This window comes from Ictidomys tridecemlineatus, chromosome 8 (assembly GCF_052094955.1).
Source record: "Ictidomys tridecemlineatus isolate mIctTri1 chromosome 8, mIctTri1.hap1, whole genome shotgun sequence".
Taxonomy (NCBI): Eukaryota; Metazoa; Chordata; class Mammalia; order Rodentia; family Sciuridae; genus Ictidomys; species Ictidomys tridecemlineatus.
The window spans coordinates 124,251,058-124,323,146 of NC_135484.1; the positions used below are offsets into that span (position 1 = coordinate 124,251,058).

Here is a 72,089-nt window from a genome sequence, read left to right on the forward strand (position 1 = left end):
ACAAACACTGGTTGTGATATGTAATTTTCTGTTTCTTAATTCAAATAAGGACATCTTTTGAGCCTCCTTCTACTATCACTTGTTTCTACTGATTTTGGATCCTGTTATCATTTTCCACTTGTACTTACACAGTTCTGCACTTAGTTTCTCATTTCATTTTGTAAAGAATTGTGTGAATTATTTGACACATTGGTTAAATATGAGTTCCTATAGAAGTCATTATTACCTCCTTCAAGTCCTGAGTCAATACCAATCCAGGGTATTTATAAAACAAAATCAAGATTAAAAGTTTTGGCCCAAAATGTTAAGGCCAATTAGGACAACAAACCTGTAGGAGTGCAGGGTGGTGATTACAAATTCTCAAAACAGTTGCATTTTCTTTTCTTTTCTTTTTCTGACTTAAGGTAAACTTCCAAAGAATAATCTTGGTTGGGAAAAGAAAAATATTTTCTCTTCTTGCTCAGAGGATATAATTTTGTTTCCTAGATTTAACAGACTTCTAGAATGTCTCCTATTACACTTCCTATTCAAAGTACTTCTGAAGATCATTACTTATGTCCTTGTTATGACTGAAGGCTCAGTGTTCCCAAAGTCCATGTGCTACAGGCTTGGTCTCTGAGTGGTGCTACAGGAAAACAGTGAAATTCTTGAGATGGTGTGGCTAGTGGGAGGTCCTTAGGACATTGGTGTTCTGCCCTTGAAGGACATTGTTAGACATTTGTCCCCTTCTTGTTCTCCTTCACTGGTGAGGAGGTGAGTGGTTTTGGTCTGGCCAGCAGTTCCAACATGATGTGTCACCTCACTACAGAAGTAAAGTGGCAGGGCCAATCATGGACTTCACCTCCCAGAACTGTGAGCCATAGTAAAACTTTTCTTTTTATAAGTGAATTACCTCAGGTATTTGGTCACACTGACAGAAATCTAACACAGTACTATACCTTCAGTCTAAAAAAAAAAAAAATCAAAGATTTTTCCAGTTTGTGCAAATGCCTTGGGATGAGAGCAACTTTGTTTTTTGTGAATTTCTGTCAACATTTATATTTTGAGCTAAATAATTGTTATCGTACTTCTCTACTTTTGGATGCTTCTTCTGTTTTATGTCTTCTTTCTAGCTGATTTTAGGGAAAGGGGCAATATCACGCTACTAAAATTTTAATTACCAGGAACTGCTGATTCCTTCCTGCTGTAGATCTGACACCAGGGCATATGCTGGAACACTATTCTGTCTACAGCAATGCTACTCAAATGTGTACTAAGTGCACTAGCATCAGACTGTGAAATATTTATTACCAATCCAGAAGACATATACAGAAAGTGAGAGTGAGCAACAGCACTTCTACAACACCTGTCCCAGACTGCTATCATTCAAGAAAAAGATGCATATTTACATCAAGCCCTTGGGTCTGCTGAGAGCACTTTGGTTATCAGCTGTTGGCATATAGCAATTTGAACACCTCAGTTCAATAATCTCCACTGAGTGCCCACAAAGTCCTGTTTTCACATATAGTCCCGACAATCTTCCCTTCTTCAATTGATATAACTCTTATCTTTCTAATTACAGTGTTACAAATTTTTGATGTTCTCTTACTTCCTCTTTCTCATACTCCAGTTAAGTTCATTAGGAAGTGTTGCAAATTCCATCTTCAAAATGCGTACAGCATCCAAACACTTCCACTATTTCCCCTGCTCATACACCAGTGGAAGTAACCAACATCTCCAACACAGGAGTGACTAGTTCCCCAGAGTTTCCCTGGTGCCTTGATAGTCCTTCCATCTCAATTCTGTTTTCAGACACCCAGAAGTTAGCATGATGCTTTGAAAAGATGCACCATGTCTGCTTTACTCAAACTGCTTCACTTAATGCAAGATTTTTTTTCCATCAACCTCCAGATCTTGTGACTGACCATGTCTCTGAGCTCCTCTCAGTGACTCTGCTAAGGACATCTCAGATCCTCACTCTCCTCAGACCACACACACCCAGAATCCTTCCCTGGTGCATTTGCACTGCAGCTTCCTGTTGCCTAGAAAGTTCTTGCTCCAAACATCCTGACAAATTCCTTTACATCTTTCAAATCTATTCTCAAAGGTCTGTGCTAATAAGCTCCATGCTAAACACCCTAGTAAAACAGCCATCTTCCCTGTCCACACTCACCCACTCTCTCACCTGCCTTGCAACACTTACAACCTAACATGTACACTGTGATCACTTATTCTGCTTCGAGTGTGTCTTCTGCTTTTCTATAGAACACAGGCTCCATAAAGTTTGCCTATTCTCATTTCCCTGATGTATCCCAGGTGAAAACTGTGTGTCATCTATTCAGTACTCAACAAATGAGAGCAGAATGAAAGATCAGTGTCAACCCCTCCTTCTTCTAGAGACACTGATTTATTAAAGGAGTCTCAGACCAAATGCTGCTGTGGCATCAACAGCACAAGGACTTCTCACACTGAGGTCAGGGCCATTTGGGCTTTGCTCACAAGTGCTACCCTCCCTCCCTCCACATCACCCTTTCACACTCCATAGCTGCTAAGGACATTTTGATCTTTAGAAAAGATGATCCTTCACTAAAAGGTCATATTTTCCAACTAAGTAGAAACCCTTGTTAGACACTTGTTTTATTGATTCAGTAATCTATAATGAATCAAGTTTTAGTAATAATATTGTTAAGGACAGTGAAGCTGCTGAGTAGAGAATCTGGAACCCTAAGAGTAATTAATCTAAGATGAGAAATTGTGAAATCCTTCCCATATGCTATTCCCATTTTAAAACATTGGAGGGATGATGGAAAATACATTCCAGGAAACTGTCTTGAGTCTTGTGGGACAGTGAAAGGAAAAAGAACTTCTGCTGCTGTCAAAGATGAGAGACACCAGAGTGGAACAAGACCAGAACCAACTTACTAACAAGAGCAGGGATAATTTTTTGTGAAAAGTGAGAAACAAAAAATGATGGCAGCAGAAGGTCAGACTCAGGTCTCGTCCTATGTTAACCCAGTGGCCTGATGCCCTCTTACCCATGGTCCTGGAGATAGGACCAGCCCTGGTTGATGCTACCTGTCATCAGAGGTCCTGTTGGGATGAGGTTCAATTGAATGGACAAGGACTAAGGAGCAGTAAAACTATTCCACCTGAGAGTGACCACAAAGGCCCAGGATGGACTGAGCACAGACTAGGTGCCAGCTTGTCCACCTGCTGGAGCTCCTTTCATCCTTCTCCTGCCCCCACCTGCAGCAGACTCAGCCCAGCAAGTGGATTCTGGAAGGTTTCAGGTTTTATTTTCTCTCAGAAATTATAGGAATCCTCTTCTCATTTAATTAACCCATCAACATATTTTGTGGCACAAATTTGAAATATAATCAATATCCACATTCGATTTTCCAAAAGGGAAGAAAGACGCTACAATTCAGAGCAACATAAAGCTAAATCAGGAATGAAGACATCCCAGCCCCACATCAGCTACAGAGGAAAGTTGATTGAGAAAGAGAACATTGTGGGGAGGGGTCCTGGTGATCAGGGATGCACTCCTCTCTCCATTGCCTCACATTATGATTGTAGGAACACAGACACAAAGACACAATCAGATGCCAGCTGCACAAAGAGTAGCCAGGAACTCTTGAAACTGCAGTAGAGAGCAGGAAGAGAACTGAAGAAATCCTGTACTGCTCAGTCCCTCAGATGGCAGCTGTCTCAAACTGTTAAAAAAAAGTATTATGAACAAATTCAGATCACTCATTGTAATGGAGACACTCTGAACAACCCATTAAAGACCCAAAATGTCACAAATCCCTGTAACTCAAAAGTCTCCTCCTTCCCCAACCCCTCTCCATCTTCTGGCCCTCCAGGGCTTCACCTTTTTAAGCATTAAGAGACACATCAGAGCCCTGGGCACTGTCATTACCTGAGGAGAACAAAAAAAGAACCTGGTCAGACCCCACAGGAGATGTGGCTAATGGAGGAATTATGGGATGGATGAGCTCTGCATCGCTTCCCACTACACTAACCCATGAGCCTCAGGGATCATTGTTTTTCATACTTACAGGCAGCTGGAATATAGGGCCCTTTTTTAACTCCTGTGGGAAGAAAACATACTGTGAAAGAGCAGGTTGAAAACAGGTGTTAGAGGTACCCCCTAGTCCTGGACACTGGGGAAGTCTCCAGAACTGTGACTGCAGAAAAGGATCAGGAGACAAGAAGTAAATATATGGGTAAGGATGGAGCTAATTACTCTTCTGAGTTCTGTCCTCAACAGAGAAATTCCTCTCCATCCTCTAAATGCTGGATATCAGGTCCCTGTCACCACAAACATCAAGAGGATATATTTATCCTTCAGTTTCTATGTGCTTTACAAAAAGTAAACAGGGTCCAATTTGGGTAATGACACAGGTAGATATTACTTCTCATGAACAAGGCAGGACATTTCTATCAGATACTTGAAACCACCAGTGGGACAAAAATCAGACCCTGCACTTTCCCTACCTGTGTTTTTCTTCTTCCACATGACAAAAGCAACCACAGCTCCAGTGACAGCAGTTCCAAGGAGGACCAGGCCAGCAACAATTCCCACGATGGGGATGGTAGGCTGAGGGGGTGGCTCTGGGAGAGGTAGGGATGTCAGTTGAGGAGCCCTGATCCCCAGCTCTCAGCTCTGATCCTGCTGAGGGTCTCCAGAAAGCCTCCTGCTTTCCTGACAACAGGCTCTGTGCCCTCATCCCCTCCTTACCCCATCTCAGGGTGAGGACCTCAGGCAGCCCCTCATGGTGCACATGGCAAGTATATCTCTGCTCCTCTCCAGCAGGCACCACCACAGCTGCCCATTTCTGGAAGTTTCCATCCCCTGCAGGTCTGGTCTCCACCAGTTCCATGTCCTGGGTCTGGTCGTCTCCCTCCCGTTGCCAAATCAGGGTGATCTCCTTAGGGTAGAAGTCCAGGGCCCAACACCTTAGAGTGACGTATCCTTCAGGGCTAGGGTGGTGAGTCACATGCGACTTTGGAGGGTCTGAGGGAAAGAACATGGAAATTCAGACATTTTGGCATTTCCTCATGGGCCACTGAAGCAGTGCTCACATGACCATCCTGATAGTGGACAACACGATTGGGGTGGGGAGAGAGCACAAAACCTAGACACAAGCCAAGACACAGGCTTCTCACATAATCTATTCCTTGGAAAGTTCTAGAACCAGGCTGAGAAAACCCAGTGAAAGAGGGTTTAGGTGTCTGAGAGGGAGTACAGATTTTGGTCTGGATAGAGGCTGAGACATGTGGAAAACCTGGAGTCAGATCTCCAAAGACACTAGGTTGGAATGGACCTGACAATGTGTCCTTGATGCCAAGGCTGCTGCCAGGAAACTGTGGTCAGGTATTTACTGTCTTTCCCATCAGTCAGGGAGAGAGAGAGAGAGACGGGATCCCTCACTTGTCCTGAGACACAGTGGCCTCAGATTCTCTCTAGTGCAGCATCTGGGGGTCCAGACCCACTCACTCCCCTCTGGGCAAGGAGTAAGAGGTGTCCTAGTGTGGGCACCATTCTCCTCCCCTCCTTGTGGGAAGCTGGAGGAGGGACCTACAGGAGATCAGGCAGGTGTCCTGAAGCCCCTCATACCTGTGCGCAGCAGCATCTCCTTCCCTTTCTCCAGGTATCTGGCGAGCCACTCCACACAGGTGCCCTCCAGGTAGGCCCTGCGGTGCTCCGCAGCACCGGACTCCTCCCACTTACGCTGGGTGATCTGAGCCGCCAGGTCCGCCGCGGTCCAGGAGCGCAGGTCTTTGTTCAGGGTGAGGTAATCCGCGCCATCGTAGGCGTACTCACTGAACCCTTGGACTAGGCGCCCGTCTGTTCCCACCTCGCAGCCATAGGTGCTCTGGTAGGTGTGAGAGCCTGTCCCCGCCCCGAGGTCAGCCGCGGCCCGCCCCGCCCATCCCGCGGGTTTTTCCCTAAACCGAAAATGAAACCCGGACACAGTCCCCGCGGGCGCCCTCTGGATCGAGGGTCTCGAGTCCCTAGGCCTTGGGGTGAAGCTCGGCCTGGGATCCCTGACGACCATCGTGAGGGACGTGAGGGGTCGCGACCTCCGACTGAAGCCTGAGTCACTCACCGCCCGCGCTCTGGTTGTAGTAGCCGCGCAGGTTGTTCAAACCCACTCGGTAATACTGTGCGTTGCCCTTGGCAATCCGTGTCTCCCGTTCCCAATACTCCGGCCCCTCCTGCTCTATCCATCGCACCTGCGGCTCCATCCTCGGTGTGGCGGCCTCGCTGTCGAAGCGCACGAACTGCGTGTCGTCCACGTAGCCCACGGAGATGAAGCGGGGCTCCCCGCCGCCGGTCGGGGACATGGCGGTGCGGAAATACATCAGGGAGTGGGAGCCTGGGGGCGGGAGCCGCTGAGACCCCGCGACCCCTCCTCCTGGCGCCTCAGCCCCGGGTTGACGAGGCCAGGAGGAGAAGAGAGGCCTCAAGAGACCCTAAGGGTAACGGGGGGGGGGGGACGCGGGAGGAAAGGACATAGGGGCGGGAGTGGAGCGTCAGGAGGAGCCACACCACTCCAGGGAGGGTCTGGGCCACGGGCGGGGAGGCGGGGACGCAGCTTTCTAGGGTCCTGTGTGCTCTGGGGACGTCCCCTCATTCCTTTGACACAGAGGCTCTTTCTTTCCTGATCCCGCACTCACCCGCTGAGGTCTCTGGCAGGGCCAGGGCCCCTGAGAGCAGCAGGAGCAGCGTTCTGGGTGCCACCACCAGCATCCTGCAGCTCTGTGGAGATTCTGGAACTTGGCAGGTGAGGGGGGACTTTAAAACCGCGGTGACCTTGATTGGCTTCTTTAGGAGCAAGACACTCTATGGGAGTGAGTCCTGGGGTGGCACGGGGAGTGTCCAAGAAGAATGGCTGTAAGGAAAATAAAAAGTGACCAAAGCAAAGTGCAAAGGCCAAAGCAATTGCTGCTGGCCTGAGCTGCTAGCTTTATTTATATCCATAGGTTACTTAGGCCATTGATAGTACATACTGTGTTACTAGGCAGGTTACTGACTTAGCAACATTATTCAGCTTATTCATCAGTTACATAATTAGTTGCAGTGTGCAATGATAGGAACTTTGTAGCTCTCAAGAAAGTCCATTGTATAAAGTTACTGTTACATGAGCAGGGTTAGACTCTGTGAAACATCTTGGTTCTCTAACAAGGGAGTTCCTTAATTTCCAGGAGCTGTGCGCCTGAGATCAAGGTCTCCAGGCCTCCTAATGGAGGACATTGCTATAGCAGTCACACATTCTGTGTCTTTGCGCAGAAGTTTTCCCAGCAGCCAGGCATTCTGGGTCTTTGCATAGAAACTTCCTAGCCACCAAGCATGTCACAGTCATAAAGCTACCTCAGTCCCAAACACAGAACCCTTACAAACGACCTGACCCAGGTTGGGAGAAGAAGTGAAACTCCAGGGAGACCAGAAATTCCCAGTTGCTCTGTGTCCACACCCCAGGCACAGCTGTAGACTCTGAGATCCATGACCAGGGCTGGGACTTTGGCCTGAACACTCCTCTGTAGTAATCATTCTTTGTCTCACTGTCCCTTGACTCCTTGTAAATAAGCAGTTCTCAGACATTTTAGTTTCAGGATCTTTATATGCTCTTAGAAAGTAGCATGCACTCCAGAGTAATCATGTCTATGTAGATTATGTCTATCAGTATTTGCCCTATTAGAAATTAATTCCATCTTTAAGATATTCATAACTAATTGCATGTTAATAGAAACAGTAGTTTTCAAGAGAAATAACTGTTTTCCAAAATCAAAATATGTAACTGAAAGACTGGTTCATTTTACTTTTTACAATTTTAAAAGTCCCTTTCATTTGTCATTAGAGAATGCTAGATATTCTTATGTTCTGCATTTAATCTGTGACTTAGACTGAAATGAAAAAGAAAATTTGCAACCTCAGAGTGATATTTAGGAAGAATGATTTTAATAATGTTTTCAGTAACTGTGGTTATTTTTCTTTGATACTACACTAAATTGACACAAGTGTTAGTTTCTTAAAGGTTCTTTGCCATATAGATCCCAAAACATAGGCATTGAGTAGTTCATATTCTGTTGTATTAAAGTCTGTGAGTGTGTCTTGCGTGTTGAATGGATTTTGTGGTAATGCATCATATTTTTTAAAGTCATGCACTGTTTGCCCATGTTATGTAGACCTTCTAGTGTTAACATATTTAAGTGTCAAAAATCAAGAGGTCAATATGTTGATATTTCCACAGATTTCATCAGAAAGTGTTATAGGTACTTGAAATTCTGTCGGGTTGATAATGGTGGATGCAAGTTTTCCCAGAATCTGATATACTCTTTAGAGCATACATTTTATCATTGAAAATATTACTGTCTGTGGATCCTTGTGAAGGGGCAGATTCAGTTCATTTTTTAGGATGCTGGCCACATACTGAATTCTAAAGAATAGTTTCTGTGTCCTTCATTCTTTTAAGCAGGAATAGTATTTCAGAAAATGGAATGGTGTAACTCATCACATGGCTTTTGTTGATACAAACACCATACTTTCAAATGTAACAGATGTGCTTTATGTCTACTTTCAATTCTATGACATAAGTGTTTTTATAATGTGAATTCTGGGATGGCAATTTAATAAAGTTAATAATTTTAACACTTCAACTAGGACATATTTAAGTGAATTTGCATGTTTTCCCTTCTGCTGTTATAAGGTGCTCAAGAATACAATAACTACTATTGCTGTTTGGTGTCATAGCTTTCACTTTGCCAAGTTTTACTTTGGTATAAGTAATGTTTTAATGATATTATAAATATATATATATATATATACATCTTTAAATATTTAACATATACAAATGATATTAAATATGCAATGATATTATATATAATATATATTAAAATATATAATATATATATTATACACACACACACAGACACACACACTGGGGATTAACTCAGGGGCACCTGACCACTGAGCCACATTCCCAGCCATATTGTGTATTTTATTTTGAGACAGGGTCTCACTGAGTTGCTTAGTGCCTAGCTTTTACTAAGGCTGGCTTTGAACTCACAATCCTCCTGCCTCAGCCTCTGTGTTAGAATCTTATAGGTATGTGCCACTGCACCTGGCTATAAAAACATTTTTGATCATATGGATCCTGTGAAATATTTTGAACATCTCTAAGGGTTCCACAGATCACATTGTGAGAACTGCTGCTCTGAGTAAACTGTGGAGAGATCCCAACTGGTCCCAACTTCTTTGCTTGATTCAATGTCACTGCTCTCAGTAATTGTTTAAAACATATTTTAAAAATGGTATTTTTGAACAAGTAATGGAATTTTGCACAATTATGTGCAAAAGAAAACAAAAAGAAGTTCTTAGAAATTAAAAACTAGTCACATAAATGAATAATTCTGTAGATGATTTGGACAATTAAAATAGTATCAGAAAAGAAGTAGTATAATTGCAAAAGTAATGGTAATGAAGACAGAAAAACTATAAGAGCACAAGGATATCAATAAAAGATTTTCAATAACTGAAAAATATGAATTCCAGAATAATTGAAAGTAAAAAATGATTTTAAAATCTCAATGAATATTCTCAGTCTTTTCAGTTCCCCCCCAAATTACATTTGAATTGCCACAAAAATGAATGAAAACAGACTCATATCAAGATACACTGCAATGAAATTTCAGAAAATACATATAAGAGACCCTGAATATTTCAAGAGTCAGGTAAAGCAACTTTTTGAGCTAGAAAATGTTGAAACAATCTTATGTGCATTCTAAGTGAAAATATTTTCAACACAGAATTCTGTACTAAGTTGGACTAAGCGCTAGAGTGTCCTAAAGATATTTTAGATGTTTAAGGTTTCTATATCTTCTGTGCCATGTTCCCATAAGATATGAAAGTGAGAAACAGAAATGATGGCGAAAACCAAGCAAAGGTGATATGTGAAATGTAGTTAATAGGGAGCCATCACAAGAGAGGGAAGCCAAGTGTGTTCCCCCATGAGGTGAAGGAGCACAAGGATATCAATAAAAGATCCAGGGAGTCAGCCTTGCTCCAGTTGTGAAGGCATCCAGGTTTGGCAGGACTGAGGGCTCTAGGACAGGAGTCTTCACAAAGACCAAGTTGGTGGATTCCTGGATATACTTGAATGTACTCGGGGAGACTGTGTTAGTCTATTTGGCTGCTCTAACAGGATACCACATATTGAGTAAATTAGGAAGAATAGAATTTATTTTCTCACCGTAATTAAAGTTGGAAGACCAAGTTCAAGGCACTGGCATCTGATTAGGGTCCTCTGCTGTTTCCTCATGTGGTAGAAGGTGTAAGGGCAAGACAGGCAGAAGGGGCTGATCTGTTTATGATGACTCACCCACCTCCCATTAGGCCCCATCTCCCCTCACCACCTCATTGAAGATCAAGTATCCAACATGTAAACTTTGGAACACACATTCAAACCATAGCTGAGACCCTAGAAAAGAGTTTGAGAAAGTTTCAGTAATGAGTACAACAGGAACTAAGAAAAAGAAAGAAGAACACTTTTATTAACTGCAGGGAAGTTAAAAATCAGTTCAAGGAAACAAAATAATGAAAGCTACAAGCCTAGATGTAAATGACACTTGCATAATCAGTATAATGTAAACAACATTGATCTAATCAAAATTATAAAATGACTTAAAAGGACAGGAGTATATGAAGCTCTCCACTAAAAGTGCCACTTGAAAAAGTAAGAAGGAGCCCTATTAGCATTCTATTTAGGGCCACAGACGTAGCAATAAAAGCATCAGGCAAAAGAAATAAAGGTGGCTGCCTCTGGGGTTCAGGAAATGGGGCTGCATGGAAGATTGGGGTTATCTGTCTTTATATCCAACTTTGTAGAAATATTTGTCTTTTAAATGCTGTCATGATTCTGCTAGAAAAACAAAAATTCAACTTTTAAAAAGGCAACATGAGAGAAAGGACCCAAATGTCACTCTATAAGGTGTATCAGAGTAATGGGGCAGTAATGGGAGAAACACATAGGATCAGATGGTGGATATTTATGGAGGAATTTGTTTTATTTACTGAATTTATTCATGTTTTTTTTAACAGGAGATAGCTGTAATATGGTTGATGCAGGAATGAGTGATCTATAGTGAGTGAAAGGTGATGATGCAGGGGAGGGAGGGATCATCTGTGGGAGACCATCTTCACAAGTGACTGAGTTTCTTCCTGCACTGGGTGCTGTGGCGTCCAGTCACAGAAATGTGGCAGGACTTTCCCCACCCTTCTTGGGTTCGAGAACGTGTCCGTGTAGAGGCATGTCTCACCACTATTCAAAGAACCCAATCACCTCATCTGACCTTGCAACAATGTGCCCCATGTCTTTCATTGGATGGGCTTTTCCCCCGAATTTTTAGTTCCCCAATAAAAGCCCACTCCCTATAGTGCTCCTGCTCTCTCACTAGCCTCTTCAGTGAAACCTCACTTCCCCCCTGGGGAGCTTGAGGCTGAGAGCTCCAGGAGCCAGCCTGGAGCTGGTTTAAAGGTAAAATTGTGTGTCTGTGTCTTTATTTCAAACTCCCTGAGTATTTTCACGCATGATTGAACTGTTCACCATCTGTGCTGGCCACAGACTAAAGTCACCCTTGTTTTCAAGTGCAGAGTTGGCTTGAGACTGCAACAGACCATCCATCATCACTGGTAGGACAGTTTCAAAGGTGGAGGCTATAATGGTTTTATGATGCAGTTTTTACCTGACTTCTACTTTTTTTTTTTTTTCTAGGTGAAAAGAGAAAGAATTTTGTCTCTAGGAGTGAGGAATAGGGAAGAGTACTGGGATGTGAGAAGGGAGGAGAAAGTGAGAAATTGCTCTCTGGGGTGGTGGTGGGGGGAACAGAGAGTCAGCTGAACTGGAAAGTGGCTTTAGGAGAGTGCAGTGCTGGGGGCCACTGAAGCCTGTGTTCATCATCTGAGGTAGAAAGAGGGAGAGAAAGAGAAATATGCAGCACTGAGGCTGTAGAAGGAGGAGGATAACAGACTAGAAGGAAATGCAACAAATTTTTCTTGTCTAGGTGAATGGATTATTTTTAACTTGTTATTTATCCTTGTGAGCACTTTAAAATGTTTCTATATCAAATATACATTAGAGTGGTACATCACCTAATGACAAGAAATGTGTTCTGATTCTATGAAGCCAGTATCACTGTGATACCAAAGTAGATAGGACACATGAAGAAATAAAACTATATATCAATATGCCAGATGAACATAGATGTAAAAAATCCTTAATAAAATATTAGCAATCTACATTCAAAAGCACATTAAGTGGACTGGGGTTGTGGCTCAGCGGTAGAGTGATTGCCTAGCATGTTCAAGGCCCTGGGTTTGATTCTCAATACCACATAAAAATAAATAAATAAACAAAAGCACATTAAGAAGATTATACTCCAAGTGTGTTCCACCCAGAAATTCAAGGTTGGCTCAGTATATGAAAATCAGTAAATGCAATATGTTATATAAATAAAATTAAAGACAAACATAACCATCTCAGTAAACCTTCAACAAAATTTTGTGCCCATTCATGTTAAAAACACTGAAGAAAGTAGGAATAGAGGGAGCTTGTGTCAACCTTATAAATGCTATAATGTCGGATGCAAAGCCATTGTCCTACTAAGTAGGGGAAAACCGAAAGTATTTTCTTTAAAAACAGAAAAAAAGGCAGAGATGTTCACTCTCACCTCTCTTATTCAATATGGTACTTGAAACTCTAGCCAGAGCAATTAAGTAAGAGATGGAAATTAAAAAGATAAAAATAGAAAAGGAGTCAATTATCCTTATATGATCCCAAGGGGGGGAAAAAACTTTTAGAGCTGTTAAATTCAGCAAAGTAGTAAGATACAAGATCAACAAACAAAAGTCAAGCTTTTCAAGACACCAATAATGATTCTGCTGAGAAAGAAATCAGAAAAACAATTCCATTGAATTGCCTAAATATAAATAAATAGATAGATGATAGATAGATGCCTTTGAATGCATCTAAACAAAGTGGTGAGAGACACGTTCAGTGAAAATTATAAAACAAGAAAAAAAATTGAAGAAGATTCTAGAAGATGGAAAGATCTCCCGTGATCTTGGATTGGAAGAATTAATATTGTCAAAAAGGCCATATTACCAAAAATGATGTACAGATTCTCTGCCAATCCCTGTCAAAATACCAATGACATTCTCAAAGGATAAACAGTCCTAAATTTCACATGGAAGAAGAAAAGACCCAGAATAGGTAAAGTAATTCTGAGATATTAACCAGATATTTGATATAGAATATCAAATCATACTGCAGAACTATCATAATAAAAACAGCATGTTATTAGCATAAAAACACACATGAAGACCAATGGAATAGAATGGAAGATTTAGAGACCAACCTGCAGAGATACAGTCATCTGATCCTTGACAAAGGTGCCAAAAACACAAGTTTGAGAAAACATAGATTTTAAACAAATGGCACTGTGAAAACTGGATATTCATATGTAGAGGAAAGAAATTGGACCCTATCTCTCACCTTGCACAAAAATCAACTGGAAGTAGATCAAAGACCTAGGAATTAGACCAGAAGCATTGCTACTGCTAGAAGCAAACAGGGTCAATGCTCCAACATGTTGGCAAAGGTACACCCCCCAAAGTTCAAGAAATAAAACCAGGCATCAATAAGTGGACATCAAATCAAAAAAGCTTCTGCACAGCAAAGGAAACTATTAAGAGCATGAAGAGAGCCTGCAGAATTGGAGAAAACCTTCAACAGATACTCTCTGACAAGGGATTAATATCCAGAATGTATAAAGAGCTTAAAACACTTGGCAGATGAAAGGCAAGTAACCGAATCAATAAATGAACAAAAGAAATAAGCAGACATTTCTCATAAGAAGAAATGCAAATGACATTTTATATATGTATACATACACACACACATATATATGTGTATATTACATATATATCAGAGAAATACAAAGCTTCACTGAGATTTCATCTCTCACTACTCTTAGAAGAGCAATCATCTAGAACACAAAAAATAAATGCTGGAGAGATGGGGGTGTATATGTACATTTAAAACATTGTTGGTGGGACTGCAAATTAATACAACCACTTTGGAAATCAGTATGGAGATTCCTCAAAAAACTAGGAATGGCACCAGTATGTGACCCAGTTATCCCACTCCTTGATATTTGTCCAGAAGAACTAAAATCAGCATACTTGATTGAAACATGCATACCAATATTTACAGCAGTACAACAGCCATGTTATAGAACTGGCCTAGGTATGTGTCAACAGATGAATGGGTATAAAATGTGTTACACATACAAAATGGAGTTTTACTCAATCATAAAGAAGAATACAATAATGTCATTTGTTAATAAATGGATAGAACTGGAGAAGATCATGCCAAATAAAATAAACCAGACTCAGAAATTCAAGGAATAAAAGTTGTCTTTCACATATAGAAGCTGGAGAGGGGGATAAAAACAGAATAAAGAGGAATCTTATGAAAACAGAAGGGAAAGCAATAGAGTAGAAAGGGGGGTTGAGAGGAAAGGAGGAGGGGAGGACACAGGGAAGTTTTGGGGAATTAAATCTACCAAATTATGCTCTGGCCATGTGCAGGTACCCCACAATGAATTGCTTTCATATATAAGTATACTGCACTAATTTAAATACTAAATAACAATAGAAGAGAGACCAATAAAGTAGAGCAAGAGCAGAGGATATAAATAGAGTTAGAAAGAGGGAGGAGGAGAGAGAAAGGGGAAATAGTGAGGAATGTCACTAATTAAGTTACATGCATCTAAGATTATGGCATAATGAATCTTACTACTATGTATAACTTTATTGGATCAATAAAAAAAGAGAAGTGTGGTGTTAGGTGATTTCATCATTGTGCAAGCATCCTAGAGTGTATTTTCACAAACCTAGATAGCATGGCCTAAGACACACCCAGTCTTAGTGCGTAATTTGGACATAATCTGCCAATGGTGTTGTTAAGGTCTGTAAACAAGTCAAAATAACACCTGGTATTTTGCCAGGGGAATGTTAGAGTTCGTAAACAAGTCTGGATGGTGCCTGGCAAAATGCCAGAGGGAGTGGTTTGAAAAGTAACAAAAGCAAGCTATTAAGTGTGGAGATTCCTTATTGGTTGACTGATGTATCTAGTTTATGCTAATTAAGATAAGCTGTGCAAAATGTATAAATACCTCTGTTGTCCTACAATAAACGGCTTCCACTCCTGCTGTATCAACGTACACAAGTTATTCGTCACCCCCCCCCCGTTAGTTTGTTGCAGCTGGACTGCGGCATGGTGTCACAAGTGTAAGGGATGTTAAATGTATTTATTTTTGAAAATAGGATTAATGCCCAAACAAAAAAAAATTCAAAGGTAAGAGTATGATGCAAAGATTTATAGATGACAGATAAGTGCATGAAAAGACAAACAATGTGAGTACTCATCAGGGAAATGCTCACTGAAACAATATACCATTACACACTTATGAATGTGGGTAACATTTTAAAAACCTGGCAATATCACAAACTGATGAAGACACAGAGCAACGGGAAATGTCATTCTTGCTGGTAGAAATGCAAAATGCTACAATCACAATGGGAGATATTTTCTAGTAGCTCTAAACAGATGTAACTCAACATGGACCAAGGACCTAGGAATTAAACCAGAGACTCTGCATGTAATAAAAAAAAGTAGGCCCTAATCTCCATCATATGTAGGCCCCAACTTCCTTAATTAGACTCCTATAACACAAGAATTAAAACCAAGAATCAATAAATGGGATGGATTCAAACTAAAAAGTTTCTTCTCAGCAAAAGAAACAACCTGTGAGGTGAACAGAGAGCCTACATCCTGGGAGCAAATTTTTACTCCTCACACATCAGATAGGGCACTAATCTCTAGGGTATATACCCCATTTGATTCAAATGTATGATATGTCAAGATCATTGCATTCTCATGTGCAACTAGTAAAAAAAAGAAAAAAAATTTAAAAAAAGAACTCAAAAAGCTAAGCACCCCCAAACAACAACAACAACAACAAATGATCAATAAGTGGCCCAGGGACCTGAACAGACACTTCTCAGAAGATGATATACAATCAATCAACAAATATATGAAAAAATGTTCATCATATCTAGCAATTAGAGAAATGCAAATCAAAACTACTCTAAGATACCATCTCACTCCAGTCAGAATGGCAGCTATCATGAAGACAAAAAACAATAATTGTTGGTGAGGATGTAGGGGAAAAGGTACACTCATACATTGCTGGTGGAACTGCAAATTGGTGCAGACGATATGGAAAGCAGTATGGAAATTCCTTGGAAATCTGGGAAAGGAACCACCATTTGACCCAGCTATCCCTCTCCTCCATCTATACCCAAAGGACTTAAAAACAGCATACTACAGGGACACAGCCACATCAATGTTTATAGCAGCACAATTCACAATAGCTAAACTGTGGAGCCAACTTAGATACCCTTCAGTAGATGAATGAATTTTTTAAAATGAGGCATATATACACAATGGGATATTACTCAGCAATAAAAGAGTAGCATTTGCAGGTAAATGGATGGTGTTGGAGAAGATAATGCTAAGTGAAGTTAGCCAATCCCCCCCCCCAAAAAAAACAAATGCTGAATGTTTTCTCTGATATAAGGAGGCTGATTCATAGTGAGGTAGGGAGGGGGAGCATGGGAGGAATAGACGAACTCTAGTTAGGGCAGAGGGGTGGGAGGGAAAGGAAGTGGGCAGGGGATTAGCAAGGATGGTGGAATGTGATAGACATCATTATCCAAAGTTCATGTATGAATTGGTGTCAGCATACTTAATTTACAACCAGAGATATGAAAAATTGTGCTATATATGTGTAATAAGAATTGTAATGCATTTTGCTGTCATTTATTTTTTAAAAAATCATTAAAAATAAATAAAATAAAATGCAGTTGAAGGTTTAAAAATAAATAAACAGACTTGCTGTACAACCTAGTGATCATACCCCTAGTTCTTTGCTCTACTATTTTGAATAATTCTGTTCAAATAAAAACTGGCATGCAAATGTTTATAGAACTTTTAAGAACATGTTTAAGAACATCTCATAAGTGTGGGCTGCACATAGTGACTTCCAAAGAAGCATGGAAAAAGGTGAACTAAAGAAGGAGCATCATGGGCTGCAGTTATAGCTTAGTTTGTATAGTGCCTGCCTTGCATGCACAAGGTCCCGAGTTCAATCCCCAGCACAAGGGAGGGAGGGAGGGAGGGAGGGAGGGAGGGAGGGAGGGAGGAAGGAAGGAAGGAAGGAAGGAAGGAAGGAAGGAAGGAAGGAAGGAAGGGGAAAGAAAGAAAGAAAGAACAGAGGGGCCATCACAGGGAGAATCCTGGATATCTGTACCTTGGCCAGATGAATGTTCACACCATCAGGAATGAGTCAAGTGGGCACAGTATGCCCTTGACATGCTGTGTTGAGTGGTATTTCAGCTCTGTTCTCTGTGTTGAGTGGCATTTCAGCTCTGTGGTCTCCTCAAATACACATCTCTGCCAACCAAACTCAAATCAAGGATCATTCTGCAATATTCCTGAGGAGCACTCCTCAAAAATATGAAGGTCAACAAAAGAAAAGGAAATCTAAGAAAGTGTCACGCCAGAAGAGCCTTAAGGAGACACGATTGCAACTAAATGCAATGTGGTATCCTAGATGACATTATGGAACAGAAGAGGATCATCAATAAAAGCTAATGAAATCCAAATAAAACATGGAATTTTTATGCAGCTGAGTAATAATTTATCAATATTGCTTTAATAGTGTGATATGCATGATCATAATTAAGATGTTAAAAATAGGGGAAACTGTGCAGTCTACAGGCACTCTGTTATTTTTACCTTTTTCTAAATCTAAAGGCATTTTGAAGAATATAGTTTTATTCATTTTGAATTATTTTGGCGGTATGGGGTATTGCACCCAGAGGCACTCTACCACTGATTTACATTTCCAATCCTTTTCCTTTTATTTTGATACAGGTTCTTGTTAACTTCCCAGGCTGGGCTCCAACTTAGAATCCTCCCACTTCAGACTCCGGAGTAGCTATAATTACAGGCATGCACCTCCATGCCTTGCTGAAGTCTATATTTAAAAAGGAATAGTTGAGAAAGGAAGAGTTTGCAGGAAGATATATATGAATGAAATACATAAATATACATATGTATAAATGGAATATATAAATATATATTATATATGAATTAATTATTTATATAATTACCTGGGAAACTGAAAGAAGAACCATTACATTTATATGTTCCCAGTTTTGTTTTGTTTTAAGAGAGAGAATCTTTTTTTTTTTTTAATAGATGGACACAACACAATGCCTTTATTTTATGTGGTGCTGAGAATCGAACCCGGGTCGCGCCCGTGCTAGGTGAGCACTCTACCGCTCAGACACAATCCCAGCGCCGATTTTTATTCAGACACTGGAGAAAGGGCTTTGAAAGAGAAGATCTGAGAAGTCTGCAAGATTCCATGTAGGAGTGGTCTCCACAGCAGTGTACCCTCTGTAGATCAGCCATCTCTGCCAAAGTCCTTCCACAGCCTGGTCCTCTCCAGAGCTGCTCTGGCAGCCTCGGAGAGCCGTGCAGTTGCGCCCCCGTGAGGCTGAGCACGAAGACTTGAAATCGCATTTCCAGGGCTCACTTGGGAGTGAGTTTCCCTAGGCTTGCAGCAACTATACTATGCCCACAAGTTTTTGGCTTTCACCCCACAAGTGACCAAACATTTGACCACTCAAATTCCAGCTCCCATAACACTGCTCAATATGTATACTAGTATAATTCAAAGTGGATTAAATGTTCCTCTCACCATTTGGCTATTTATGCTTGGAAAGGAAGTTGGCAGTATCATTGGAAAAACAGGAGAATCAGTTAAAAAGATGTGTAAGGAGAGAGTGCATGTATCAACAGCTCAGAAAGGAATTTTCCTGACAGAATTACCACTTTGACTGGACCCACTAATGCCATCTTCAAAGCCTTTGTTATGGATCCTTGACAAACTGGAAGAGGACATCAGCAGTTCTATGACCAATACAGTAGCCCACTGGTCACTCTGAGGCTGGTGATTCCTGCTACCAGTGTGGCTCTCTCATTGGAAGAGGTGGTTGCAAGATCAAGGAAATATGAGAGAGTAATAGGGGCTCAATTCCAGGTGGCAGGGGATATGCTCCCCAATTCAACTGAGTGGGCCATTACTATTGCTGGCATTCTGCAGTCCATCACTAAGTGTGTCAAACAGATATGAGCAGTCATGCTGGAGTCCCCCATGAAGGGCATGACCATCCTATAACAGGGCCACGTTTTTAAATTCTCCAGTCATTTTTGCAGGTAGTCAGGACAGGACAGGTACAGCACAGGCAGCGACAGTGCAATCTTTCCCCACACCACCTGGTTGTTGTGTCTCAACCCTGACCTGGACGGACCATCTCTAGAGACCTACACCATTGAAGGACTGTATGCCACCCCACAGCCATGTCTGACCAAACTGCACCAGTTGGCAGTGCAACAGTCTCATTTTCCTATGAGGCATGGCAACACTGGATTCAGTGGTCTGGATACATCTGCTCAGACTACTTCTCATGAACTCACCATTCCAAACAACTTGATTGAGTGCATAATCAGCATCAGGGTGAGATCCATCAAATGTTTGGGACATAGATCAAAATTGTGAACCCAGTGGATGGATCAAATAATAGGTTACTATCATTGAATCTGCTGCCAGCATTATCCTGGCTCAGTATCTTATCAACATCAGGCTTTCCTCCAAGAGGGGTGGCATGGGAAACAGATAGAACAGTGCAGACTTATCCTTAATCACTTTCTGCTATTTACCACCATCACTCATGATTCACCTGTGTACTTTCTGAACAGTCAGCAATTCCAGGTTTTAAATAGTTTGTAAATTTTCAGCTTTGAAACACTTTATCATCCACTCATGATTTTTTAAATTAAAACATTTTAATTCCTTTGTTCAGCTGTTAATACTGAGATCCATATTTAGTTTTAAAAATTTCTCCTTTCTTTGTTTTTGGAAGTTTTTTGGCTCATGAATTTTTCTGTTTGTCATGGAAATGTAAGAGTGAACTATTAACATATTTCAGTTTATTTCTTAATTTCAGGAAATTTTTTAAAAAATTAAAAGATGGAATGGAGATTGTTCTTTGTGAATAGAAACCAGAATCCACAGTGATTCATGTGGGTTTTATTCCTGTTGTCTTTCTGTTGTTTTGTGACTTTTTTCCCTTATAGAACCCTTATTGGGTTTTGAATAGAAGCCTTTATTGCAATTAAGATATTTTCTTCTGTTCACCATTTCCATGTTTTTTTATTCACCCTTGATCGTTCTTCCAACAACACTGACATAGTTGTCCCTTGTAAAACCTGTACCCAGATTGAGGATTAGACTTTCCTAGAATTGTAAAATAGGTGTACAGTTCCATGATCAGAGGGTGCACATATGTATATACATAGAAGCAGTTGATCTGTATCTGATTGGGATTCACCTTCAAGAGAATATCTGTCTCCTTGTTCAAGCTTGCATATTTTAAAACTTAAGCCTCTTGTTTTTTTTTAAATGCTTATCAATGTGTGTCCACTGACATAACCTGTTGTTAGTGTGCCTTCTTTGTCTGGCCTGCATATTTTAAAAAGGCCTATGCAGAACATTCAGGAACCAGCAAGGGGGCAAATGGAACTGGTGGGGCTGAAGCTGGACCTGGAAGCTAGCTAGAGACTGTTGCCACCTCTGAGTAAGCATGTCTACCATCCCAACTGAATTTTGCATCTTCTTCCATCTGCCAGGATCTCAAATCTGTTCCTAAGTCTAAGCCCCTGAATAACACCCTTTTATTTCCCTTTCTTGCCTCAAGGCTCTGAGTTGCAATGTGTAACAGAAGAGCTAAGAGTCAACATATTGCCCATCTGTTATGGTTTGGATCCTGAATGTCCCCCAAAAGCCCAATAGACAAAGGTTTGGTCACAATCTAATGGGAGGTGGTGGAACCTTTAGTAGGTGGAACCCAGTGTAAGGAAGTTAGTTATTAGGGGTGTACCTTGGAGAAGCTACTGAGACCTCAGACAACTCATCTTTCTCTTTGTTTCCCTGCATCATGAGGTCAACAGACTTCCTCTGCCACATGTGCTGCTGGTGTACTGTGTCCAAAGCAATAGGACACAGTACTATAGACTGACACCTTTGAAACAGTGATCCAAAATAAAATGCTTTCCAGATTTATTGCACTGTTTGCAGTCCCACCAGCAATGTATGTTTGTGTGCCTTTTCACCCACATCCTCACCAATACTTATTGTTGTTCATATTCTTAATAGCTGCCATTCTGACTGGAGTGAGACGAAATCTTAGAGTAGTTTTGATTTGCATTTTCTCTAATTGCTAGAGATGTTAATTTTTTTCATATATTTGTTGATTGATTGTACATCATCTTCTGAGGAGTATCTATACAAGTCCTTTGCCCATTTATTGATTGGATTTTTTTGTGTTAAGATATTTGAGTTCTTTATATATCCTAGAGATTAGTGCTCTATATGATGTGCATGTGGTAAAAATTTGCTTCTGTTCTAAGGCTTTCTCTTCACCTCAGTAACTGTTTCTTTTGCTGAGAAGAAGCTTTTTAGTTTGAATCCATTCCATTTATTGGTTCTTGATATTAATTCTTATGCTCTAGGAGTCTTATTAAGAAAGTCAGGGCCTAATCCTACATATTGGAGACTTGGGCCTCCTTTTTCTCCTGTTAGGTCTGTGGTCAAATTCCTAGGTCCTTGATCCATTTCAAGTTGACTTTTGTGCATAGTGAGAGATAGGGTTTTAATTTCATTCTGTTTCATAAGGATTTCCAGTTCTCCCAGCACAATTTGTTGAAGAGGCTATTTTTTCTCCAATATGAGATAACTGTAATTATGTGGGTTGGTCTCTATGTCCTCTATTGTGTACCATTGGTCTAAAAGTCTATTTTGGTGCCAAACTATGCTGTTTTGTTGTTGTTTTTTGTTGTTGTTGTTGTTACTATTGCTGTGTAGTATAGTTTAAGGTCTTGTATTGTGATGCCATCTGCTTTACTCTTCTTGTTAAGGAATGCTTTATCTATTCTAGGTCTCATTTTTCCAGATGAATTTAATGACTGATTTTTCTATTTCTGTGAGGACTGTCAATGGAATTGCATTAAATCTCTATAGTGCTTTTGGTAGATGGCCATTCTGACAATATTAACTCTGCATACACAAGAACAAGGGAAATTTTTCCATCTTCTAAGGTCTCTTTAATTTCTTTCTTTAGCATTCTGTAATTTTCACTGTAGAGGTCTTTCATGTCTTTCATTAAAGGTTTTTTTTTGGGGGGTGGCTATTGTAAATTGGGTAGTTTTCCTCATTTTCCTTTCAGAGGATTTGTCACTTTTATGTAGAAATGTCTTTGATTTATGGGTGTTGATTTTATATCCTGCTACTTTGGTGAATTCATGTATTAGGTCTAGAAGCTTTCTGGTGGAAGTTTTTGGGTCTTCTTGATATAGAATCATATTGTCAGCAAATAGTGGTAGTTTGAGTTCTTCTTTTCCTATCTGTATCTCTTTAATTTCTTTTGTTCTGTCTATGCTCTGGCTAGACTCTCCAGAACTATGACAAATAGAAATGGTGAAAGAGGGCATCCCTTCTTGTTTAAGTTTTTAGAGGGAATGCTTTCAATTTTTCTCCATTTAGAATGATGTTGGCCTGGGGCTTAGCATAGATAGCTTTTACAATTTTGAGATAAGTTTCTGTAATCCTTAATTTTTCTAGTGTTTTGAACATGAAGGGGTGCTGTACTTTGTCAAATAATTTTTCTGCATCTATTAAGGTGATCATATGATTCTTATCTTTAAGTCTATTGATGTGATTAATTGCATTTATTGATTTCTGTACATTGAACCAACCTTGAATCCCTGGGATGAACCCCACTTTAACATGGTGCCCTATCTTTTTTACATGTTTTTGTATTCAATTTGCCAGAATTTTATTGAGAATTTTTGCATATATGTTCATTAGATATATTGATCTCAACTTTTCTTTCTTTGATGTGCCTTTGCCTTGTTTGGGGGTGCCGCAGCCCAGCTGGGTGGGCAAAATAACCCGGGGGTGACAAAAAACTTGTGTAGATTGATACAGCAGGAGTGGGAGCCGTTTATTGTAGGACAACAGAGGTATTTATACATTCCACACAGCTTATCTTAATTAACATAAACTAGATATAGCAGTCAACCAATAAGAAATCTCCACACTTAATGGCTCACTGGTGCCACCTCACAAACCACTCCCCCTGGCAAAATACCAGGAGCCATCCTGACTTGTTTACAGACTCTAACAGGGGGATCAGGGTGATATTGGCCTCATAGAATAGTGTGAAAGTGTTCCCTCTTTTTCTATTTCATAAAATAATTTGAAGAGTATTGGTATTAGTTGTTCTTTGTGGGTCTTGTAGCTCAGCTGTGTATCCATCTGGTCCTGGGTTTTTTCTTAGTTGGTAGGCTTCTGATGGCGTCTTTATTCATTGCTTGAAATTGATCTGTTTAACTTGTGTATATTGTTCTAATTTAGTCTGGACAAATCATATGACTCTAGAATCTAATTTGTTGATGCCTTTGATATTTTCTATTTTACTGGAGTATAAAGTTTCAAAATAATTTCTAATTATCTTCTGATTTCTGTAGTGTTCATCCTATTTTCTTTTTTATCACAAATGTTAGTAATTAGTGATATATTCTCTCTCCTTTTCTTAATTAGTATGGCTAAGGATTTTTCAAATTTTTTCAAAGAACCAACTTTTTGTTTTGTCGATTTTTTCAATAGTTTCTTTTATTTCAGGTTCATTGATTTCAGTTTTGATTTTAATTATTTCTTGTCTTCTACTACTTGGGTGTGGTGAGTCATTCCTGCGGACTGTGGTCGCCATTACATGATGGCGCTGGCTCCGCTGTGGTCTGTGAAGGACAACTCCATATCAGAGAGAGTTGGCGTATTGTCAACTCCTTATCAGAGAAAGTTGGCGTGTCGTTCTCTAGCACCCTGTGAGAAGGGTCCACGTGGCAGCTTCGCATTGGGGTTCGCGGTGCTTTATTAAGGCTGGGAGGGGCATCCAATTATTATTCCGGGGATTAGAAGAATTATTAGAAGAATATCAAGGGCCTGAATAAACTGCTGAAAGAAGATTCCTGAGTCGCGTCTTCCTTGCGGGCAAGGGGGCCGTGACACTTGGGGTTTGTTCTTCTTTTTCTAGGGCAATGAGATGCACTATTAGGTCATTTATTCATTGACTTTTTCTTCTTTTAAGGAATAAACTCCGTGCAATGAACATTCCTCTTAGTACTGCCTTCATAGTGTCTCAGATATTTTAATATGTTTTATCAGTGTTCTCATTTACCACTAAGAATTTTTTAATCTCCTTTTTGAGATATTTTTCAACCCATTGTTCATTCAGTAGCATATCATTTTGTCTCCAGATTTTAGAGTAGCTCTTATTTTTTATTTTATCATTGATTTCTAATTTCATTCCATTATGGTCTGATAGAATACAAGGTAGTATCTCTACTTTTTTGTATTTGCTAGGAGTTGCTTTGTGGCATAATATGTCATCTATTTTAGAGAAGCATCCAAGTGCTGCTGAGAAGAAAGTATATTCACTCATTGATGGATAAAATATTCTATATATGTCAGTTAGGTCTAATTTATTGATTGTATTATTGAGTTCTATATTTTCTTTGTTTAGCTTTTGTTTGGAAAATCTAGCCAGTGGTGAAAGAGGAGTGTTGAAGTTGCCCAATTTTATTGTGTTCTGGTCTATTTGACTCTTGAACTTGAGAAAAGTTTGTTTGAAGAATGTATGCTCCATTGTTTGAAGCATATATATTTATCATTGTTATGTCTTGTTGATGTATGTTTTCCTTAAGCAGTATGAAGTGTCCTTCTTTATCCCTTTTGATTAACTTTGGCTTGAAGTCTATTTTATTTGATATGAGCATGGAAATTTCTGTTTGTTTCCACAATCCATGTGAGTGGTATGTTTTTTTCCCAACCTTTCACCTTCAGTCTATTGATGTCTTTTCCTGTGGGATGAGTCTCTTGAAAGCAGCATATTGTTGCGTCTTTTTTTTGTTTTTAAATCTAATCTGCCAATCTATGTCTTTGGTGAGTTTAGGCCATTAAAATTCAAGGTTATTATTGAGACATGATATGTATTCCCAGTCATTTTTATTTTGACTTTTTAACTTGACATGATTTCTCCTGTGATTGGCTTTTCCTTTAGTGTAATACATCCATTTGCTGATTATTATTGTTGTTTTTTATTTCCTCCTCATGGAATATATATTTTGCCAAGGATGTTCTGTAGTGCAACCTTTCTAGCTGAAAACTTTTTAACTTTTGTTTATCCTAGAAGGTTTTTATTTTATCATCAAATATAAAGCTTAATTGTTCTGTGCCATCTGTGACCTGAGTGGACAGCTGAACTTAAGATCACTCGTGTGAATTGCAGGGACACCAAATAAAACACAGACACAATTTTCCTTTACACAAGCTTTAGGATGGCTTCTCCACTCTTGTCCTCAGAGTCCCCAAAAGGGAGAGCAAGAGAAAGTCATGAGAGGCTGGTGAGAGAGAGAGAGTAAGCACGTTCGGAAGTGAGCTTTTATTGGGGGGACTCTTGTTCTTTAGAAAATTCTATCCAAAAAAAAAAAAAAGGTCAGAAGGGCAGGGTTACAAGGGACAGGTGAGTATAACTTAACCCTTGTGGGTGACACCTATACCCGAGAACCCACCTTGCTATCCAAGCTGGGACAATGCCCAAGTCACCATGAAATGTAGTAATTGTTCAGAGCCTCCTGCTTTAGGACTGGAAAGTGTGTGGTCATTCAGAGAAACTCCCCAGGGTGCTGGGTATACGATTCTTGGATGGCATTCATTTTTTTTTTCCAGAGCTTCCAGGGTCTTTTAGCTTTTGGTGTATGGCTTGAGAATTCTGCAGATATCCTAATTGGTTTTCCCCTTATGTGTAATCTAATTCCTTTCTACTGTGGCTTTCAAAATTCTCTCCTTATTCTTTGTGCCAGGAATCTTCATTATAATGTGCTTTGGTGTGGCTCTGTTGTGATTTTGTACATTTGGTGTCCTGTAAGCTTCTTGTATTTGATTTTCCAATTCATTCTTCATGTTTGGAACATTTGCTGATATTATTTCATTGAAGAGATTGTTCATCTCTTTGGTTTGGAACTCTGTACCTTCTTCTATCCCAATAATCTTAATTTGGTCTTTTTATGTTATGCCATATTTCTTGAATGTTCTGCTCATGGTTTCTTACCATCTTCACTATGAGGTGAACATTCTTTTCAAGATTATTTATTTTGTCTTCATTATCTGATGTCCTGTCTTCCAAGTGATCTGATCTGTTGGTGATTCTTTCAATTGAGCTTTTAATTTGGTTTATTGTTTATTTCATTTCAAAGATTTCTGTTTGTTTTTTAAGAACCTCTGTAACCTTATGGAAGTAATCTTTAGCTTTCTGTATTTGCTTTATTGAAATGATTTTTGCTGAATGTGTTTGCTTTATGATATTATCCTTTAATTCACAGAACATTTTAATTATGTACATCATGAACTCCTTCTCTATAATTTCTTCTCTTATGCTGGCCATGGATTCTGATAATGTAGTATCTTTTGTTTGTGGCACTTTCTTCCCTTGTTTTTTTTTTTTAAGTTGTTTGTGTGTCTTTTCTTCTAGCACTGTGGATCTGAGGTGTGACCATTTTTACCCTACAGGCTTATAGTGTCCCTTCAGGGTTCCAATACCTCTTTTTTAAGGGGAGAACAGTGGTAACAGATCCCAAAACAAACAATATACAACCTTACACTAAATAGCTGCTATTAAGACATTTATGGTTTTGTCACATTATACAGAAATGGTGAGTTTTATTATTATCTATGATATAAACAGTAGGTTTGCTAAAGGGTCTGCAGTTCTGCTGGTGAACAAAGAATCAGGGGTGAGGTGTAGGATGAGGTGTTGAGGGGGTAGGAAGTAAGGATATAGAGTTATTAGATCTTAGGAAGTGTGAAAGAGAAATCTAAAGAAGTTGGTTTTCAGAAAAAGAGGAGAGAGAAAGTGATTTTGGGGAGACAAGTAATTTGATATACCTTAGAGTACAAAAAACAAACATAAATATTAAGAAAAAATAGAAATATAAAAATAAGAGATAAAAGAATATATAACACAACTATAGTATACTATTCAGACATCCCAGTTCTCAGTAGCCTAATCCATGATAAGTACTTGACTTCACAAATTTTGGGGATATGAGGGCAGGAGAAGAGAGAAGAAGAAAATATATATATATCTCAAAGGAAGATACAAGGATTGTTTTTGTAGGAGATCAGTATTTTTCCTGCTTCCCTTTTTATCCAACAGGTGGGGTTGTCTGTTGTTTGCTGGTATCACCACCCTTAGGATGGTGAAGGTTATTAGGCTGGGAAGGTTGGTCTTGTGGGCAGAGCTCCTCGAGATGGAGTACAACACCTGCTTTTTCCTGCTGGGAGACTGCACCCCAAGGATCTCCTTTGGGGCCTGCTCATGTGATGTGGGCCCCTGTTCTTAACACTTTATATCATATATAGACCTCACAATTTGTTTTCTCTAATTTAATCTCTAACCTGTATCTTACTCATCCCATCTCTTTTACTTCCCAATCAGGAACCTTTATCTCCAGATGTCTTGTGGGCTGTGCTGTTGGAGCTGTGCACCTCTCTCGAGAGCTGTTTTATATTGGGAAGTCACTGTGCCAGGTTAGCGGCTGCTGGAGATAGCGGGGAGTTTGGGACTGTCATTGCCTTAATGTTACTTCTAAGCCCCAGCTAGTGTTCCAGGCTGGGAGTTTCCCCAACTAAATATGGTGACTAAGGTGTCCTAAGATGGAGGTAGCTGCTTTCAGCAATGAGGTGCCAGGTTGGGTGGTGCCAGGTGGTGGCACTGGGCAATGTGTTCAAAGATGCAGCTCTGTGGCAGTCAGTGCTGTGGCTGGTAGCTGTCTCTAGACCTTGTGTGGTGTCCCCAGGTGAAGGCTACCACATTTAGGGGACCAAGGCAGTGGTTTAAGTGTCCTAAGATGGAAGTGCATGTTGGTTTATTTTGAATCACAGTTTTGGAAGTTTCACTCCATGATCTGTTGGCCTGTTGTTTTGGGCCTGTGGCAGCACATTATGGGAAGTGCATGGTGAAGCAAAGCTGTTCATCTCATTGCCAGGAAGCAAAAAAGAGGAAAAAGGGACCACGGTCCCACTGTCTCCTTCCAGGGCATGCCTAGATGTCTTCAAGACCTCCCACTAGGTTCCACATTTAAAGACTCCATCTCCTCTCTATAGTGCCCAGCAGGAACTAGGCATTGAACACATGCAAATCTGTGAGATAGTAAAGTCAAACTACAGAAGTTATCAAACTGACTTGTTGGCAGAAGTTGTTTATAAAAATTTTGTTATTCATTTAATTTTATACATTTTCTTTTAAATACTGTTTGCAGCATCCTCCATTCTTAGACTATATTTTATTGTTTAAGTTGATAAATATGTATTATTTCCACTTTGGGTCAATTATAAATAAAATCATTATGAGCATTTAAGTATGACTGTATAGACATGTTTTCCCACCTATTGGACAAATTCTTAAGTGTGAAATATTTGATCATAAGGTGAATGTTTATGTAAGGATTTGTGATACTGTTTTACAAATGAGATGTGACTTTTTTATTTTTAGCAGTAGTATATGATATTTCTACTTGCTCCAAATTCTGTTAAAATGTGGTTTTAAATTAGATGTTTTTAATGTTATTCATTCTAGTTGGTGTATGGTGGCAAGTCACTATGGTTGTAATTTGCATTTCTTTGATGACTACTGCCAGTGAGCATCTTTCACGACTTATCAGTGACTGCCATATCTTCTTCTGTGAACTGTCTTCCAAACCTTTTATAAAGCATTGTCTGTCTCATTAATTAGTTGTAAGCATTCTTTATGTATTCTGGGCATTTCCCTACACATTTTTTTTAATTTTATGGCTTACATTTTTATTTCCTTAACCATGTATTAGCCTATTTATGCAGCTTTAAAAAAAAAACCCAGACTATATAATTTATCTTAAAATTATTTATTTATTAAAGTTCTAGAGACTGGAAAGTACAAGTGCCAGCACTGGCATCTCATTATTGCTGCTCTCAGCTTCCACTGTCTCCATCTGTATTTCCCTGTTGTCTTACTAAATTCTGACCCTGTTGTTTTATAACTACTCATTCACTTTTTGTTTCACATTTATTTCTAATCAAAATTATTGAAACATATTTTGCATCTTCAACTCATAAAATCTATTCCCTTGGGCCCTGCAAGATAAAAATGAACTGAGATGTAATCAAATATGCTAGTTAGGGGCGGGTGTGCCCCTGACGCTGCCGCTGGGGTGTTCCCCGCCAGGTGGCCCCCGACTCAGCGACTCAGCTGCAGCCATGGGAAACACCACCAGCGACGGGGTGTCCGGGGAGCGCCAAGGCGCCAAGGCTGCTCGCTCGGAAGGCGGCAGCGGCCATGCCCCCGGCAAGGAGCACAAGATCATGGTCGGGAGCACCGACGACCCCAGCGTTTTCAGCCTGCCGGACTCCAAGCTCCCTGGGGACAAAGAGTTTGTATCATGGCAGCAAGATTTGGACGACTCTGAAAAGCCTATGCAGCAGGCCCGGCCTACTGTTATCCGTTGGTCTGAAGGAGGCAAGGAGGTCTTCATTTCTGGGTCCTTCAACAACTGGAGCACCAAGATTCCACTGATCAAGAGCCATAATGACTTCGTTGCCATCCTGGACCTCCCCGAGGGAGAGCACCAATACAAGTTTTTTGTAGATGGACAGTGGGTTCATGATCCATCAGAGCCTGTGGTTACCAGTCAGCTTGGCATGATTAACAATTTGATCCATGTCAAGAAATCTGATTTTGAGGTGTTTGATGCTTTAAAACTAGATTCTATGGAAAGTTCTGAGACATCTTGTCGAGACCTTTCCAGTTCACCCCGGGGCCTTATGGTCAAGAAATGTATGTATTTTGATCTGAAGAGAGATTCAAATCCCCACCCATCCTTCCTCCTCACCCACTCCAAGTTATTCTTAACAAAGACACTAATATTTCTTGTGACCCAGCCCTACTTCCTGAGTCCAACCATGTTATACTGAACCATCTCTATGCATTATCTATTAAGGACAGTGTGATGGTTCTTAGTGCAACCCATCCTTACAAGAAGAAGTATGTCACTACACTGCTGTACAAGCCCATCTGAAGCCATCCTGTCTTGCCTTCATGGATTCAGGAGAAGCTTCTCCCTGGCCTTTGAACTGAACCAGTCTTACCTGAGACTGGAAGGCTGATTTGCTTTCAGGCCAATATGTGTGTTTCAGAGCTTCTGAGTAGGATGCTCTGCTTTTGTATTTGATTGCAGATGAGAGCTTTATGAGTTCATGGAATTTTTTTAAAGAAGAAAACATATACATATCAAGGGAAGGTTATTGGAAGCCTCCTAGCCCCAGCTATGGGTATTCACCAGGACCCCTTTTGGGGAGCTATAGAGATAACTGTACAGGGAGGTTTTTTCCCCTAAAATGAAAGAACAGCAAACTCTTGTTGGGTGAAGATTCTACCACTGCTACCTTTGGTGTCCAAAAAATGAACTTGAGCTAGACTGTTGCCCTACTTACAGCTTCTGCCTCGCAGGGGCAGCTTCTCTTGCATGGGGTCTCTGTATTTTCACAGTGTGTGGCACAGTCTGTGTTTTTTGATATAACAAAATGCCTCACAAGAACGCTTTGTTCTCTTATTTCACATTCTTCCTTTAATAGCCTCCCTCAGATCCCATACCTGACCCCTCACAAAATTCTTTCAGTAAGTGACCCCTTTGGAAAGTTCTGTGGGACCTGACCCACCTTATTGATGATGGTTGTCAGAATATCTCCTTTTTAGCCCACCAGAAGCCCAAACCACTTTGTTACCACTTGTTTTAAACTTCTACTAAAGAAAATATGGGTTCAATGTTATAAGAAAGGCATATGCAGAAGATCTATTTTTTTCTTTTAATTTGCTACTACAGCTTTGACTGTATGGCACATAGGTTTTCCTGTTTGGCCTGGCCTTGTTTCCAGTTATGCTTTCTCAGAGCAGACAGCTCTGCAGATAGACATGGACCAGGGAACACGTCTAGGACTTTTATCCTTGAAAGATTTTTATGTGCCTGCATTTTTCTTTAATTAAAAAAAATTCCTTTTCATTGGTCTTAAAAGACTATATTAGATAACTTAAGGCTTTTAATAAATGGCCCTTAAGATTTTCTTCTTTAGTTAGAGGAGACTATACTCTTATGTTAATATGGCCAGACCCATGTTCATCTTTATCCCAAGTACTGCTCCTGATACAAGTTCATACAGACTCATTGATACACATATGGATTCCCTCACCTGGTAAGATGTAAAGGCCATGATACAAGAAAGTATTCCTGGAAGGGTCTTTGTACTAAATAGTAAGAAGATCACTTTTTTCTTTGTGCCTCTTTTTTTAAAAATGTGTTTAGTAATGAGGTGGGGTCACTGATTTCCATTTATGGACTGAAAAATATTCAATCCACCCTTGGGGTTCAGAGATAAGACATTTTTTCCAAGTATCTTGGCTCTTCCATTTTACAGATAAATGCAAGTCAAACATTCAACCTTGAAGGAAGCCATACTTGATGGTTGAGAGACTCCTTGACTGCTAAGATGAACCCAGCCACACTGAAAGGGCACCTACAGGTCAGTTTAGCTACCTCTTGTTTTTTCCATGCAAAGCTGACAATTCAGTTATCTTTGGGAATGTAGACCTCCTTGATCCCAGGTATGAGGCAATAAGATGTGGGCTTGTAGTTTAGCAGGGAATGCAAGCTACTAAGTGCATTGGTGGTTAATTGTGGAGAGTAGATACTGCTTTTGCCTTTCAAAGCCACCTTCTGCAACAAAAGGTTTTTGTAGAGAACCTTTTATGGTCCAAACCATTTTGTCAGTGGTGTGCCATTATAAAAATCCAGGCCAAATCCTATTTTAACCAACTCTCAGGACCTATATAGTCTTTAGTTGTGCTGGAATTTTGTTCTTACCCAATATCCATTAAGTAATTGGGCCACCTAGAAGGATTTAAAATCTTGGTTTTACATGGAGGATTCTCTCATATTCATTTCTTGTCAATAGTACTGAAATGCCATTATCTGTGTGTTCATGTATTAAACTTTTTACTCCAAATTGGTATATGAGTATTGTGGGACAGGGAAGGAAATCTCCTCTATGTGTCTCAGACCAGAGGCTTCTCGTCGGTTGGGTCTGGCTCTAATGACAGTATGTTTTATTGTTGGTGATCTTCAGATTTAAATGTAGAAATGTAAAAATTTTGTTTCCCAAATTCTTCTTTCCCAGCCAGATGTGAAATAGGTGCCTACCAGTAGGTATGGAAAGGGATGTGTAGGGGGAATTGGGTAGTGACTACTTCAACACAGTTTCTTTTCTAGCCTGCTAATAAATGGCCCTGAGATACCCTATTTTGGTCTGTCACCAAGAAACTGTTCTAGAAGGGGAAAAGGGAGGAATAAAGGGAGCCTGATAACTCACCCTTTTATATTGGTTAGTTAAAGAGAGAGGTTATTTCCTTTAGAAGAGAGTGGTAGAATTTGAAAATGAATAAAAGCAAAAATAAATTTTTTACCTTTTTTTTTTTACCTCTAGGAATTTTGTTTAAGTCATAGTTGGCAGGATAAGAAGATAGCTCTTAAAAGGTGGCTGACCCTTAACAACAGCAGTATGGTATTGTGATTGTGGGGCAAAGAAAGAAGAGTGACTGAGTTGAGGAGTAAAGGACAAAGTAACTGAAAATAATCCATTTTTATAAGACAATTTAAATCAGACATAACCTGGTGATATATCCTTGGATCTCATTATACAAAATTTAGCATTATGTGGAACATTTTCCCTTTGTTTCTTGTTCCTACTAGCTGCTTTAATTTTATTTGTCAGATGGACTCTATCAAAGTCTTAAGTTAAATGTTACCTAAAATACATAGGTTAGTCATTTCACTGGTATGGAGAATTTCCACACCAGAGTTAGTAGGTTGCTTTAAGTTCAGACTTGAATGGGATTTAACCACTATAGGCAACACCCCTGCAGTGCTGACTTTTCTTAGCACATGCGTGTGTAATTAACGTGTAAAAGAGTCATCCAAAAGATGCTTCTGAGAAGATCTGACAAACCAGACTCACTCACTTTTCCTCCAGTTATTTTTAGTCCTTGTAAATCTACAGAATTTGAGAGAAAACCTTTGAAAAGTGCCAGTATTCCATGCATGCTGCTAAAATGAAGTGAAGTTTGGAAAGAAGTGATATCTCCAGACAGGATTTATAGTAATCTGGGGTGTAAATGAAGGAGAAACACTAATGATTGAATTCCCTGCTTTTATTGGGGAAATAGGGCTTTTAAAATTTTGACCTCAATTAAAAATGATATGCAATAGTCTATGTTTGTGTGTGTTTGAAATATATCCTATTCTCAGAGATTTCTATATCCTCACATTCTAGTGATTTGGGGCATGGGCTTATGAACACTATATAACTTATTCAAACATTATTTGCTTCATCCTTAAAGCCAAGTTCTTGCTGTCTTCTACCAGGGGCTGCTGGCTCCAATTACCCATGGGATGAAGGACCTGGTAGGGATAAGGGTCTTTCAAAACTTTATGGGTCTAGGCATTTGTCTCTCCTTAAGTGCCAATCACAACTGGAGATTGAGAAACTGATTTCTGCAGTGAACCTAAACTTTTGGAGTAAAAAGCCAAATCTTTTAAAAAATTTTAACAGAAAAGGAAGGAAGAAAAAAAACCCTCCAAGTTCGTTACTTGTATAATCCAATTATGAGCAATAGAATCCCTCCAGGATTCTCATTTGGGCCTTGTGTGATTTGTTTTTCTTACTTGTGCTTTGAAGTAAATAAGCTTCAGTAAAAAATAATTTTGTTATTGCTTTCAACAGTAGATGGTGTTGACTTGAATCATGTATAGCACAGTACTTTTTGCAGTAAGATTGGTGTGAAATACTAAACAGTATGGATTTTATAGGTATCGAGTTAGATGGTCAAGGGATATCTATATTGTTAGATATTGATGATCTTACTTATTTTCTATTCGACTTCAGAGAGCACCTTACCCAGCTTGCGGTTTTAGGACAGCCAAAGCTCACTGTTGTTGATTAGTCCTAATCTTTGCACTGGGTCCCCTATATGAGAGTCTTGTTTGAATTTTGGTGAATTAGAGAATGTTGATTTGTATTACACTAAAGCATCTTGAAGGAGTGTAGCTCTGTGTCTGTCATAAAGGGGGGATAAAGACTGTAATTTGAAGGGAATAAAATATGTGAGAACCTCCATTAAGTGGTGCTTTTTGTAACCTTTAATGCTGAGATATAGAGGCTGCTTTTCAATATTTCACAAAGGAGTGGAATACAAACAAGTATGAATTTTAAACCTTTACTCCAAATGTAATTGTCACTGGACCCTGAATTGCCTGAAAATTATGTGTAACTCATGCAGAAATGTGGGTTTTTCCCCATAAAACTGTTTAATAAAAGTATTACACAGCAAAAAAAAAATATGCTAGTTAGAATTTGTGGCTATATGTTATATGAAAAATTCTAGTTGTAAATTTCTTTGTCCCTGCTATATTGAGAGTTTGAACATACAGTGTTGGCAATCCACTTTTACTTGCTTATATTGATGAATGTAAATATAGCATACAGAAATTTTGTATTTTTTCGTCTTATATTTTTTAAAGAAAAAGAGAGAAAGAGAATATATATAAGTTTTCGGTGGACACAACATCTTTATTTTATTTTTTTTAAAGTATCTTTTTTTTTTAAAGATAGAGTGAGAGAGAGGAGAGAGAGAGAGAGAATTTTTAATATTTATTTCTTAGTTCTCGGTGGACACAACATCTTTGTTGGTATGTGGTGCTGAGGATCGAACCCGGGCCGCACGCATGCCAGGCAAGCGCGCTACCGCTTGAGCCACATCCCCAGCCCCTTTACTTTATTTTTATGTGGTGCTGAGGATCAAACCCAGCTACCTGCACATGCCAGGCAAGCGCACTACTGCTTGAGCCACATCCCCAGCCCTGGTCTTATTTTTCAACAAAACATTCCTATACAACTGAATTATCAGAGCTAATTTCTCCATCCTGATATTAATGGCTTTATAGGAAAAGGAAGAAATACCCAAACTAGAATGGTTGCTCTGTCTTTCCATGTGATATATTCTAAGCCATGTTATGATGAAACAAGGGGGCCCTTACTAAATGCTGAACAGATGCTGGAACCATGCTCTTAGATTTCCAAGCCTCCAGAATTATGAGTCAAATAAACTTCTATTCTTTATAAATCAACTGGTCTCAGATATTTTGTTACACCAACAGAAAACAGACTAAGACACTCCATTTCTTGAAGAGATGAAAACTAGATTTTCATATGTGCTGTGGGGTGTTTATGTTGTGACCATCCCAAGATCCTCTCAAGTTCTGACCACCTCCTCCTTCCTTTCACTGCAACTCCCTCACTGACCAGTGCTCAAGCTCTTGTGGAAACACAGTAGCAACTCCAGAATTTATATATGTGTAGACAAAGGTATCCCTCCTGCTTTACACTCTAGTTGTCTCAATATGTTTTAATTGATTTCTCTTCTGCTAAAATTATCTAGGTTTGTTTTCTGCTTTCAGCTAAGACTATTAATTTATCCTTAAGCTAAATACTTATTTCTATCATCTAAAATCCCAACTGACATAAGACATACTCCAAGACTAAGTGATTGCCAAAAACTCAGGGATATTGAACTTCACATAGTTCCCTCCCTCTTCTTATTGTAAAAATTGGAAAAGACATGATAAATAAATTAACAAATTTCCACTAATACATATACCTCACAAGGCATGAAATGCCTGATCAGGTATGATTTTCATCAAAATATTTATTGTTTTCCCAGCTGCTTAGAAAACTGGCAGAAACAGACCACCTCTTCTGACCAGCAGACTACTACAGGAGCCAAGACCCAGCCCAGACCGCCCACATCAGCCTGCGTGGGACCCAGGCTTACAGTAGGCCTGTGTCCACCCCTCCCCCTGGGGAGCAGACACCTGCCAGATTGTAGCCCCTGGGACAGGACAACCCCTTCCGACCAGCAGACTACCGCAGGAGCCCAGGGCAGGCCCAGATCATTCCGCACCATTTTGCACAGAACCCATGTCCAGGGTAGGTACAAGTTCACCCCCCCACACACACACACAACAGTAGATCCTAGAAGCAGCTGCATCTCAAAGCAGGCAACCCAAAGGGAGAGTGAGGTCCACTCTTTTAGCTCCATCTCTGTAAGACATTGCTTCCATCTTGGGGCACCTTAACTACTATCTCAAGTTACCTCGGCTATTGCCACCACCACCTTTAGATGCAATCCACATTGAGGGACACCAGCAAGGCCTGGAAGCCCAACATCAAAGTGAGATGCAGACCCTATGCAGGGGTAGCATAAGAATATAGGGAAGAAAGGTATTATCTCAGATCCCCACTGCAAGAAAGAAAGACACAAAGACAAGATGAAAAAACAAGAAAGGAAAGTGCCCTAAACAAACCAGGACACTATAATAACAGAACCCATGGACAGCAACATTGGTGAAATGTCAGAGAAGGAGTTCAGAAGGTTCATAATTGAAATGATCTGTGAATTTAAAAATGACCTAAATGAGCAAATGTAGGCAAAACTTGATCACTCCAACAAAGAGATAAAAGAGCAAATACTGGTAGAAAAGATTACTTCAAGAGAGAGATAGAGACTCTGAAAAAAAAATCCAGAAATCCTTGAAGTGAAGGATACAATAAGTCAAATAAAAAACTTAATAGAAAGCATAACCAATAGACTAGATCACTTGAAAGAAAGAATGTCAGATAATGAAGACAAAGTATACAATCTGGAAAATAAAGTTGGTCACACAGGGAAGATAGTTAGAAACCATGAACAAAACATCCAAAAATTATGGGACAACATCAAAAGATCAAATCTAAGAGGAAGGCACAAAGTTCCAAACCAAGGAAATGCACAATCTCTTCAATGAGATAATATCAGAAAATTTCCCAAGGATTAAGAACGAATTGGAAAACCAAATACAAGACACCAAATGTAGAAACTTGCATGCTAATGAAGAGGAGAGAGAAAACTCAAATTACTAACATATGTGACAACAGATACTATGGAAATACATAAGATAATTAGAAATTATTTTGAAAACTTGTACTCCAATAAAGTAGAAAATATCGAAGGCATTGACAAATTTCTAGAGTCATATAATTTGCCCAAATGAGTCAGGATGATATACAACATTTAAATAGATCAATTTCAAGTGATGAAATAGAAGATGCCATCAGAAGTCTACCAACCAAGAAAAGCCCAGGACCTGATGAATACACAGCTGAGCTCTACAAGACTTTTAAAGAAGATCTAACACCAATACCCTTCAATTTATTTCAGGAAATAGAAAAAGAGGGAGCACTTCCAAACTCATTCTATGAGGCCAATAATAGTTGGTTTGACTCCAAAACTAGGCAAAGACGCATAAAAAAAAAAAGAAAACTTCAGACCAATATCTCTAATGAATATAGATGAAAAAATTCTCAATAAAATTCTGGCAAATCAAATACAAAAACCTATCAAAAATATCATGCACCACATTCAAGTGGGATTCTTCCAAAGGATACAATGTTCATTCAACATACAGAAACCAATAATGTAATTCATTATATCAATAGACTTAAAGGTAAGAATCATATGATCATCTCAATAGACTCAGTAAAATCATTTGACAAAATACAGCACCTCTTTATATTCGAAACCCTAGAAAAATTAGGGATAACAGGAATATATCTCAACATCATAAAGGCTAATTATGCTAAGCCCCAGGCCAACATCATTCTAAATGGAGAAAAATTGAAGGCATTCTGTGTAAAAACTGGAACAAGACAGTGATGCCCTCTTTCACCACTTCTATTTAACATAGTTCTTTTATGGACATAATTATCCAAAGTACATGAATGAAGACACAAATTGGTGTGAATATTCTTTATATACAATGAGAGACATGAAAAATTGTGCTGTATATGTGTAATAAAAATTGTAATGCAAAAAATATAAATTTTATTTTAAAAAATAACATATTTCTTGAAACACTGGCCAGAGCAATTAGACAGATGAAAGAAATTAAAGAGATACACATAGGAAAAGAAGAACTCAAAGTGGCACTATTTGCTGATGATACAATTCTATAATATATATATATATATATATATATATATATATATATATATATATATATATATAAAAGCTCCACCAGAAAATTTCTAGAACTAGTAAATAAATTCATCAAAGTAGCAGGATATAAAATCAACACCCATAAATCAAAGGCATTTCTGTATATCAGTGACAAATCCTAAGAAAGGGAACTGAGGAAAACTACCCCATTTACAATAGCCTCAAAGAAAAGTATTTGGGAATTAACAAAAGAGGTGAAAGATCTATATAATGAAAATTACAGAACCCTAAAGAAAGAAACCAAAGACCTGAGAAGATGAAAAGATCTACCTCTCCTTACTGGAGAGATATACATAGCTCAGTGATTGAGTACGTGGATCTTATGCATGAGGCCCTGGGTTAGATCCTCGGGATCACCAAAATGAAAACAAAAACAAAAAACAAAAACTCTCAACCATTAAAATTAAGATAAATCTGGGAAAAGATATAAGTTAATTACAAGGTAGGCACTTTTGGTTTGTTTTCAGTTTCCTGATATATCCTAGATGCAAACTGTGTCATCTATTCAGTACTCAACAAATGAGAGTTGAATGATCATTGTCATCCCTACCCTCTTCTAGAGACTCTGTCTTTATCAATGGGGCCTCAGATCAAATATTCTGTGGCATCTGCAGCACAAGAGCTTCTCACACTGAGGTCAGAGCCATTGGACTTTTCTTACAAGAGCTGCCTTCCCTCCCTCCACACCAGACCTTCTGCAATCCACAGTAGCTAAGTACATTTTGATCTTCAGAAAAGATGATCCTTAACTAATGGGTCATATTTTCCAACTAAACAAAAACTTCTGTTAGACTCTGTTGTACCCATGCAGGAATCTGTAATGGAGCAAGTGCTAGGAGGACAGTGAAATTGCAAGAAGATGGAACTCTAAAGAGAATTCATCTAAGATGAGAAATCATGAAATCCTTCCTTTCTGCTATTCCCATAATCTGTTTCCTTTACAAATATTGGAAGAATGATGGAAAATACAATCCAAGAAAATATCCTGGGATTTGTGGGACAATGACAAGAAAAAATTACTTCTGCTACTTTCAAAGATTAGAGACACCCAGAGGAGACAAGACCAGAACTCCTACTTAATAACAGAAACAGGGATAATTCTCAGTAGAAACCGAGAAATTTAAAAAAAAAAAAAAAAAGATGGGAGCAGAAGGTCACCCTCAGGTCTCTGCTTATGTGGCTTGATGCCTTCCCTGCCCATGGTCCTGGAGACAGGAATTGCCCTGGGGATGCTTCAGTCCCTGTCATCACAGATCCTAGAGGGATAAGGTTCAAATGAAGGGACAGGACTAAGGACCAGGAAAGATGATCCAACTAAGGAGTGACCACATCAAAGCCCAGGATGGCTGGAAACAGACTGGGTACCACCTTATCTACCCTCAGTTGCTTTCATTCTTCCCCAGTCCCCACCTGCAGCAGAGTCAGCACAGAAAATGTGGATTCTGGAAGTCTTCAGGTCTTATTTTCTCTCTGTAACTTTAGTAATGTTCCTTTCATTCAATTAGCACATCGATCACATTTTATGCCACTAGTTTGAAATATAAATCAATATCCAGATCCTGTTTTTCCATAATGAAGGAAGAAGCTACATCTCAGGGCAACATAAAGCTAAATGAGTAATGAAGACATCTGTTACACAGGAAAATAGATTCAGGAGGAAAACAGGACAGCATGGGGAGTGGTCTTGGTGATCAGAGATGTGCTCCTCTCTCCATTTCCTTACATTATGATGACAGGAACACAGACACAGTTAGATGCCAACTGCATAAGAGAAGTTGGAACTTTATTGAAATGACAGTAGGATGCAGGAAGAGAACTGAAGGAATTCTGTACTGCTCAATCCCAAAGATGACAGCTGTCTCACACTGGAAAAGAAAGTATTACAAACAAATTCAGATCACTCATTGTAATGGAGACACTCTGAACAACCATTAAACACTCAAAATGTCAAAAATCCTTCTAAGAGTCCCTATAACACAGGAGCCACCCCATTCCCCAACCCCTCTCCATCTTCAGGCCCTCCAGGTTCTCACCATTATAAGAAGTGAGTGACACATCAAATCTCCAAGCACTGACAATACCTGAGCCAAACAAAACAGAAACTGGTCAGAGTGCACAGAAACTGTGGACAATAGAGGAACTATGGGATGGATCAGTCCTCCCATTACTCCCTGAAACACTTTCTCAAGGGTCCCAGGGATCACTGTGCTTCATTTTAATAGGTAGCTGGTACATAGGTCCCCTTTTATTACACCTGTGGGGAGAAAGCATCCTGTGAGAGAACAGGTTGAAAATATGTCTTGGAGGTATCTCCTAGTCCTGGACACTAGGGAAATCTCCAGGACTATAACTATAGATATAGGGAAGGATCAGAGGAGACAAGAGGAAAGTAAATGGGTAGGGATAGAGCCAACTGCTCTCCTGGAGGTCTGTCCTCAGCAGGAAAATTCCTCTCTGGCCTCTAAATGCTGGGAATCAGGTCATCTCTACTACAAAAATCAAGAGCATATATTTGTCCCTTAGTTTCTATGCACTTAACAAAGAGTAAGGAGGATCCATGGTTGGATTAGGGCATGTGGAGATATTAATTCCAACGAACAAGGCAGGGCACACTTCTACCAAGTACTTGAAACCACCAGTGGGGACAAAAATTCAGACCCTGCACTTTCCCTACCAGTGTTTTTCTTTTTCCACAAGACAAAAGCAACCACAGCTCCAGGGACAACAGCTCCAAGGAGGACCAGGCCAGCAACAATTCCCATGATGGGGATGGTAGGCTGAGGGGGTGGTTCTGGGAGAAGGCAAGTCAGGTGAGGGGTCTGATCCCCAGCTCTCAGTTCGTACACTGCTGAGGGTCTCCAGAAAGCCTACTGCTTTTCTGAAGAGAGGATCTGTGCCCTCATCCCCTCCTTACCCCATCTCAGGGTGAGGGGCTCAGGCAGCCCCTTATGATGCACATGACATGTGTATCTCTGCTCCTCTCCAGCAGGCACCACCACAGATGCCCATTTCTGGAAGTTTCCATCTCCTGCAGGTCTGGTCTCCACAAGTTCCATGTCCTGGGTCTGGTCCTCCCCATCCTGTTGCCAAGTCAGGATGATCTCCTTAGGGTAGAAGCCCAGGGCCCAGCACCTCAGTGTGATGTTTCCTTCAGGGCTAGGATGGTGAGTCACATGTGTCTTTGGAGATTCTGAGAGGAAGAATATAGAAATTCAGACATTATTGCATTACCTTTCATGGGCCAATGAAGCAGCTCTCACATGACCATCCTGAGGATGGACAACAGGATTGGAGAGTGGAAGGGAACATAAAACCTAGACACAAGCCAGGAATGAGGCGGCTTCTAGTTTAACCTATTCCTTTAAAGTTCTAGAATGAGATTGAGACAACCCAGTATTAGGCTTCAGGTCCCTGAGAGGGACTTCAGATTCTGGTCTTGGTAGAGGCTGAGACATGTGGAAAACCTGGAGTTAGACCTCCAAGGACACTAGGCTGGAAAGGACCAGACAGTCTGTCCTTGATGCTACCAAGACTACTCCACAGAACTGTGGTCATTACTTATTGTCTTTCCCACCAGCCAAATAGAGAGAGGCAGGATCCCTCACTAGTCCTGAGAGAAAGTGGCCTTCAGTTCCTCTCTAGTTCAGCACCGGGGAATCCAGCCCACTCACTGCCCTTGGGACTAAGGAGCAGGAGGGTGTTCTGTAGTGGGTGCCATTCTCCTCCCCTCCTTGTGGGAAGCTAGCCAAGGGATCTACAGGAGATAAGCAGTTGTCCAGCAGCCACTCATACCTACTCACTGCAGTGTCTCCTTTTCATTCTCCAGGTATCTGGCGAGCCACTCCACACAGGTGCCCTCCAGGTAGGCCCTGAAGCCCCTGTGCCACCGGCTGCCTCCCATTTTCTCAGGGTGATCTGAGCAGCCATGTCAGCTGCGGTCAAGGATTGCAGGTCCTCCTTCAGGGCAATGTAATCAGCGCCATCATAGGCTGACTGCTGGAACCCGCGGAGGAGGCGTCCCTCTGGTCCCAGCTCGCAGCCATTCAGCTTCTGGAGTGTGTGAGAGCCTGTCCCCGCCCCGAGGTCAGCCGCATCCCCGCCCCGTCCACCCCGCGAGTTTTCCTCCCTAAACTGCAAAGGAAACCCTGTCACAGTCCGCGAGGACACTTTCTGTGTCGAGCGTCTCCGCGGGTCCCTCAGACTTGGGGTGAAACTCGGTTGAGGGAATCCCTGACATCTGGGGACCCTCCATGAGGGATATTAGAGGTCGCGACTTCACACAGGGCCCGGGTCACTCACCGCCCTCGCTCTGGTTGCAGTAGCCCGCAGGGTGTTCAGGTTCACTGCGTGATTCTGCGCCTTGTTCTTAGCAATCCCTGTGTTTATGCTACTCTGGCCCCAGCTTCTCCATCCAAGGCGCCCTGGGCTCCATCCTTGGTGTCCCGGAGTCGCTGTCGAAGCGTGTCGTCCACGTAGCCCACTTCCGTGTACCAGGGCTCCCCGACCGGCCGGGACACGGAGATTTCGAAACACGTCAAGGAGTGGGAGCCTGGGGGCGGGGAGCCGCTGAGACCTGCAGGACTCTCCTCCTGATGCCAGACCCTGGTCCCAGGCTGACAAGGCCAAGAACAGAGGAGCAGGGTGGAGAGACACTAAAGGGCAATGGGACTTAAAATGGCTGGATTCAGGGGCTGGAGTGGAGGATCAGGAACAGCAGACCCTCTAGCCACGAAGGGGAGTGTATGGGCCCTTACTTGTCCTGAGAGACAATGGAGACTTTAATTTTTCTGTGTCCTGTGCTCTCACAGGAAGGTCCCCTGGCTCCTCCCTCGAAGAGGCCATTTCCCTCCCCACCCTGCACTCACCTGCCCAGGTCTCAGTCAGGACCAGGGCCTCTGATAGCAGCAGGAGCAGCTTTCTGGAAGCCATAATCCCCAATGTGCAATTCTGTGGAGATTTTGCGTCCAGGCCAGTAGGTTGGAACTTTACAACTGAACTGTGGTGAAGCTGATTCGCTTCTCTAGGAGCAAGACAAACAATGGGAGTGAGAACTAGGGCCCTGTCAGGAGTGTCCAGGCAGAACTACCTGACCCAGGTTGGGAAAATGAGAAGTGAAACACCAGGCAGAAGGGGAATCCCCAGTGGTCTGTGTCCACACCCCAGACCCCTCTGCAGACCCTGAGTGCCAAGCCCAGGACCTAGGACTTTGCCAGAATGAACTTCTGTTCCAATCGCTCTTTATCAAGCTGTCCCTTTGATTCCTGCCTCAGGGAGTAAATCAGCAGTTCTCAAACGTTTTGGTTTCAGGGTCTTTACATGCTCTTAGAAAGTAGTGTGCACTCCAGAGGTAATCATTTGTATGTGGATTATGTCTACCAATATTTGCCACATTAGAAATAGCAATTAATTCCAATTTAAAGATATTTTATTGCTTCAGAATATTGACAGCCTATTGCATGTTAACAGAAACAATAATTTCAAAGAGAATGAACTGTTTTCCAAAATAAAAAGATTTAATCAGAAGACTTGATCATTTTACTTTTACAGTTTTGAAAGTCCTTATTTCTCATTAGAAAACTGCTAGATATTCACATCTTCTGCATTTAACCTGTGATTTTCGTTGAGACAAAAAAATGCAGCCTCATACAAATATGTAGGAGGAATGTTTTTAATAAAGTTTTTGATAACTGTGGCTATTCATCTTTTTAAATTATTTTTTAGTTGTAGATGGACACAATATCTTTGTTATCTATCTATCTATCTATTTATTTATATGGTGCTGAGGATTGACCCTAGTGCCTCACGCATGTAAGGCAAGCGCTCATCCACTGAGCTACAACGCCATCCCCTTCATCTTTGATACAACACTAAAATGACATAAGAGCATGTAAAGACCCTGAACCAAAATGTTTGAGAACTGCTGATTTACTCCCTGAGGCACGAATCAAAGGAACAATGTTCATACTGAAAGGTTCATACTATTCATGAAACATTGTCATTGAATAGAACATAGTCTATTTCATTGACGTCTGTGGATGTCTTGCATATTGAATGTATCTTGTCCTAATGCATGATATTTTTTAAAGTCATGCATTGATGGACCAAGTTGTATAGATCTTCTACTGTGAACATATTTAAGTTCAGATAATCAAAAAGTCATATGTTCATATTACCACAGATTTCACCAGAAAGTGTTGTTGTAGGTACTTGGGAATCCGTCAAATATTGAAGTAGTTTCTCTGTCATTTTTTTAAGCAAAAAATGTGACTGGTACAATTCACCAAATGGCTTTTTTTTAACACAAAAACCCTACATTGGAATGTAGTAGAAGTGCTTTATGTGTATTTCCCTTCTATCAATTAAGTGTTTTTATAATGTAGACACTGGAATGGAGATTTAATAAATTTAATGATTTTTAATACTTCAATGAGGACATGTTTAAATGAATTGGCATTTTCCCCCTTCTACAGTTAAAAGGTTCTCAAGAAAACAATACATACTTTTGCAGTTTGACACCATATCTTGCATCTTGCCAAGGTTTACTTTAATGTAAATAATGTTTTAGTGACATTATAAAAATGATTTGTAATCATATTGATTCTTTGAAATGGTCTGAGCACCTCCAAGTCTTCCCCAGATCACAGTTTGAGAATTGCTGCTCTGAACCAACAGTGGAGAGCTCCCAACTGGTTCTAACTTCTTTGCTTGATCTTCTGCCACTATTCTGAATAATTTCGAAAACATGTAAAAGATATGGTATTTGTAAATAAGTAATTATGCACAATTATGTATACAAAGAAAGGAAGTTTTTACAAATAAAAAAGTGATCATATAAATAAATAATTTTATAGATGATTTTAATGATTAAAGCAATACCAGAAAAGAAGTAGTACAACTGGAAAAGTAATGGTAAGGAAGACAGAAGTATAAGAGCGCAAGTCTAACAATAAGGGATTCCCAATAACTAATGATAAGATTTCCAAAATAATTGAGAATCAGGATCGATTTTAAAATCTCAAGAAACTTTCTCAGCATTTTCAGCCTTCCACAATTACATGTGAATTACACCCAAACAAATGAAAACAGACCCATATTAAGGTATGTTATGATGAAATTTCTGAAAGAAGGTAGAAAAAAAGGGACCCTGAACATTTCAACAGACAGAAAATAAATGCAGCTACTCCAGCAGGGTGTACTTTATTGGGCAGTCAAAGAAAAATAACTAATGAATGTTATGGACACTCTCCCTATGTGCATATACAGCAAAATACAAAATTAATATTAATGTCAGACATACATGGATCCTTAGACTCGGTTTCTTAGTCCTAGAAAGAGACAGAGACAGGAAGAAATTTAATGGAATAATCACTTTGGGATCTCACTTTGTCTCTCCACTTATAAGAGTATAAATTGGAGGCCAAGAAAGTTGGATCCCCAATTGGAGTATCAGAGGACTAAGTTGATATATGTTATTTAGAACTTAGTCAATGGAACTTAGGTGCCTGTGATGTGCTGGATCAAGTTCCTTTAGTTCACTGTTCCTGGAACTAAAATTAGTGATTTCATCCTTCAGCTCTGCTCCATCTCTTGAATTTTCTTTCAACCTTAGGGAAATCTCACACTGACAGAATATTGATAGAAGTCAGACATCACTTCCTTCCATAAAAGAAGTAAATTCACATTTGTCAACATTATGGCATTTGAGCATTGTACTAGTAGGCTTTGGCTCTACTGGTCAGATGACAACATCCCATGACCAAGATGTACTGACACAGAGAAGCTAGGTTTGTGGAGAAGAGCAGGGAGACTATGGCCAGTGCCTCATTAAGGGGTCCTTCTTCCTGCACAGGATAATTCAAGCCACCCTAAAACTTGCAGTCTCAGATAATTAGTAAATAACAAAGCACAAATACTCAGAAATATATTTTTATAAAACAAAACCCCTAATAGGTCTAGTCTAGATGGATTCTGGAACTACACAAAGGGAAAATGGTTCTGGAGGTTTATTTAAGGGGGTACATCAGTCAGTCCCTAGGGGTCATCTTCCATTCTGTTTTGTCCTTGTCCCTCAGTTGAACTTTGTCCCACCATGACTAGTGGACATAGGGACTTTGACATTATCCTGTCTTTGCTCAGTCTCCAGAACCTTAGGTAGTGAGAGCTTTGTGTGGTTGGGTCAGCCTAGGATCAAGCCTGGCTCTGGCTCTTAGCTGCCAAGTTTCCTGTGTTGATGTTTTGTTTCTTTGTTTCCATGGGAGGATACTTCCTGTTCTTGTTCTTTTGTGTGCATTCTTTTGTGTCATTCTTCTTTTGGTTTTCCCTTGATTCTGTCACAGAAATCATCTGTCCCAAAATTGTCCCCACTAAGCCTCCAGGAGTCTGGAGGGACACAGGTGAGGATAATTGAATGCATGGCAGGTGCTCAGTGTAGGAGATGCTGTGCTGTGACATGCACTAGAATTGCAGGTGAGGTGCCCGTTGGCAGTGGGACAGACAAATGTGGAAATATTTAGGAGAAATTTCTGGAGTGGAGAATTAGATCTAGACAATACCTCCATATAAATGATAGTTAAAACCATGAGAAGAGATTGGGTGTAGCAGAGAAAGGGAGCAAGGACTGATCCCTGGTGCTCCAGTGATTCAATGTCACTGTCACTATCTGGGTATAACAAAATAGGAACTTGTCAGATCCTACACTAGACATGGCTAAAGGAGAAATTATGGGGTAGTTGAGCCCCATCCCAGTGTTGGGGTTATCAGTACCCAGGCAGAGCAGATTCCTGCTTGGAGGTGTGAACCCGCTGGGAAATTTAAAAGTCTGAAAATAATCAATAAGGAACAAATAACAAGAGGAAAAAAATAGTTTTCTAGGCTGGGGTCTGGTGGGTTTTCCAGCCCTGGCAGGAACTAAGCAAGGAAAAAGGCCTAAATTCTTTATTTAAGAGGAAATACATCAAAAGCTTTCAGTGTGGCATCCTTCTTGAGTAAAACAGGATAAGATTAAAAAAAATAAAAGAAGAAGAATTGTTTGGGGCTAGAGAGGTTATGCCCACTTAAAGTGGTTGCATATGAACTATGGCTGTGAGCTAAGGCAGAGTGTCAGCTTTAGTCTGAGCAATCTGCAACCAGTGGATTCACATCAGGACTTCCCTCAAAAAAGCAACCACCCTGACTTGTGATGGCTTAAACAAACCCATAATTCATACACAGCCTCCAACACCAGGGCCCCCCATTTAACTCTCACCTCTTTCTCCACCTGTGAGAAGAAAATAACTTGGGAGAAGGCAGAGCAATGAGTGTCTCCAGGAACCAGACAATCCTGAATTCTAGGGAAGTTACAGAACTATGACTGCAGACCCACAAAAGTAACAGAAAACAGGAAGAAAGAAATGTGAATAGATTGAGACCAAGTGCCATCTTGGAGATTTGTCTTCAGCAGAAATCTTCCCCTCTGATTTAAAAATTTAAAAAATTAAAATAAAAGACTACAAAACAAAACTGCAGTATATGGATCAAACATCTTACTCCTCGAAATACTGATCCACAAAAAAAAATAACTGTGAAAATGCTAGAAATGAGATAAAAACAAATATGAATATGTATGGTGTCTATGGTCACAATTAAACAAAAAGGAAAAAAGATCTTGATGAAAAGTTAAAAGTTAAAGAGGACTTCTATGCGGGAGCTGTTGGGTGGTGCAGAGCCTGATAGGTCTGGCCCGCAGAATCTTCGCAGAACCTTGTCTAGGCAAGAAGCAAGAGCCAATGCTTCCTCTTGGGTCATTGCTTGGCCTGGAAACTCCACTGCGCCCTGGGCTCCAGGCTCCGGAGCTGAATCCACTAGGTCACTAGGTCTGGGAAGTAGTAGGGGTGGCAGAGGTGGTGGCTGGAGAGACTCCTCTGGCCTCCCTAAAACTGTGGCACCTGGTCGCGGGGAACCGCTGCTCTCCTTTGGATTCAAGAACGACTTGGTCAGAGCGATGATTGGTCATGGAGGGTCAAAAATAAAAGAAATCCAAAATATGACAAACACCAGAATACAGGTAATAAAAGGAAATCTTGAGGCAGAAGTCAAAATTTTTGGCAACAAGGCAATGCAAATAAAAGCGAAAGCAGTGATAGAAAATTTTGTTAAAAACCAAGAAAATAACAATTCAGAACGCCGAGTTGATTTACCTCCGATTAAGAAAAACTTTTATGTTGAATCATTAACAATAGTTCTATGATAGAAGTGCAAGTAGACAACTGGAGGAAGGAAAATTTTAATATAACATGTGATAATTTGAAAGATGGTGTGAAGCACCCTATCCCTAATCCTACCTGTAAATTTGAAGATGCCTTTCGATGTCACCCTGGAGTTACGGAAAACATTAAAAGGGAAGGTTTCCAGAAGCTAAAGTCAGTTCAATCACAGGCATAGCCAATAATTTTACAAGGAATAGATCTTATTGGAGTCACACAAACTGGAACAGGGAAGACACTATCATATTTAATGCCTGGATTCATTCATCTAGACTCTCCACCAGTAGCTAGAGAGAAAAGGTATAGACCTAGAATGTTAGTCCTTACACCAACTCGGGAATTGGCTCTTCAAGTTGAAGCTGAATGTTCTAAATATCCATATAAAGGTCTTACAAGTGTTTGCATATATGGTGGTGGAGATAGAGATGGACAAATACAAGATTGTGGGAGACAAACTTTACACGTGACTGGGTTACACTCCCCAGCTGGGTGCTGAGGCGCTCAGTAGCAGAAATGTGGCAGAGCTTTCCCCACCCTTCTTGGCTCCAAAGATAAGTGTCTTGTACATGGGTGTGTCTTGCTACAGCCCCTTGAGTGAAGCTATGCTCACCTGTTCCTTTGTAATATAACCCCTTGCCCTGTTTAGGATACAATCTTCCATGGAAGTGCCTTGTGTGTGTCCCCTTCTCTTACTGTGCCCTTGGGTGTGGCCTACCCAGGTGTCAGTCAAGTTGCTGACAGTGGACATCAGGAAGACTCAGACCCCTGAAACCTGATCCCTTGCCTCATTTAAATAACTTCTCCTCAATAAAAGGGGTCAGCGCATGCTCTCTCTCTCTCTCTCTCTCTCTCTCTCTCTCTCTCTCTCTCTCTCTCTCTGTTCCTTTGGACCCTTAAGGTCAGAGGAGCCTTCACAGCAATCCCAAAGAAAAAGGTATTTGTGTCTTTTGTGTGGTTATTTTGCGCAGCCCGGTTATCCCAGTTTAACTGAAGTGACCCCTGAGCCTTTAAGTCGTGAGAACAGAAACCCAGCACAAAATGTTTCAAAAGGTGTACACATCATTATTGCAACTCCCGGAAGACTGAATGATCTGCAAATTAATAACTTTGTGAATTTGAGAAGTGTAACATACTTGGTTTTAGATGAAGCAGACAAGATGCTGCACATGGGATTTGAACCCCAGATAATGAAGATTTTGTTAGATGTATGCCCCAACAGATAATTATGACAAGTGCTACCTGGCCATATGCTGTCTGTCAACAGTCTTATTTGAAAGAACCAATGATTGTCTATATTGGTTCTTTAGATCTCATTGCTGTAAATTCAGTGAAGCAAAATATAATCATCACAACAGAGGAAGAGAAGCAAACTCATATTCAAACTTTTTTTTTGAGAGTATGTCACCTAAAGATAAAGTCATTGTGTTTGTCAGCAGGAAAGCTGTTGCTGATCACTTATCAAGTGACCTAATTCTCAGACACATATCAGTACAGTCTCTTCATGGCAACAGAGAACAGAGTGATTGTGAGAAAGCATTAGAGAACTTTAACAGGTAAAGTGAGACTATTGATTACTACTGATTTGGCATCTAGAGGTCTTGATGTACATGATATCACCCATGTATATAATTATGATTTTCCATGGAATATTGAAGAATATGTACACATAGTAGGGAGAACTGGAAGAGCAGGGAGAACTGGAAGAGCAGGGAGAACTGGCATGTCAATTAGTCTTATCTAGAAATGATTGAAGGGTTGCCACTGAATAATATTCTGGAAAGAGCATATCAGAGTATTCTAGAGGAGCTTGTCTTAATGGCCAAGAGATACAAGGCAAATAAACTAAAAAGAGAAATGGCGGGGGGGGGTGGTGAATGGGAAGACCTCAAGAAAATCCCCAGAAGTTTAATTAATGACTAAATGCTGAAAAGGCATACTAACCTGCCAGAGAATTAAAGATATTTTAGAAATATGTTATTTCAGATGGAAAGAAGTATTGAAATGTGTCACGACCCCCTTGCCCGCAAGGAAGACGCGACTCAGGAATCTTCTTTCAGCAGTGTATTCAGGCCCTTGATATTTTTCTAATAATCCTCCGAATAATCCTTGGATGCCCCTCCCAGCCTTAATAAAGCACCGCGAACCCCAATGCGAAGCTGCCACGTGGACCCTTCTCACAGGGTGTTAGAAAACAACACGCCAACTCTCTCTGATAAGGAGTTGACAACACGCCAACTCTCTCTGATACGGAGTTGTCCTTCACAGACCACAGCGGAGCCAGCGCCATCATGTAATGGCGACCACATTCCGCAGGAACGGCTCACCACAGCTCCCCCTTTTTGTTTTACTAAGACAATACAGGCGAGGGTAGAGGTCCTATCCCACTGTGCAGAAGTGGCTGCATAGTATGGCCCAGCCCTAGGGGGCGCCTTCCCCAGATCTGACACCATATCAGCCGACGCCTTTTTTCGTGGGGCGGGGCGGAGACACGTCAAACCCGCATGCAATAGAACATGCTCCCCTTGATGTCCCTCTTCTCAATGGATCACTCAAGTGCAGTGCCTTGCCTCGCATCCTGTATCGTGACGATGGTGAGTAAGAGGGAATAGCTGAGGTTGAACTGTGGCTGTCTAGAAGTACAACTACAAACAAGTTGGCAGCACCCTGAAAGAAAGGCACGGACTTTAAGGCGATAGAGAAGCACTAGCATGGAAACCCATCTGCGTGCAATGGCAGCAAGACCGGCAGAGTGCAAAGGCTTTCCAACGCTAGAAGAATGACAAAAGAAGGACATGTTGATCCCAGTGCAATGTTATAAGAACTTGGGGTGCAACGAACATGTCAAAGGCACTAGTTTGGAAACCCATCTGCGTGCAATGGCAGCAAGGCCTGCAGAGTGCAAGGGCTTTCCAACACTAAGAGAATAACGAGGAAAGACATGTCAATCCCAGTGCAATGTTATAATAACTTGGGGTGCAATGACCATGTCAAAGATTTACTGTTTAAGATGCGCAAGCCAGACTTGAGGTGAGTTGCCATTTTCTAAAGCTGCAAGAGCTTGTATGATCATAGCCTTATCTTGAGCACTACGAGCTTTAAGGCGACAGAGAAACCACAAACAGAGGAACATACCAAAACAACACAGTGCACCAAAAATGCCTACTCCCACCCACTCCTTAAAAAAGGAAAAAGCAGAAGATATCCAATTGGTGAATTGACCCAGAGTCACGGGATCGACACGGGTACTGTTCAGGACAGCTATCTGGGTTAGTTGAGACTGGATCATGTCTTCCGCTTCCATGGACCAATTCCCGGCCAAATATCCACCAATGATGTGGGAAGCATTCCTGGAATCATTAAATCTGACAGAGGTTATACATAAATGTGCACGTTGGTCAATGCAGCCTAAAAGTACTAGGTCAGCCAATTCCTCTACCTGAGCTTGAAGAAAATCTATTCTTTGGTTGGAAGCTAAAATCCCTGACAAAACATGTTGATTAATCGCATTTTGCGATTCAAGTATAGTGGACGTTTGTTGAACAACTTGATTAATGGTGGCAGCAGTTTGTACTTGACTGGCCATGGCTACTCCGGCCGTAACTGCTGCAGCAGCAGATGCCGCCACGGCTGTCACTATAGCTGCTGTGATTCCAAAATCTCTGCGGACTCTAAGTATCTGGATCCGCAGTGACTGGGATTGGGACAAAAGTTGGAATTTTCATAATCACTGCTACAGTCCAAGAACCATTCCAACACTCAGACAAGAAACAGGTAATATTAGAACAATCCAGCATCCCCGATGAGGTGTCATTAGCTAAAAGGAACAGGAACGAGGATTGGATACAGACCATTGCAGGAGGCAATGTGGCATAATGTAACAGAGAGTTGAACGAAACAGATGAAAGCCTATTACCTCGTTCACTCTCCTTAGTAGTGCCAGAAACATTAGCCAGCCAACTTTTGGCTCCTAGTAATTGAGCCAATGCAGAAATATCGGCTGAAGCCCCCTTCTCATTGGAAATGAGCCATTGAAACCAGGACCAACCTGTTCCTGTAGAGGAGTTGGCATTGTAGTTAAAGTTATAAACATATCTCTTAAGAGGGGGGGAAAAGGAGAAACCTTTAGCAACTTGATGTTTCTCCCAAGAATGATCCTGACAAGGCGTAAATGTTGGGGGAAAACCAAAATTAGGGGTACAGTAGGGAGAGGCCTTGAAATGAGTGGCATTGCAAGTACTATTAGAAGAAGGAGGCATTGGGATTAGTACCTTGGAGATAATAGCTAAAGTAGTTATGTTTAAAACAGAGCTAGTTGCGGGGGTCCCTGAGCCTGATTGCTTCCCTGAAACTACTTGGCTCAATACAGCACTGAGAATACTCCCTGAGACTCGACTGGACCGCAATGGGTCCTCCCAGTTAGTCAAATTTTTGGTCTTAAGGCTAATACAATTAGTGTTCCCAAGGCTGAAACAAAGATTAACTTGAGACTGATTAAAAATATTTTCCATGTCCCTTCTAGGAGAGGTACAAGGAGCAGACATCTCACATGAGGTAGAAAAAAGAGTGGGGAGGACACTAGAATTACTATGAATTGGCATTGGCATTGGCCATGCCCGTGCCACTGCCCACCACTGCATTGGTGTCATCTGTACCGTTGGCACCAGCATCAGAGCCAGAGCACTCATCAGAATGAAGCTCCTCATCATGGGACTGTTGTGGCACCTCCTGCTGCTGGTTAGTAGATCTCGAGACTCTTCTTGTCAGGCGTTCAGGGATCCACAGCGGCTCCGTGCGATCCTGGGGAAAAACACATACAGATCCTCGTGCCCATGTCAGCACGGGGTCAAGGCCGTTCCATTGGCCCGTAAGAACATCCTTCCACTTAACATAGCCAGTCACAGAGGGCTGAGGGGACACATGTCTATCGGCCGCAGAGCGGCCATGAATATCCAAATTCAAAAAATTAATGGTAAAAAGAGCTAAGGACAGGCGTTCTTTAGGAGTGTGGTCAACTCCTATTCCCCCTTTTTGTTTTTCTAAGGTTTCTTTTAAGGTGCGGTGGGCACGTTCAACAATGCCTTGCCCTTGAGGATTGTAGGGCAACCCATGAGCAAGTTGTACTCCCATAGTAGAACAAAAAGATCTAAACTGTCTGCCAGTATAAGCAGGTCCATTATCAGTCTTAAGGGATGCAGGTGCACCCCATGCTGCCCATGCCTCTAAGCAATGAGTAATGACATTACGTGCCTTTTCTCCCGATAAAGCAGAAGCATGAATGATTCCAGAGTATGTGTCAATAGAAACATGGACATATTTGAGGTTACCAAAGTCAGGCACGTGAGTTACGTCCATTTGCCAGACAACCAATGGCTTCAATCCTCGTGGGTTTACACCATAAGTAGGAGGATGAAGAAATGTGACACAATGGGGACATTGTAATACTATCTGACGAGCATCCGCTCTTGAGATGGAAAAACGTCTGCGCAGTGTCATAGCATTGACATGAAAGTTGTGATGAAACAATTTAGCTTCTTCTAAGGAGGAGGCCAAGCATACCAACTGGCTTCTAGTTGCCGAGTCAGCACAGGCATTACCCTGTGATAACGGGCCAGAAAGAGAGGTGTGAGCCCGAATGTGCATTAGATAGAAAGGGGCAGTACGGCTACGGATAAGCAGTTGAAGCTGATTAAAGTAAGTAGATACAGTATGGGTGTCACTAATAGCTCCTACAGCCTCCAGAATTTTGAGCGCCTGCACCACATAGATGGAGTCCGAAATGAGATTGAAAGGAAAAGAACACTGTTTAAAAACTTCAATGACAATTTGTAGTTCTACCCATTGTGGATTTCCAGGAGCAAATTGATGCTGGACAGGGGGAGAGTCATTAATCACATAAGCTCCCATTCCAGACTTAGAGCCATCAGTAAAAATGTTAACAGCCCCCGGAATTGGAGTGGGTGAAGTTACTTTAGGGAAAATGATGGGATGTTCTTTAACAAAATGGAGTAATGGATGAGAAGGGTAATGATTATCAATATCCCCTTGAAACTAGCAACATAGAATGGCCCAGTTGTCTAGAGTAGCACACAAAACATTAATTTGAACTTTAGAATAGGGTATGATAAGAGAAGAAGGTGCTTGTCCGAAAAATTGAATGCTCTGTTGAATCCCTCTAAGTGCTAACGCTGCAACAGCATCAGGATAGTATTCTAAAGATTTTCCTGGGGATACATGTGGGTGTATCCGTAGTAAAGGCCCATCTTGCCACAGTACTCCAGTAGGCTGCCGCATAGTGGCAAGCACACATAACTGGAAAGGTTTATCACTCTGGAGCCTGCATAGAGTAGCATGTTGTATAGCTTCTTCTACTTTTATAAGGGCCGCTCTGGCCTCTTTAGTAAGGGTATGAGGGGAAGTAAGATCTGGATCACCCTTAAGAATAGCATACAAAGGCTGGAGCACGATATTAGGAATATGTAAATAACCTCTTATCCAATTAATATCTCCCAACAGTTTTTGAAAATCATTTAGAGTTTGGAGATCCTGAGTTCTTATAGTAACTTTTTGTGGTTTTAATATGTCATATCCAATCGTCGCTCCCAAATACTTAATAGAATCCCCTGTTTGATATGAATTACATATCCCCTTTTTAGGTGCAATATGTAATCCATATTGAGCTAACAACTTCACCAGGTCTTTATAGGCCTCATTAACTGACTGCTCTAATTTGGCTGCCAATAATACATCATCCATATAATGAATAATCTTGATGGAAGGATATTTTTGTCTAAGAGGTGCGAGTGCCTTCCCTACATACATCTGACAAATCGTGGGACTGTTAGACATTCCCTGTGGTAAAACAACCCACTCAAACCTTTGATCTGGTTCCTCGTGATTACACGAGGGAAGGGTGAAGGCAAAACGCTGTGAGTCTTTAGGATGCAAAGGAATAGAAAAGAAACAGTCCTTAATGTCAATAGCAATGATATGCCAGCCCTGAGGAACAGAGGAAAGCAGCGGCAGCCCTCTTTGAATGGGCCCCATAAGTTGCATTTGAGCATTAACTGCTCGTAAATCATGCAGTAGGCGCCACTTCCCTGATTTTTTCTTAATGACAAATATGGGAGTATTCCATGGAGAAGTAGAATGTTGAATGTGGCCCAAGTCAAGTTGTTCTTTAACTAGGTCATGGGCTGCTGCCAGTTTAGCCGAGGGAAGGGGCCACTGAGGCACCCAAACAGGCTCCTCGGTGAGCCAAGTTATGGGTATTTGTCTTTGGTGCATTGCTCAAAGACCAATTGCTTGATAAGGGGCATGGCTCTATCAGGATCTCCAAAAATCTTTCCAGCGGCATCCACCATCCTTGCTACAAAATCTGAAAAGGGTTCTGTAGGGCCTTGTATAATTTTAGTCAGGTTACCAGACACCTCTCCTCTATTTGGAAGTGATTTCCATGCCCGAATGCAAATATTATTAATCTGGTCATATGCTTCAAGAGGAAATCCTGTCTGTTGATTAGCAAATCTCCCTTGTCCCAAAAGCATGTCTTTGTCCCAATGGGGGTGTCCTGCTGCATGATTTTGGGCGGCCTGCTCTGCTGTGCCCTCTAGCACAAATGCTCTCCAGTCCAAATATTTGCCTGGGGAGACGCAAGCCCGAACGAGGCTAGCCCAATCAGAGGGAGTCATGCAATATCTAGACAGATTCTCCACCTGAGTTAGTGTAAAAGCGGCATCGACCCCATAAGTGCGCACAGACTCCGCCAGGGTCTTTACCATTTTGAAATCCAAAGGCTCATGAAATCTTCCTCTATTATCATCCTGAAAAACTGGATAAGCAAGACCCATCTCAGCGTTAACAGCCCTCCATGTTTGGGCGTGGAAACTTCGTCCCAAACCACCCCCGCCATACGGAGGCGGATCGGGAGGTTGTCCTTTCTTGAGCCCTTGCTTATCTCTGTTCCCTTTAGCTAGACTCCCTAGCTGCCGAGACAGCGTCCCCAGCTCCTCCTCCTCATCGTCTTCTACCTCTGACCCACTTTCGCATGGGGGCGTGCGCAGCACACTGAGATCTGGATACAGTCGTCTCCTCCCGTTCTCCACGCCCCGCACACTCCCCTCCTCCTGAGACACTTCACTCTGTCGTTTCTGACTTTTCCTCATGCAATTGTTCTAAAATTTCCTGTCCTTTGGCAAGCGCTTCCTGGCATCTGCCATCTGTAAGGCAACTACGGACCATCTTCCAGAGGGGTATCACCCCACCCTCTAGTATGCCCTGCTCATGAGCAAAATCAAGATCTTTGCCTAATTTATCCCAGCTGGGTGTAGTGAGGCTGCCTGAAAATGCGAACCACGGTGCAGCAGTATCTACCCTGTGTAAAAATCTCTCTAAAGTGCTATGTTTCACCCCCTTTTTCCACAGAAAAGCTCTCTTCACCATGGCTGATTTTAGGACTGTCAGCAAAAGAGTCCATTTTAGATAAACTCCTATTTTCATGTCACCCTGTTTACTTGGCCACTGGCCGAGAAGATACCAGCACTCCAGGTGCTGGACATCCCCTTACTAGTTTTTCACAAACATAACCAATATAGTACTTTGAAGAAATGTGAAAACAAGGCCTCTGGCCTTGAGCTGGGCTTCATAGAGACGTGTACATTTTTAAGATAAGTTACAACTGGGCTCCATGGTAACAGTTGGCAGGGGGAGGAAAGAAAGGGGAGAAGAAGCTCTCCCCTTCTCAGGTGTTGTCCTTGAAGAGTTAACTTGCCCAGAACAGTGAAAGAAAAAGCTGCTTTTATGTGAACTTCTGCAGACTGTGAAGTTCTGAGCCCCTCCCCTTACACACTGGGTACAAAACTCTGAAACTCCCTGAACTCAGGATTCAGGGGATTGATTGATTACAGCAAAGGCTGTACCCTCTGAACCTGGCTGCAGCCAAATAAAACTGTTTCCTGCTATCTTCGGTGCCTTGCTTCATTTGTCCCTACAACAAACTGACAATATAATAGGTTTTAAAAAGTTATAAGGCCTTTCTTTGTTTTTTATTGTCCTATTTATTGTGTATGTATCAAATTTAAATGAGCTCATAAACTAAAATTTTAAAAGATGGATCCAAATGCCTTTGGTTCACATGGTTTGAAAGGTCCAGTTTACATTGGGTATACAAATGAAAATGAAGGATGTCTTTAAGTTACTCATAGGTTATTCTAGGTGGTCAAACAACTAGTAAAATGTAAACATACATACCCATTGTTTCTAGAATTTTTCTTAAACAAGGAAGCAGGAAATGCTGTTCAATTCACTTGTCTTTCTTTTTTTTTAATTACAGGCATGCACCATCATACCTAATTAAAGTTTATGTTTAAAAGCAACTCTTGGGATAAAATAGTTTGTGGGGAAAAAATAATATATCTGCTCTTATTTCAGCTTTCTAAGCTACTATCAAGAAACTAGAGAAAGAGATTGTGGAGAGAAGATCTGAGAAGCCAGCAGAATTCCTTAAAGTAGCCTCCTCTAAGTCCTATACAGTTCAAGACAACTAGGAAACATCATATCTTCATCCCCACCTGGATGCACTCTTTCTGAATTAGCCATCTCTGCCCCACTGTTTCCACAGCCTGGTCCTCTCCAGAGCTACTCAGGCAGCCACCCAGGGCAGTGCAGGGTTGCCCTTGTGTGGCCATGTGGCTGAGCACAGAAGACCTAAACTCCCAGTTCCTGTGCTCACTTGGGACAGCCCTGGGTCTCTCTGGGCTTCTGGGCTTGTGGCTCTGTGAACAAGTTAGTGATTTCATCCTATGTCAGATTCAGGATTTCCAAATGTTACTCAATATACAAGATAAGTATGTTTCCTCCTACTTGTATGTTAGTGGACTCTTGTTTCAGGGAGCATCCAGGTCTCCATACCATAAAGGACAATTTCCAGGATGTGGATGAAAGTAACAAACATAATGAGTGCTCTCAATTTCCTGGGTGGGATGTTGGACCAACAACATCGGAGGCCTGGAGCTTCAACTCCCCATTTACCTGTGACACTGATGGTGCAGGCATGAAAGGAGCTACTGAAGTGTTGGACTAGGGTGGTGAGGGAGCCTCCTGATGAGATGTGGAAATGGGGAGGAAATAGAGACAGTAAGGGAATGGAGGCCAATGAGGTGTGGAGAAGGAATCAGACCAAAAAAGGCTTGGGAAAGGTTAGCTGAGCTAACACGAGTGATGGGGAGATAGGTCTCTTTGGGGAGAGGTTCAAGGTCTTCTGGCTGTGGTGTTGAATGAGGGCTCCATTTTTTACTAGGCTGGTAATTACACAGGTATTAGCTGTCATTCATCAGTAGTCCATAGTATGTTTTGGACAGTATTCTGTGTTACATGCATAGAGTAATTCAAACACACACAGGGAAGAAATGTGAAAAGAAGCAGATGCAAGAGAAGAATTGAAAGGGAATGGCCCTTTTCCAGAGCCACATGCACTAATGCTGGGGTGGCAGCAGAATCAAGGAGAGTACATAAGAGTAAAGCCTGTGCCTCATGGTGAAGTGTCCACCCCTGGTCCCTGATTCCAGGGTTCCTGGGGTCCCACTTATTATACTACATAGTCTTTTCTAGGCCCATCCCCAGGTATCCTGCAACAAGCCTTGGCTACTCATGTTTTTTAATTCAGCAGGAGCCGCTACAGGAACATGGGTTATGGGCTGGGAGATGGCTACACAGCTGATAGCCATGAAGACAGTGTTCTTAGAGGATCAAGATTAGATGTGTCAGTAGCTGAAGACCATGGGGAGCTCCAGATCTGTGATGAGTGGGAACCCAGGCATCCACCCAGCATGTCCCCTAGTTCCTGAGGTGGCCCCTCTCCACCTCTCCAGATCTCCAAACCACCATCCCTCTAAATGCCAAAGGTGGACTGTCGTGGTTTTTTGTGACTAAAACTCTCAGGGTCACTCCAGGGGAACTGGGCTGTACAAAATACCACACAAGAGATAGAGATACGTTTTGGGGGTGGGTGGGTCCTGTGACAGTTCCTCTGACCCTACGTGTCCACAGAAAGAGAGTGAGCCAAGCATGTGCTGAACCCTTTTATTGAGAAGCCACTGAAATGAGGCAAGGGGTCAGGTTTCAGGGGGTTTTAGGGAGCTGAGTCTAGCTTCCTGATGTCTGCTTTCAGAAGGTTGACTGACATCTAGGAGGGCCACACCCAAAAGCAGAGCAAGAGAAAGAGACACACAAAGGGCATTTCCATGGAACATTCTATCCCAAACAGGGCAAAAGGGTAATATCACAAAGGAACAGGTGAGTGTAGCTCGATCCATGGGGCTACACGCTTACATCTGAAGCCTCATTCTGCTACTTCGAGGATCAGAGCAATATCCAGGTCACTCCAAAAGTGACTGACAGAGCCTCTCTGATCATGGGAAGGAGAATGCAAATTCATTCAGACTGGCTGCCCACAGTAGGCCCTTCACCAAGACATCAGATGAGGCACCCTCTTGGAGCCTAGAGGTCCATCCTTCTATAACCCAAGAGTCAAGGACACAGGATCCTGCCTCTTCTCTTCTTTTTGGGAAACTAAGCAGACAAAGCCTGTTGCTACAGTCTGAGGCCTCACCCCTTATCATCTCCATTTCCCAAAATTAATAGTTCTGTGGTTTTGAATTTATTTTGATTCCTGCTATGTGGCCCCAGAGTTTGGGTTTGTTTCCGCCCCCCTCAGGGAGGCTCCAGAGGGATCCATAGTCTACAGCTTGGGCAGGGCTTTGAGATGGGAAGCAGCAGTGAATTCAAGATCCCCCTCCTGACTCCAGGAGCCTGTGAACACAGTTAGTGGTCAGAACTCCTTCCTGGTCATGAGCTTGATGCTATGTCCAGAGTGTGGAGGGCACTATAGGGCTTGCTAGGTAGGAATTCCAGTTGGGAATAAAGTAGTATCTCCTGCCATACACAGATGCACAAAGAGGACCCCCAGTCACATCCAAGAAAACTAACTGCCTTTTCTGTCATAGACTGGGCTCCAAGGAGATCTGGTCCTTGGATTTGCTGACTCCTTAATAAGTGTTTATCTTTTATGTGCCTGGCACTTGGAATACATCAAACCAATGCCAGGCAAAATCTACAGTCCTCAGGGAGCTTACCTTCAGATGTGGGACTTAATAAAGAATGAGGTGACTAAAGCATAAAGATAGAAATATCACAAAATAGGGTGGTTTAGAGAAAAGGAACAAAATAGAGATATAGGAAATGGCTGAAATTTTTAATTATTTGAATTATTATCCTTAGAGTGGGATTTACTGAGAGGTGACATTCAATTACTGCCTGTACATTCTGGGCTGTACTGGGGAACAACAGGCTGAAGCAAGAATGGGAGTGCGCAGACTTCAGGAAAGACTTCCTGACTGTGATTCTGCATAGAAGTTTTTGGATCCCATGATGGCTTCTCTTTTGTGCCTCATGAAATCTTCCTGAAGTCCTAAGTTTGAGGTCACTGAAGATCCTGGTATTTGGAGGAAGGTTGGGAGAGGAGGTAGCAAGCTGAGATGGGGTTCTCACCCAACTCCATCTCTGCGCTCTTCTCTTGCCTGCAGAGTTGGAGGTGTAAGTGAATCTGAAGTGTTGAGCAAATGCCAGAATCCCTTGGACTAGAGGACAGTCACCACCTGGAAGAAACTAAAATAGAGGTCTTTCTAGCTCTCAAATTCTCCAAATACTAAAAATGAGAAAGGGAAATTATGAGAACAATGAACAATATCTTGTCAACACTCTTTTTTATTGGTTTTGTGCAGAAATTGTGATTTGTGTGATCGAATGTACCAAGTTTAAGAAAATATTAGTTAATTTCATCCATTACATTTTACTTTAAAAAATATACTAGGAAAATTAAGATTACATCTATGGCTCACATTTGTGGTTCAAATCATACTTTTACTGGGTAGCACTATTTTAGAATCTTATAATTTTATGTTCTATATTAAGGTTTGTGATTCATTTCTAATTGTTTCTATACATGTTGTTTATTCTCTTCATGTCTCATTGTTCACTTCTCTTTGTTGAAAATACAATCCTCCACTCATTAGATTCCTTGAGTCCCTGTCACAAACTGAAATATTAATAATTACTTGGAAGCGGATTGTCTTTAAATGTAAGTATATATTCAATCACACAAATCATCAAATATAAATAATTAATGCAAAGGTGTTGGTTGTGCTGGAGCACCCCAATGAGCATTCAGTGCATACTAATTAAACACTATAAGCAAATCACATAATCCTAGGGCAACCATGATCCCCAAAATGTTTCCAATGCATATGACTTCTCTTAGCCCAAGAATAGACATTGTCCTTGATGGTGATTCTCTTCAGCCAATGGCTAAACATGAGGCCAAGGTAGAGTTGATCCAAGGGATGGGCAGCAAGGCAGCCAGTCTCATCAATGTCCTTGGAGCAAAACTCTTCAATGTGCCAGGACAAGCAATTTAAATACAGTTCCAAGTTGGTGGTGTACAGTGGTGATTGGTTACATCCAGTGAGAGTCAATGTCCATTGGACATAACCAATGCAAATGATGTATTTGCAACTCGGTATGTTCTTTGCACATGTCCATAGAGCTATGCTCCCTATCAATTGTAACTAGTCATTGTTAAGCATGCCTACAACTAGTTCCCCTTACAGCTCTTTATCAACTGAAATTGACTAAGACAGACATGACTAAGCAGTTCAATGGCTGCTGTTCCTTATGGCCAGCAACTTAATGAGTCCCAGCATGTCCCCACATGTCTATGGCAGATGTTCCTTACACTTTCCATCAGCATGGATGTGCAGTTTTAGTTGTGAATCATTATTCTATCCTAGCAATGTAGACAATCCTGTACTTGAGCCTTACTTGAGCCAAAGCTAGTGCTTCTTTATTTTTAGTACTTGTATGCAGTAGAAAATCTTGAAATCAGTGTGCATCTTCCAAGTGAAAAATTATTTTGACAATTCAGTTTTTTTCCATTTTACTACTAATTATAGAATTTAGTTTTTCAGTTTCTTAAAAAAAGTAACCTGTTAGATTTCATTTTGGAATTGCATTTAATCAACAGATTAATTTTAAGAGAACTGATACCTTGTCAATATCACCTATTCCAATCCTTGTCTATAATATTTCTACTTAATTTCTCTCTCTCTCTCTCTCTCTCTCTCTCTCTCTCTCTCTCTCTCTCTCACACACACACACACACACACACACACACACACACACACACTCACCCACAATCACTCTCAATTTAAAATCTACTCATGTGTTATAATTAAGTTTGCTTGTGTGGAGAACTGTAGGCCCCTGTGTCCACTGCCTGTTCCAGTGCCCTGCCCAGTGACACAATGCCAGTGGGTACCACTACCACCCGAGAGCCTGGTGGCCCCACTCCAGTTTGGCCTCTACATAGGCATTGTGTAGCATTTTCAGGTGCAGCAGCAACTGCTCTTGCTCTTCATGAAGGTTTATAGATTTTAGTGTAAAAAGTTTCTGTTATGTTTTAAATATTAGATGTCCTCCAAAAGTTCTTGTGTAGAACAATGTATGAGAGTTTGAAGGTGAAATCATTGAATTATGAGAGTCTTAACCTAATCTGTATATTAGCCCCTGGTAGGGATTACCTCAGTGGTAACTATAAGGCAGGTAGGGTGTGGCTGGAGGAGGTGGGTCCCTGGGGGCTTGCCTTTGGGGTATATATTTTGTCCTTGTTGAGCACAACTATCTCTCTCTTTCTCTTTCTCTCTCTCTCTCTCTCTCTCTCTCTCTCTCTCTCTCTCTCTCTCTCTCTCTCTCTCTTTTCTGATGTGATGTCCTGAGCTGATTTCCTCTGCCACATCCTTCCACCATGATGTGCTGCCTCACCCCACCAATAAAGTCAGCCCTTTACGCTCTGAAACCTCTGAAAATGTGAGCCCCCAAATAAAATTTTTGTACTGTAAAATTTTTCTCATCAGGCCCTTTAGTCAGCAGGAAAAGAGCCAACTAAAACCACTACCTAGATTTTAAGAATGGATACCTAAATATTTTATTTCAAGGTGATTATAAGTAAAATTTAATTGTTTTTATTTTTCAGATACTACACTGCTGATGCATGGAAATCCAATTGACTTTATACATTGCAGTGTTCTAAATTCATCTATTAATTTGAAAACATTCTTGGCCTAGGGATTTTCCATATAATCAATTATATCACCAGTGAATTAAGATATTTCATAATCTAAAAATTGAAATATCATCTTTACAGTTTATATCCCATTTTAGAACAGGCTCCAAATGGCTGTAGTTAGGCTCCCTTGCTGAGGCTTCCAGTGGGCTAGGTTTTCAGTGTGTAGACAAGGTCATAAATACTCAGATTCAGCCTATGTGCTCAAGGTCATAAACATTTTCTTGTGAGCATGTGTCTACTGATGTAACCTATTTTTAGTATGTCTTATTTGTCTGGCCTGAATATTTAAAAAGTCCTACGAAGACAACTCAAGAGGATAAATGGAACTAGCAGGGGACTAAATGGAACCTGCTGAGGAACGAAACTGGAAATGGTGGCTGGCTACAGGCTGCTGCCTCCTCTGAATAAAACATGTCTACTATCTCAACTGCTTCTTAAATCTTCCACCTGCAGGATCCCTAATATGTTATCCCAGTCTGAGCTCTCACATTGTGCCCTTTTATTTCTATTTCTTGCTTAGAACTCTGCCTGAGGTGTTGAGTTACAGTGTGTAACAGAAGAGGAGAGAGTCAACATACTTGCCTATCAATTATGGTTTGGATACTGAATTTCCACCAAAGACCCAATATGCCAAAGGCTTGGTCACTAGTGGGAGGGAGTGGAAACTTTAGTAGTTGGGAACCAATGTAAAGAGGTTAGCTTATTAGGGGTGTGCCTTTGGAGAATATGGAGACCTCAGTCCCCTCCTCTTTATCTTTGTTTGTTGGCATCAAGAGGTGAATGAACCTCTTCTACCACATGCTCCCACTATGAAGTACTCTACTGTGCCCTCACAGGCCCAAAGCAACAGGGCCAAGGAATTTCAGGCTGGCACCTCTGAAACAGTGATCCAAAATAAATCTATCCTCATTTAAGTTGAATGATCTCAAGTATTAAATAACACATGAATAACAGAAGACTTCAGGGAGGAGGTTAAAAAGATTCTCAGAGGTAAATGAGAGCTTCAATACCACATATCAAAATCTCTGGGACACTATGAAGGCTATGTTAAGAGGAAAGTTCATTGCATTGAACTCATTCATTAAAATAATAGAAAGTCAACAAATAAACCACCTGACATTATATCTCAAAGCACTAGAAAAAGAAGAGCAAATCAACACCAAAAGTAGTAAAGGTCAGGAAATAATTAAAATCAGGGTTGAAATAAATTAAATTGAAACAAAATACACAATTGAAAAAATTGACAAAACAAAAAGCTGGTTCTTTGAAATAAAATAAAATTGATAAACCATTAGCCACCCTAACAAAAAGGAGACAGAAAACTCAAATTACTAAAATTCTTGATAGAAAAGGAAAAATCACAACAGACACTATTGAAATACAAAAGATAACTAGAAAGTATTTTGAAAATTTATATTACAGTAAAACAGAAAATCCTGAAGACACACAACTTAAACAGATCAATTTCAATCAAGGAAGTAGAAGACACCATCAAAATCAAGAAAACCAACCAAGAAAATCCTGGGACCAGACAGATTCTCAGCCAAGTTCTATAAGACCTTCAGAAAATAATTAATACCAATACACCTTAAATTATTCCATGAAATGGGAAGGGAGGGAAACCTTTTAATCTCATTCTATGAAGCTAGTATCGCCCTAATAACAAAACCAGACAGAGAGACACCAAGGAAAGAAAACTTCAGACCACTATCCCTGATGACAGATACAAAATTCTCAATAAAATTCTGGCAAATCATACCAAAACTTATTAAAAAGACAGTGCATCATGATCAAGTGAGATTCATCCCAGGATGAAGGATTTGTCAATAAACGTAATACATCACATCAATAGACTTATAGATAAGAATCATATCATTATCTAAATAGATGCTGAGAAAGCATTTGGCAAAATACAGCACCTCTTCTTGTTCAAAACACTAAAAAACTTGGGATAGTAGAAACATACCTCAACATTGTAAATGCTATATATGCTAAACCCAGCATCATTCTAAATTGAGAAAAATTGAAAGCATTCCCTCTAAAAACTGGGGCATGTCTTTTTTCACCACTTCTATTCAACATTGTCTTTGAAACTCTAGCCAGAGCAATCAGACTAACAAAAGAAATTAAAGGGAAATGCACAGGAAAAGAAAAACACAGACTATCACTTCTTGCTAATGACATGATTCTATATTTAGAAGATTTTTAAAAATTCATCAAAAAACATCTAGAACTAATAAATAAATTCATCAAAGTAGCAGGATATAAAATCAACACCCATAAATCAAATGCATTTTTTAACATAAGTAATGAATCTATTGCAAGAGAAATTAGGAAAACCACCCCACTTACAGCAGCAGTATCCAGAGTATACAAAGAACTCAAAAAAATTAGAAATCAAAAAACATCTAGAACTAATAAATAAATTCATCAAAGTAGCAGGATATAAAATCAACACCCATAAATCAAATGCATTTTTTAACATAAGTAATGAATCCATTGCAAGAGAAATTAGGAAAACCATCCCATTTACAGCAGCAGTATCCAGAATATACAAAGAACTCAAAAAATTAGACAATAAGATAACAAATAACCCAATCAACAAATGGGCCAAGGACCTGAACAGACACTTCTCAGAGGAGGACATACAATCAATCAATAAGTACATGAAAAAATGCTCACCATCTCTAGCAGTCAGAGAAATGCAAATCAAAACCACCCTAAGATACCATCTCACTCCAGTAAGATTGGCAGCCATTATGAAGTCAAACAACAAAAAGTGCTGGCAAGGATGTGGGGAAAAGGGTACACTTGTACATTGTTGGTGGGACTGCAAATTGGTGCAGCCAGTTTGGAAAGCAGTATGGAGATTTCTTGGAAAGCTGGGAATGGAACCACCATTTGACCCAGCTATTCCCCTTCTGGGTCTATTCCCTAAAGACCTAAAAAGACCATGCTACAGGGACACTTCTACATCGATGTTCATAGCAGCACAATTCACAATAGCAAGACTGTGGAAGCAACCTAGATGCCCTTCAATAGACGAATGGATAAAAAAAAAATGTGGCATTTATACACAATGGAGTATTACTCTGCATTAAAAAATGACAAAATCATAGAATTTGGAGGGAAATGGATGGCATTAGAGCAGATTATGCTAAGTGAAGCTATCCAATCCCTAAAAAACAAATGCCAAATGTCTTCTTTGATATAAGGAGAGTAACTAAGAACAGAGTAAGGAAGAAGAGCATGAGAAGAAGACTAACATTAAACAGGGATGAGAGGTGGGAGGGAAAGGGAGAGAGAAGGGAAACTGCATGGAAATGGAAGGAGATCCTCAGGGTTATACAAAATTACATACAAGAGGAAGTGAGGGGAAAGGGAAAAATAATACAAGGGGGAGAAATGAATTACAGTAGAGGGGGTAGAGAGAGAAGAGGGGAGGGGAGGGGAAGGGAGGAGGGATAGTAGAGGATAGGAAAGGCAGCAGAATACAACAGACATGAGTATGGCAATATGTAAATCAATGTAAGTGTAACTGATGTGATTCTGCAATCTGTATATGGGGTAAAAATGGGAGTTCATAACCCACTTGAATCAAAGTGTGAAATATGATATATCAAGAACTATGTAATGTTTTGAACAACCAACAATAAAAAAAAGAAAAAAAACTTGGGTATCAATCTAACAAAGGAAGTAAAAGACCTCTACAATAAAAACTACAGAAAACTAAAGAAAGAAATTGAAGAAGACCTCAGAAGATGGAAAGATCTCCTATGCTCTTGGACAGGCAACATTAATCTACTCAAAATGGCAACACTATCAAAACTGCTATATGGATTTAATGCAATTCCTATTAAAATACCAATGACATTCTTCACAGAAACAGAAAAAAAATTATGAAATTTATTTGGAAAATAAGAGACCCAGAATAACCACAGCAGTTCTTAGCAAGAAGAATGAAGCAAAAGGCATCACAATACCAGAACTGAAACTATACTACAGAGCTATAGTAACAAAAATAGCATGGTTATTGGTACCAAAGTAGACATTTAGACCCATGGTACAAAATAGAAGACACACAGACAAATCCACTAAATATAGTTATCTCATACTAAACAAAAGTGCCAAAAGCATACATTGGAGAAAAGAGAGCCTCTTCAACAAATGGTGCTGTGAAAACTGTAAATCCATATGTAGTACAATGAAATTAAATCTCTATATCTCACCCTGTACAAAAATCAACTCAAAGTGGATCAAAGACTTTGGCACTAGAGCAGAGACCCTGTGTCTAATAGAAGACAACATAGCCCCAAATCTTCATCATGTGGTCTTAGGACCTGCTTATGCAACAAGATTCCTAAAGTGCAAGAAGTAAAATCAAGAACTAATAAATAGGATGGATTCAAACTAAAAAAAATCTTCTCAGTAAAGAAAAAAATCAAAAATATGATGAGAGAGTCTACATAATGGGAAAAAATTCTTTACCACATGGACCTCAGACAGAGCACTAATTTCCAGGATATATAAAGAAATCAACAAACTTAACACCAAAAAAACAAATAACCCAATCAATAAATGGGTTAAAGAACTGAATAGACACTTCATGGGAGAAGAAATACAATCAATCAACAAACATATGAAAAAAATGTTCATCATTTCTAGCAATTAGAGAAATGCAAATCAAAACTATTCTAAGATTTTTACTCACTCTAGTCAGAATAGCAATTATCAAGAATAAAAGCAAAATGGTTTGAGACAAGATTTATTTGATTGCATAAAATGCCCCTGGTGAGAGTTCCTCCTGCAGATCCAGAGAGTCCAGCATAAAGTCAGTGTGTGCAAATAAGAGAAATCACAGTGGAATGTCTCCTGGTCTCCCAAGGGTTCCTTGTACACTCTTTCTTTTGCTGTATTGCATGTATCCTTTGCTTTTAAATAAAAGCCTTTCATGAGTAAAACAAAACAAAAAAAAAGAATAAAAGCAATAATAAGTGTTGGTGAGGAGGTGGAGAAAAAAGTACACTCATACACTCTTTTGACTTCAAATTGGAACAAGCACTACAGAAAGCAATCTGGAGACTTCTCAGAAAACTTGGAATGGAATCACCATTTGACCCAGCTATCTCCTCGGTTTGTATCCCGAGGACTTAAAATCTACTGTCACACAGCCACATCAATGTTTATAGCATCTCAATTTACAATAACTAAACTATGAAACCAAGCTAGGTGCCCTTCAACAGATAAGTGGATAAAGAAAATGTGGTACATATACACAATTACTCAGCCTTTAAAAAGAATGAAATTATGGCATTTGCAGGCAAATGAATGGAACTAGAGAATATCATGCTAAGTGAAATAAGCCAATATCCCAAATCCAAAAGCCAAATTATTTTCTCTGATAAGCTGATGCTGATCCACAGTAGAGTGAGGGCATAGGGAGGAATGAGAAAACTTTGATTTGTGTAGAGGGGAGATTTGAGAGGGGTGGAGTTATGGGGATGAGAAGAAGGGTAGAATGAAACAGACATTATTAACCTATGTACATGTATGATTACACTACTAGAGTGACTCTGCTCAGGGTATAGTTAGAGGAATGATAACTTGTGCTCCATTTGTGTACAATATGCCAAAATTCATTCTACTGTTAAATAAATAAATAAATAAATAAACATAGTCTAAGATAAAACTAACTGCATCATAATATTTTGCACTTAATTTGCTGATATTTTATCAAGGATTCACGTGAAATGTTAGTCCAATGTTTCTTACTCTCTTATGTGAACAATTAAAATTTAAATAAATGTATAGATTTATCATCCCCAAACAATTATAGAATAATTCCATTCCCTAAGAGATTCCTCATGCTCGTTGTCCTGTCCCTACTCCCAGGACTAAGCAAACACTAACCTGCTTTTGAATTCCATAGACTTATTTTACTGGACATTTCATGTAAAGAAAGTATATAGTATATGGCCTATTCTGTTTTGCTTTTTTTTACTTATCATAATGTATATGTGAGTGTGTGAGAGTGTGAGTGTGTGTGTGTGTGTGTGTGTGTGTGTATGTGTACTCACACATAGATAGTGCCGGGGATTGAACACACAGTCTCACACAATGCTAGGCAAGCCCTCTACCACTGAGCTACATCCAGCCCTATCATAGTGTTTTCAAGGTTAACACATTATGTGTCACGTGTCAGTATTTCATTCCTTTTTATTGCTGAACAGTATTCCATAATATGGATATACTTCATTGAGTTAATCCAATCACTGATTGATCTGGTGTGAGAAGTTTTTAACTACAAATTTCAGTTTGCTAAATGATATGGAGTCATTTAGGTTGTCTATGACTTCTAGGTGTATGGAGTGTATATGCAGATTCATGAGAGCCATTCAGAGGATATTTCCTAGAAAAAGAAATATGACGCCAATGATTCATTATACGTAATTACGTATTACTTATATGTAATTATAAGATAATAGATGCCAGGTTGCTTTTCAGATGAGTTGTTTTAGTCAGCTTTTTCACTGATGTGACTAAAAGATTCAATCAGAACAATTGTAAGGAGGAAAAGTTTATTTGAGGGATCACAGTTTCAGAAGTCTTAGTCCATGGAAGGCTGGCTCCATTTCTCAGGGCTTAAGATGAGGGTGAACATCATGGTGGAGTGTGTAGCAGAGGGAAGTGGCTCACATCACAAATGACCAAGAAGCAGAGAGAGAGAGGGAGGCTCCACTCTCAAGATACAAAACATATACTCCAAAGCCACACCCCAATTCCCATTTCTTCCAGCGACACTCTACCACTTCAGTTAATTCCATTGGGGATTAATTCACTGCTTAGGTTAAGGCTATAACCTAATCATTTCTTCTCCAAACATTCTTTGTTTCACATGTGAATTTTCTGGGGACACCACATCTAAACCATAATATGAAGTGAACCAGTTTATAATGCCACCAATTGTATGTGTGAGTGGCTATTTTCCCACTTCATCACCAGCACTGAAGGCTGTTGATGTTTTGATCTTTGATCCAGTGCATCGGTGAAGAATCTGTCATTATAGTCTAAATTTGCATTGCTTTGTTAATTAGTGAGGTTCTATATTTATTTTTCATATATTTTCCACTCATTCATAGCTCAATTTCTTTCTTTAAGAAAACTTCCCAGGTCACTCTCACTTCACATTAATCTGAATTACGAGATGACACATCTCTTATACTGTTATTTTGTGTAACCCCATGTACAACAGATATTAAATAAATGTTTTGTGAGTAATGTGTATCTTATTCAACTCAGGCTGCCATGATAAAACACCTTATGCTGGGTGAATTAAGCAACAAAAATTTATTTTCTCACAATTCTGGGGGCTCAGAGTCCCAGATCCAGCTGCCAGGTAATTTAGTTCCAGGTGAAGCCTCTCTTCTTGGCTTATAACAAAGACACATAACAAAGATCACCTCCCTTTTAGCTTCCATTGACAGTTCTCATTTTCACTGAGACTCATCAGAGTGCCCTCTAATAGCCATACTTTCACCAACACTGTTATAATGACATGCATGTTCTCTATGATGATAGAAGTTTTATTTAAAGCTTTAATTTTTTTCTTCAAACTTTCAACAGAATTTCTTTAAACATCTACACCAATAGTCTCTTCAAGGAAAAAAGTAGGGCTTTTCTACCATACCCCTCACAATTCTTCCAGCCTTGACCCATTACCCAGGTCCAAAGCCTCTTCTATACTATTGGTACTTAGTCTGCTATAAAAAAATAAACACAAACTAAGTGGATTTAATAACAGAAATTTGTTTTCTCATAGTTCCAGAAACTGAAAAGTCTAAGATTGAAATTTGGGCTTCGATAGTAAGTTCAGCCACATTCTTCAGTACAAACTTTCTCATTTCTTGCAATATCAAGAGGCTGAAAATTTTCTAAATCTTCAATTTCTAGTTCCTTTTCATTCAAAACAATTTCTCTCTTACCTCTCACATTTTACTATAAATGGTAACGAGGACCTTCATATTTGCCAAAGGTCATCAGTGAATTCAGCTTGGGCTGGTGCTTTGTTTTGATGAATCATTAGATTCATTTGTAAAAAAGCTTTATTCAGATTGTCTATCTTCTTGTTCTTCCAGGTTGTATT

At 40.4% G+C, this 72,089-nt stretch overlaps 1 protein-coding gene and 4 pseudogenes across 3 annotated transcripts; 3 read left to right on the forward strand and 2 right to left on the reverse strand.

The window, feature by feature from the left end:
• Window positions 1–3,253: 3,253 nt before the first annotated feature.
• LOC101966768 (patr class I histocompatibility antigen, A-126 alpha chain-like) lies at window positions 3,254–6,873 on the reverse strand. Its single transcript, XM_078020393.1, has 8 exons — window positions 6,664–6,873; window positions 6,093–6,362; window positions 5,600–5,875; window positions 4,721–4,996; window positions 4,477–4,593; window positions 4,038–4,070; window positions 3,851–3,898; window positions 3,254–3,692 (listed from the first exon to the last, which is right to left on the reverse strand). Exons 1-7 carry the CDS (start codon window positions 6,734–6,736, stop codon window positions 3,855–3,857), a joined length of 1,089 nt encoding a protein of 362 aa, XP_077876519.1. The 5' UTR covers window positions 6,737–6,873; the 3' UTR covers window positions 3,254–3,692; window positions 3,851–3,854.
• Window positions 6,874–18,070: 11,197 nt separating this feature from the next.
• Window positions 18,071–19,925, forward strand: LOC101977140 (poly(rC)-binding protein 2 pseudogene; annotated as a pseudogene).
• A 9,664-nt stretch (window positions 19,926–29,589) lies between these two features.
• On the forward strand, window positions 29,590–36,432 carry LOC101967050 (5'-AMP-activated protein kinase subunit beta-2 pseudogene; annotated as a pseudogene). The gene is made up of 2 exons (XR_013425321.1): window positions 29,590–31,905; window positions 36,158–36,432. The product of XR_013425321.1 is annotated as a 5'-AMP-activated protein kinase subunit beta-2 pseudogene (transcript).
• A 4,185-nt stretch (window positions 36,433–40,617) lies between these two features.
• LOC101977413 (saoe class I histocompatibility antigen, A alpha chain-like) lies at window positions 40,618–43,594 on the reverse strand (annotated as a pseudogene). The gene is made up of 5 exons (XR_013425322.1): window positions 43,396–43,594; window positions 42,830–43,079; window positions 42,323–42,597; window positions 41,445–41,720; window positions 40,618–41,321 (listed from the first exon to the last, which is right to left on the reverse strand). The product of XR_013425322.1 is annotated as a saoe class I histocompatibility antigen, A alpha chain-like (transcript).
• A 4,612-nt stretch (window positions 43,595–48,206) lies between these two features.
• On the forward strand, window positions 48,207–50,691 carry LOC101977692 (putative ATP-dependent RNA helicase DDX43 pseudogene; annotated as a pseudogene).
• Window positions 50,692–72,089: the final 21,398 nt, after the last annotated feature.

What these genes read in the sequence shown, in the direction of transcription:
- LOC101966768 (XM_078020393.1), bottom strand. Translation starts at nt 6,736, where the DNA reads ATGCTGGTGGTGGCACCCAGAACGCTGCTCCTGCTGCTCTCAGGGGCC. An exon ending in CCTGCCAGAGACCTCAGCGG is followed by an intron (nt 6,363 to 6,663) that starts GTGAGTGCGGGA and finishes TCCCGCCCCCAG; the next exon opens with GCTCCCACTCCCTGATGTAT. An exon ending in CTACAACCAGAGCGCGGGCG is followed by an intron (nt 5,876 to 6,092) that starts GTGAGTGACTCA and finishes GGGCGGGGACAG; the next exon opens with GCTCTCACACCTACCAGAGC.